The 72,089-nt window shown below is 35.7% G+C and overlaps 1 protein-coding gene across 14 annotated transcripts; it reads right to left on the reverse strand.

Annotated features, from left to right (window-relative positions):
• Window positions 1-1,803: 1,803 nt before the first annotated feature.
• On the reverse strand, window positions 1,804-55,241 carry CB3H14orf39 (chromosome B3 C14orf39 homolog). 14 transcript variants are annotated; one of them, XM_042989836.1, is made up of 19 exons: window positions 55,200-55,241; window positions 54,305-54,366; window positions 54,153-54,209; window positions 51,608-51,734; window positions 46,994-47,083; window positions 38,997-39,184; window positions 38,869-38,911; window positions 37,010-37,130; window positions 35,982-36,079; window positions 33,421-33,551; window positions 32,645-32,721; window positions 26,711-26,796; window positions 26,353-26,411; window positions 18,409-18,470; window positions 17,030-17,208; window positions 15,222-15,357; window positions 9,183-9,240; window positions 4,133-4,192; window positions 1,804-2,915 (listed from the first exon to the last, which is right to left on the reverse strand). In XM_042989836.1, the coding sequence occupies exons 2-19, from the start codon at window positions 54,351-54,353 to the stop codon at window positions 2,716-2,718; spliced, it is 1,821 nt and encodes a 606-aa protein (XP_042845770.1). In that variant the 5' UTR covers window positions 54,354-54,366; window positions 55,200-55,241; the 3' UTR covers window positions 1,804-2,715. The 14 variants fall into 14 exon arrangements, with proteins under 14 accessions (XP_042845770.1, XP_042845771.1, XP_042845765.1 ...); XM_042989837.1 differs by having other exon boundaries at window positions 54,305-54,361; window positions 55,104-55,225; XM_042989831.1 differs by having other exon boundaries at window positions 54,153-54,230; window positions 54,305-54,361; window positions 55,104-55,225.
• Window positions 55,242-72,089: the final 16,848 nt, after the last annotated feature.

A 72,089-nucleotide genomic window follows, 5' to 3' on the forward strand; every position in this document is an offset into this window, starting at 1 on the left:
CTGCTGAGCTGCAAACAACCTGGGTGTGAGTCAGAGAATATTAGGACAGGCCTGTCCACCAGGGATGTAGATTTGATTGTATGTGACTTGTGTCAGCTTTGGAGAAATCAAGAGCAAACTATAAAAGCAAGCAATGGGAATGTTTCTAAATGAGCCATTCAGCCTCTAAGGCAAGTTATATGGAGCAATTGAAATTCAAAGGGAAAGCATCAACATGCCAGCCAGGTTTATACATTGCTTGTTCATTCATTCCTTCAAAAGATCAGAAAAACTTTATTTAAAAAATTGTAATTTTGGGGACACCTAGGTGTCTCAGTTGGTTCAAGGTATGACTTCAGCTCAGGTCATGATCTCTTGGTTCATGAGTTCCAGCCCTGCACTGGGCTCTCTACTGTCAGCGCAGAGCCCACTTCAGATCTTCAGTCTCCCTCTCTCTCTGCCCCTCATGTGTGTGTACCCGCTCGCACTCTTTTTTTTGTAATTATTAAATTTATTGTCAAATTGGTTTCCATACAACACCCAATGCTCATCCCAACAGGTGCCCTCCTCAATGCCCATCACTTAAAGCTTGTGCCCTCCTCAATGCCCATCACTTTCCCCTCCCTCCCACCCCCCGTCAACCCTGTTTATTCTCAGTTTTTAAGAGTCTCTTATGATTGGGCTCCCTCCCTCTCTAACTTTTTTTTTCCTTCCCCTCCCCCATGGTCTTCTGTTAAGTTTCTCAGGATCTACATAAGAGTGAAAACATATGGTATCGGTCTTTCTCTGTATGACTTATTTCACTTAGCATAACACTCTCCAGTTCCATCCACGTTGCTACAAATGGACATATTTCATTCTTTCTCATTGCCACATAGTATTCCATACAGCACTTTCAACAATAGCCAAATTATGGAAAGAGCCTAAATGTCCATCAACTGATGAATGGATAAAGAAATTGTGGTTTATATACACAATGGAGTACTATACACAATGGAAGGAAAAAAAAAGAGGTTAGAATGGGAGAGAACCAAAGCATAAGAGACTCTTAAAAACTGAGAACAAACTGAGGGTTGATGGGGGGTGGGAGGGAGGGGTGGGTGGGTCATTGGGTATTGAGGGCACCTTTTGGGATGAGCACTGGGTGTTGTATGGAAACCAATTTGACAATAAATTTCATATATTGAAAAAATAAAAAATATAAATAAATAAATAAATAAATAAATATCAAAACCTTTAAAAAAATAAATGTACCACTGACCTATTATCATACTTTCAATAAATAAATAAATAAATAAATAAATAAATAAATAAATAAATAAATTTTAAAAACACACAGTCCAAAGTTTTCTTAAATTCTTTCTGTCATTAGCTAAATCATTTCTCTGACTTCTAAAAAGTCTTTGGGAAAGCTTAATTTCATACAGTTGTCATGTGTTGTGGACACCCTGAAGAAACAAGAAAGACTCTCACTCCAAATATGCTTTGTATTTTGAGACTGATGATATCACACACACCCCAGTAGGGTATGAAAAGGTTTATTACTCACATAATGATGTTTTCTGGAGAAAGCAGGCCAGGCCTATCTAGTTCTCTGAAAATGGCTTGAGAGATCAGAGACATCAGAGAGATCAGACACTGACTGTGGGTTTTTAAGGTGGTGTGGCATGGGGCCAAAACAAGAGTTCCTATACATGGTTTGAACTTCCCACTAGTGGCAAAGATGGGAACCTGGGCTTTCTTAACAGATTGATCAGATATGGGGCAGAAGGGGAAGAAAGTGCGGTGAAGCTTAAAGCTTGTGAGCATTCACACACCAAAATATGGAGTCAGACTTTTTATTACTCAATAACTCTATATAACTAATTTACAAAATACAAAGACATTGAACATTATGCTTATATAATTTCATCAAATTTTAAATATCTTCATTTATCTGTATAATTGACAAGCAAATACTGCATATAAAACATAAAGGTGAGTTTTTTTGTTAGAGACAGAAAACAAAATTTTAAATGTTTTTCAAAAAAGTTTAAGCAAAAAATATAACAGTATCATCATTAATACAAAAATCTAATTCTCAGAAATTACTCTAGCCCTTCACATTAATTTCTTCCCATTAAAGATATTAGAATAACTGATAAAGTTAGAATTTTATTATTTGTTGTATTCAAAAAAATAACAGATTTAATTCACTATCAATAAAATAAATTATGTGAGATTATCACTGATGTACCACACTTTTTTTTGAAGTACCACCACTCTTTATAGTGAAGCACAGTAATTTTAAGAGCATTTTTAGTAGCTAAGGTACAAAGTATACCTCAGCATTAATTCTGCATAGTTACTGCCATCTTCTGATGGCCTGAAGTTTTCATTCTTATCAAAGCACCTAAATTACTACAAGAATGAAACTTAGGTTCTGGGTAGAAGCAGGTTTAATACTTATAGTATATATTAATGGAAAAGTATCAAATTCTATTAATTCTGCCTAAATATGGCTTGCAAAATCAAAACCAAAATAATGATAGCAAATACTGCAAATAAAATAAAATTAGATGACATAGGCTTAATTTCCATCAATATTTAAATATATAATCAAATAATGTAACTATGCTAACCTATTATTGCTTTAACCAACAAAATAAAGTAGTCTTCATTTTTAAAGTAATAATGTAAATTTATGCCCTAGATGGTTACAGAGCAGTTAAATAATTCAAGAAATTAGTAATTAGCTCAAAAAAAGGTAAATTGCGTTGTATTTTGTGAGGAAGATGAAAAACCTTTTACAGAAGAAGGTGTTGAGTTTTGATCCTGTTCAAATGAAAATGGAAAACTAAAATCATCTTTTCCAGTTCCAAATGTATGAGTTGAAGAGTCTGATGAAAAAGAAAATGTAAAGGCATCTTCTCCTTCTGGTTTCCCAAATAAGTTTCCTGAGGAAGGTAAATATTATAATATCATGCTATTCATGCTACATAATTTGCATAACCTACTAAGTTACAGTATGCTGCAAACAATGCGTAGGGTAACATCTTATTGCTTATTAAGCAGATACTTAACTATATTCCTCCTATGGGCAAAGAATTGTCCTTTGTACTATGAAAAAACAAATAGATTCAAACTTAAACTCTATTTTCGAGTAATTTGAACACAAGTATAAAAAGGGCCAGTATATATGGTAGAAAAAAGGGTAAAGCACCTCAAATGGAGAGAATACCACAGAGGCACAGAAACAGGCATGCATAAGAAGTATCAGGATAACAGAAATCAATTCAGCTCGTCAGGAGAACTAAGAAATAATAGTCATTAAAAGGGTATTAATGAAGATGAGCTTGGAAAGACTGCTGAATGTCCAACTACAGAATCTGGACTTTATTTGATATGTAAGAGGAAGCCATTAAAAGTTTTCAAGTGGAGCTATGACAGGATTTGAACTGCTTTATAAGGATTACTAAGGAAAGAATGTGTAGAAAGGTTGAAATAGTAGAGCATTTAGAAGTCAGAATAACAGGAAAGGGATGACGAAAGCTTGGTCTTACAGTCATAGCAAAGGGAATGGGGAAAGAAATGCTGGGTCTGAGAGATAACTGCAGAAGTCAAATTTACTCAACTATTATTGATGAGTTACTACAATGTATTGTTTGTAGTGCCGAAGGAAATGGACAGAACAGTGAAACGGACAGAACAGTGAAAAAGCTTCTATAGTTTCAAAAGGAATTTTTGTATATGTGCTGCCGAAGCAAGCACTTCAAAAGGAATATTTGAAATCAACTTTACATAAATAATTTTAACAACTCTAAGAATTGCCCCTAAGGAAAAATATTGTTTTTCATTCATTATATTATGTAAGACTATAAATATAAAAATATTTTAAATATCTTAATTGGAATTCTTAATTATTACTAAACAACATAAAATGCACAGTAATCTAAAACCTTATTTGAAGCAAGTCTTTTAAAGCACCTGTATTTCTTCCATAGAGAAACAATTCAATTAGTACATTAAGCAAAATAATTTATTTTGTGGCACTTTGAAGTTTCATGTATCTTTAAACATCTCAATTATTTCATTCTAAATAAAGGTGAACCAACCAGAAGTAGAAGAGATAGATGGAGGGATGGTTAGATAGACAGATGGACTGACTGATTACCATATACTTGAGTTCTTCCTCTCTCCATTTTTCCACTTACTTCAGTGTACATCCATAATACTAAAATAAAGGAAAGTAGCTCTAATATAGCTATAGATTTAGAAAGAACTAAAAGCTTAAATCTGCCTTTGAATAAATGAATTTGATGTTTACATTTAATTTCAGAAGAAAAGAAGTTCATATGAAGTCTTCATAAAACTCCCATGTTCATTATAAATAAAATAGTAGATTACTGTGCAAGGTGCTGTGGACAATTCAAAGGTGAGTAAAACAGAACCCCTGTCCTCAAAGACCTGTGATTAGGAGAGATTTTGTATATATTCATAAATAATAACAGAGAGTAGAATATTCAAAAAGTAAATAAAAAAGAAACATTCAGAAAAGTGAAGGAGACATTTTTTTTGGAATGAAAGGCTGAAGACAAACGGATTTATGGAACTTGGTTTTTAACAGATAGTTATAAAGAATTAGAAGTTGAGGATTTCAGGAAGAAAAAAATGGGTAAGAAAGTACAGGCATATTTGGGATGCAGTGAATTCTTTAGTTTGGCCAAAAGCATACATTATTCTTATAAGAGAAAAGGCTTAAAAGGTATGTTGGAGCAAGGTTAGAAAAACAGGAGCATAATTTGGTACTCCATGGGGAGCCACTAAAGATATTAACTAGGGCAAATAATGTGATTTTATATGTAGAAAATCCTAGAGATTCTACCAAAAAAACTGTTAGATCTAATCAATGAATTCAGCAAAGTTGCAGGATACAAAATTAATACACAAAAATCAGTAACATTTCTATACGCTAACAATAATCTGAAAAAGAAATTTTAAAATATAATCCTCTTTACAATAGAGTAATATTGCAAATATTGTACAGAATAAAATATTTAGGAATAAACTTAACCAAGAATGGTGAAAGATCTCTACTCTGAAAACTACAAGACACTGATGAAAGAAATTATAGAAGATACAAATATACGGAAAAGTACCCTGTGTTCATAGATTGGAAGAATTAATATTGTTAAAATATCAATACCACTGAAAGCCATCTATAGATTCAATGCAATCCCTACCAAGATTCCAATGGCATTTTTTATAAAATTAGAAAAAACCCTCCCCAAATTTATACACAACCACAAAAAACTCCCAAAAGCCAAACAATCCTGCAAAAGAAGAACAAAATGGGAGGCATTATACTTCCTGGTTTCAATTAAACTACAAAGCTAATATTAATCAAAACAATATGGCACTGGCACAAAAACAAGCAGATCAACAGAACAGGGCTTGCATATACAGTCAACTAATATTTGACAAGGGAGTTAAGGACAGAGAAAAGACAGTCTCTTCAATAAATAGTGCTGAGAAAATTGGGATACTAACATGTAAAAAGGATGAAACTAGATCCCTATACCACTCACAAAAATTAACGTGAAATGGATTAAAGACTTAAATGTAAGACCTAAAACCATGAATGTCCTAAAAGAAAACATAGGAACAAAGCTCCTTGCCACTGTCTTGACTTTTTGGGTATGATACCTACAGCATAACCAATAAAATAAAAAACAGACAAGTGTAACTACATCAAATTAAAAAGCTTCTGCACAGCAAAAGAAACAACAGAGTGAAAGTTAAAAGACAACCTATGGAATAGGAAAAATATTTGCAAATCATGTATGTGATAAGGGGGATTAATATCCAAAATACATAAAGACCCCATACAAATCAGTAGCAAAAAACCAAATTAAAACAATTAAAATTAAAACAAACAATTTTAAACAAACAAAATTAAAAAAAACAATTAAATTAAAATCCAATTAAAAATCCAATCCAATTAAAAATAGGCAAATGACCTGGATAAACATTTTTCCAAAAGGCCAACAGGTACTATGGTGGCCAACGGGCATATGAAAGGATGCTCAACATCACTAGTCATTAGTGAAATGCAAATCAAAACCACAATGAGAATTCATCTCATACCTGTTAGAATGCTCATCATCAAAAAGACAAGAGATAACAAATGCTGGCAAGGATGTACAGAAAAGGGAACACTTGTACACCATTGGTAGGATTGTAAACTGGTATAGCCACTACGGAAAACAGTATGGAGGATTCTTAAAAGTTAAAAATAGAACAACCATATAACCCAGCAATTCTACTCTGGGAATATATCCAAAGGAAATGAAAACATTGACTCAAAAAGATTAGTGTACCTCCATGTTCATAGCAGCATAATTTATAATAGCTAAGACATAGAAACAACTTAAGTGTCCATCAGCTAATGAATGGATAAAACAGTTGTGAGGTGTATATCTATCTATCTATGTATAGATATCTATACTTATCTATGTATACATATCTATGTATGTATAGATAGATAGACAGATACATACACACACACACACACACACACACACACACAATGGAATATTAAGCCATAAAAATACAAGGACATCTTGCCATTTAAAACAACACTGATGGACCTTAAGGGCATTATACTAATTGAAGTAAGTCAGACAGAGAAAGACAAATGATTTCACTTACATGTGGAACGGAAGGAAAGGGAAGGGAAACCCATAGAAAAAAATTCAGATTTGTGATTACTAGAGGTGGGAGGAGGGGGAGGGGAATTTGGAGGAAGGTGGTCAAAAGATACAAACTTCCAGTTCTAAGATAAATAAGTACTATGGACGTAACTAAAACATGATGACTATAGTTAACACTGCTTATGATATATAGGAAAGATATTAAGAGAGTAAATCCTAAGAGTTCTCACCACAAAGAAAAAAAATTTTTTGCTTTTTCTTTTTATTATATCTATATGGGATGCTGGATACTCACTAAACTTATTACAGTAATAATTTTAAAACGTCTGTAAGTCAAACCATTATGCAGTACATCTTAAATTTGTACAGTGATGTATGTCAATTATATTAACAAACTGGGGGGAAAAAAGACTAAAAACATAAGGTCCTAAAGTTTAGGAGAAGTCAGGGAGGGAACATAGGAACTTGGTCATCACCTGTATTATAATATTTCAAAGTGCTAAAGTGAATGAGTGTCAAATGAATAAGAATGTCAAAGGAGAGAATATTAACATTCTAATTTTATTAAATAAGGTTTAATTAAAAGAATGTCTACAATTGGTATATTAATTCTGGTCTCATAGCATTAAATGTCATTTATGACAATTTCAAAATTTATGTCTTCACCTTGCTGAATTCCAAATTCATATATATAATTTCTTACTTTACTTTTACTTAGCTATCTAACAGAGGCTTTTCAGTTGATAACACTTCCAAAACTAAAGTCCCAGCTCCTGTTGGTCTCTAACATATGGCCTTCCATATTTCAATAAGTGGCAGTTCCATTCTTATTCATCAAAATCTTCTTCGCATCATCCTTATTTCTATCTCTTAATCCTTACGTCCTGTCCATTAGCAAATCCTTACAACTCTACCTTCAGAAAGCTTAATGACCAAATCCAACCTCTTCTCACCACTTCCACTACCACTATCCTTGCCACCATTAATTTTCACCTGTAGTATTTTAATTACTTCCTAATAAATCTCCCTGGTTTCACCCTCGTTTCCATATAGTCCATTCTCCATACAGTAGCCAAATAATGCTCTTAAAACCTATTAAATCATTTCAGTCCTTTGCTCAAAACTTTCGAATAAACTGCTCATCTCACTTAGGAAAAAAACCCAAAGTCCTTAATTGTCTTAGGGCCCCATATGGTTTGCTCTCCCTCCAACCTCTCTGATTTAATTTCCTACCAGTTTCTCACTCCTTATTTGATTCCAATCATACCAATTTACCCACTATTCAACACACATGCTGAGTATGCTCTCATCTCAAGACGTTTGCACCCTCTGCCTAGAACACTTAACCACATAGCTTGTACCTGGCACCTCCTTCAGGTTTTTGCTCAATGGCTGCCTTTTAGTGATGCCTTCCCTGACTCCCTTGTAACAGAGTAACCAACCGCCCAATCCAAATACTCCCTATTTCCCTTATTCCGTTTACTTTTCTTCATAATACTGATCATCCACAGTAAGTAAAAAGCAAACATCAAGCCTGCATTGATCCAAGCCCACCTGGAAGAATGACCTTGAAGTTGGAATTCTCATAGGTCTATTTTCTTAAAAAATATGGAATTAAAGTAAATGCTGTGTCTTCCTTGTTTAGTGTGAGACTGCACCTGAATTAGGTGAGCTGTGAGTTAGGATGCAGTCTTTGGACCTTATGATTATAATGATATTAAAAGACTGGTGGGAAACTGAGGTTGCAGATTTTCTGTTATGCACCATGCCTTTTGTCCATAGTAGCTTTACATGTCTTGTGTGAGTGATGTGGCAAATGAAACCTTATTATTTGGGTAGCTGGTGGGTCTCTCAATGAGATAAAGACACTGTACATGCTGTTATTTCCTATCCTGTATCTTTCTATAAAGCTAAGTAAATCTAAGATTAAAAGTTGTAACGTGTGAGTCTACCAATATCTACTGTTGTTTAGTGCACTACCTGACATATAATCATTTGTCTACTTTCAGTTTCTCCCACTAGAACAAAAACCCTATGAGAACTTTGCATTCTTGTCCACTATCCTATCATCAGAGCCAAAGCAGTACTGCATATGAAATATACTATATGTATACACATATATGTTTATATTTATATGTTGAATGAATCCATTAATCATAGGATAAAAGAAGAAAGAAGATCCAATAAAAAGTAAGCACCAGAGAGAGAGGATGAAACCCAAAAACTTCAGAAGGATGAGAAGAGTCAACTATATCACATGCTGCAAAGATACTGAGTATGATAATAAATACAAAATACCCATAATGTTTGATAATTGTTAACTCACCAGTAATATTAGAGAATTTGGTAGAGTAGTGACAGAAGAAGCTAAATTACTACAAAAAATGATTAGTGAGTGATGCAGAAGTAATAAAATTTTAAAAGAATTAGCTGAGAAAAATCAGAGACAAACTAAATACAAAGTGGAGAAAGTAACATGTTTTTATATGTAGCAAACTTCAAATCACTTACCAATTTCTTGTTGTGATGAAAGAGGATTTAAATTTCCCGCAGAATAATGTTCATTAAACTGAAAAATAATTTCCATTCAATATTACTCATGAAGTCAGTAGAACAGCAAATATGACATTTGTATTTGAATATAAACCCTAATTTTTTTAATAAGCATAATTAGAGTAGACAAAAATGGCAACATTCTTTTTTTTTAATGGCAACATTCTATATAGCGTACTACTGTACTTTATTTTTTTTTACTTTCTTTTACCTTTATTTATTTTTGAGACAGAGACAGAGCATGAACGGGGGAGGGGCAGATAGAGAGGGAGACACAGAATCGGAAGCAGGCTCCAGGCTCTGAGCCATCAGCCCAGAGCCTGACGCGGGGCTCGAACTCACGGACTGCGAGATCATGACCTGAGCTGAAGTCGGACGCTTAACCGACTGAGCCACCTAGGTGCCCCGATACTACTGTACTTTAAAAAAGAAATCTATCTTTAAAACCTATCATTAAGCCTAAACTAAGGCTTATTGATTTCATTCTGGCAATGGGTAAAATCTTAAAAGGTGTATATATTGTGCTAAAAATAGTTCCTACTTTGGAATATTAATATAACCTAAAATTTTTTTAATGTTTATTTTTTTTTTTGAGAGAGAGAGACAGAGTATGAGTGGGGGAGGGACAGAGAGAGGGAGACACAGAATCTGAAGCAGGCTCCAGGCTCTGAGCTGTCAGCACAGAGCCCGATGTGGGGGGTCAAACCCACGAACTGTGAGATCATGACCTCAGCTGAAGTCAGATGTTTAACCAACTGAGCCACCCAGGCGCCCTTATATAACCTAAAATTCTAATTAATTTTTGCTTTATTCTGTAGGCCTTTTACAAATCAGGTTCTTGGTATTGTTTTCTTGCCTATAAAAGTAATAGGAAATATGAGGAAATAGGAAATAATAGGAAATATGAGGATAATAGGAAATATCAAGTTTTGCTGCCAAAAGAGTCTGTTTTCTCTGTGAAAGTTTTTTTTTTTTTAAATGGGATCATGACATAGATATGACAACATAGTTTTCTGACCCATTTTTTTCTCTTAATGTTGCATTATGAGCATTTTCCCATGTCATTATTCTTCCAAAACCAGATTCTTTTCATGGCATTTTAATATTCTTCTATATCAACATACCATACAGTTTTTTTTAAGTTTTTACTTAAATTCTAGTTAGTTAACATACAGTATAATATAAATTTCAGGTGTACACTTTCATACAACACCTGGTGCTCATCACCCTGCATAATCCCCATCACCTATTTGACTCATCCCCCCATCCATCTCTCCTGTGGTAACTAAGTTTGTTCTCTATAGTTAAGCGTCTGTTTCTTGGTTTGCAATCATTCTTTCAATTTAGACATTTAGGTTACCTCTGTTTTTTTTTTTTCTAATACAAATTACACTTGAATAAATACTGTTATGCACAGATTTATATTTTTTGACAATAAGGAAAACTGTTTTTCCTGGAGATTTTATGTCACTTGAATTATTTTTCTGTGATTTATTCACCTAAAGAACTTGAATATATCTTATTAATCTCTATAAGCTCTTCATATATTAAAGATATTAATCTCTTCTACTATTATTGCAAATATTGCATACCACATTATCATTTTGCCTTTAAAAAATTTTTTTAACAGGGGCACATGGGTGGCTCAGTTGGTTGAGTGTCCAACTCCTGATTTCAACTCAGCTCATGATCCCAGGATTGGGGGATCAAGCCCCACATTGGGCTCAGCGCTGAGTGTGGAGCCTCCTTAAGCTTCTCTCTCTCTCTCTCTCTCTCTCTCTCTCTCTCCATCCCTCTCCCCCATGCTTCCTCTCTCTTAAAAATAAAAAGAAATTAAAATATAACAATTTTATATGGAACCAAACCCTTCTATTTTCTTTTGGCTCATCTTCCACTGTTTTAATGCTCAGAGAATCCTTCCTCTTCTTAAGATCTGATGAATATTTAAAGTTCCAAAACTTTTAGCACATACCACTGATCAATTTATCAATCCTTGTACCATTACCACACTTTGCTTGCTCTAGGTTTCCCCTCACCAGTCTTATTTTACACAATATTATCTTATTATTAATGTCTATAAATCTATAATACTATTTCATTCATAAAATGTATAAATTGTCTTATCTTTTTATCAGTCTAATGATGACTTTATAAACTCTCAATTTTTTTTCAAGGAACCGACCAATTGGCTTTGTCAATTTTCTCTATTGCTTGTTTTCTATTTCATTAATGTCTCTTATCCCCCTTATTTTGCCATTCTATTTACTTTGGGCTTATTTTGTTCTTACTTTTCTAGATTTTCAAGGTGAAAACTTACATCACTGATTTTAGACCTTTCTTCTTTTCCATTAATTGAATTATTTAAATATAAACTAAATTATTTAAAGCTATGGTTTCGTTCTGGTTTGGGCAACATCCTACAATTTTGATACACTGAATTTTTCGTAATCATTTCAAAATCTTTTCTAATTTCTCTCATGATTTCTTCTTTGGCCTACGACCTAATTATTCAGGTTTTTCCTTCTACCTTATTATTGATTTCTAATTTAATTACATTGTGAGCAGACAATGTACTCTGTATGATTTCAATCCTTTTAAATTATTAAGACTCATTTTATGGTTCAGAACATCGTCTTGGTGAATGTACCATTAGCACTTGAAAAGAATATAGAAGCACACCTCAGAAATATTATGAGTTTAGTTCCAGACCATCACAAAAATGTATCATAATAAAGCAAGCCGAAAGAATTTTTTGGTTTCTCAATGCATATAAAAGTTGTGTTTACACTATACTGCTGTAATCTAGTAAGTGTGCAGTAACATTATGTCTAAAAAATGCACATAAATTTTAAAATACCATACTTTATTGCTAAAAAAATGCTAACCTTCATCTGAGCTTTCAGTGAGTTGTAATTACTGATCATAGACCACCATAACAAATAGTAATGAAAAAGTTTGAAATATTGTCAGAATTACCAAAATGTGACACAGAGAAAAAAGTGAGCAAATGCTGTTGGAAAAATGATGCTAGCAGACTTGCCTGACACAGGGTTACCACAAACCTTTACAAGAAAGCAGTATCTGCAAAGTACAATAAAACAAGGTATGCCTGCATAAGCTGCAGTTGCTGGATGTGTTGTTCTATAAATGTCAGGTCAAGAGGGTTGATGGTGTTGTTCATATTTTATAGATCTTTATTGATTATGTTGTCTAATTCAATCAATTGCTTAGAGGGGTTTTTTTATTAAAAATCTCCAACTAAGTTTGTGTTTTTTTCTATTTCTCCATTTAATTAAGTCAATTTTGTTTCTTAATATTTTTTATAGTTAACATACAATGTTATATTAGTTTTGGGTGTACAACTTAGTGAATTGACAAGTTTATACATTATGCTATGTTCATCACATGTACAGCTATCATCTGTCCCATTACATTGCTATTACAATAACACTGACTTCCTTACGCTCTGCTTTTGTTTCTGTATTTTGAAGTTGTCATTAGGCACATACACATTTGTCATTGTTGTATCTTCCTAGAGAACTGGCCCTTTTGTCCTTAAGAAATGCCCTTCATGGGGCGCCTGGGTGGCTCAGTCGGTTGGGCGTCCGACTTCGGCTCAGGTCATGATCTCATGGTTCGTGGGTTCAAGCCCCGCATCAGCCTCTGTGCTGACAGCTCAGAGCCTGGAGCCTGCTTCAGATTCTGTGTCTCCCTCTCTGACCCTCCCCCGTTCATGCTCTGTCTCTCTCTGTCTCAAAAATAAATAAACATTAAAAAAATTAAAAAAAAAAATAAAAAAAGAAATGCCCTTCATGATCTCTAGCAATATTCTCTGTCTTGAAGATTATCTAAAATGATGTAAGTATAGCCATTGTGACCTTCTCTCACTTAGTTTTTATATCTTTTTCCATTCATTTACTTTCAACCAGTTTTTATCTTTATATTTAAAGTATATTTCCATTACCCATTTATCTCTAATTAAGAGTCTATTTTCTGGTTTCCCTCTCTTTTTTTCCTCTATGTTCATCTGTGGTTTTTTTTTAACGTTTATTCATTGTTGAGAGAGCGTGAGCATGGGAGGACCAGAGAGAGAGAGGAAGACAGAATCCGAAGCAGCCTCCAGGCTCTGAGCTGTCAGCACAGAGCCCGACGCAGGGCTCGAACCCACGGACCAGACTGCGAGATCATGACCTGAGCCGAAGTTGGACACCCAACAGACTAAGCCACCCAGGCTCCCCTGTTCATTTGTTTTGTTTCTTAAATTCCACATAGGAGTGAAATCATATGGTATTTGTGTTTCTCTGACTGACTTATTTCACTTAGCATGATATGCCCTAGCTCCATTCAGTCATTACAAATGGCAAGATTTTATTCTTTTTGATGACTGAGTAATACTCCTGTGTGTGTGTATGTGTGTGTGTGTGTGTGTGTGTGTCTGTGTGTGTGTGTGTGTGTGTGTGTCTGTGTGTGTGTGTGTGTGTGTGTGTACACACCACATCCTCTTTACCCATTCATCAATCGATGGACATTTGGGGTTCCTTCCATAATTTGGCTATTTTGTTTTATTTTTTTAGTTTTCAAAAAATGTTTACTTATTTTAAGAGAGAGAGCGCGCACTCACACATAAGCAAGGGAGGTGCACAGAAAGAGGGAGAAAGAATCCCAAGCAGATTCTACACTGCCAGCGCAGAGCCCATTGTGGGGCTTTGTCCCACAAACTGATAGATCACAACCTAAGCTGAAATCAAGAGTCAGATGCTTAACCAACTGAGCCACCCAGGCACCCCAATTTGGCTATTGTTGATAATGCTGCTATAACATCAGGGTGCATGTATCCCTTCAAATCAGAATTAAAAGTCATGGAATTTTAAATTTTCATTAGATCTTAACAAGAGGAAGGATTCTCTGAGCATTAAAACAGTAGAAGATGAGCCAAAATAAAATAGGAAAATTCCTGGATGTAGGGCAGTTCTATTTTTTAAAAAAGAGAGAGCAAGCAGGAGAGGGAAAGACAGAGGGAGACAGAGGATCCAAAGCAAGCTCCATGCTGACAGCAGAGAGCCTGATGCGGGGCTCGAACTCACGAACCGTGAGATCATGACCTAAGCCGAAGTCAGACACTTAACTGACTTAACTACCCAGGCACCCAGGGCAGTTCTACTTTTAACTTTCTGAGGAAACTTCATACAGTTTCCCACAGTGGAAAATAGTCAACTAGTGTCGTATCAGAGTGTAGTCTTAACCACTACACTGTGCTGTCTCTACTGATCAAATAAAGTACATCTTAATTTTCAGTTTCAATTGCCAAATACAGAAATAAGCACTTTACTATCCTATCACTGAATAGTAGAATCACTATCACTATTAGAAGAAAATTACGTCTTCTAAAAAATTAACTGATGATGTTACTATGTACACATATGTAGATAAAAACACCAACTAATAATCTGGAGAATTTTTCATACTGAGAATATCTGAAGTTTGGTTAGTAGACACATGAACTATAAAGCCAAATTTATTTTAAAGTGCCTTTAACTGCAATGTAAATCAACCCTATACTGAGATTCTTTTTTTTATAAATAGATATCAACTGAAGGTACCTGAAATTGAAAACAAAAACATAATGGGAAAACTGTGCTATTCTATCAATACTCAGAATCTTCTAAAAAATTGCCTGTGCTTCTTACTCTGCCCCAAGACAGTTTGACAGTAAAGAATTAAAATTACTTGAGGTTATAGTGTACAGTTTTTTATTTTTCTTATTTTCATCTTTTAATGTTTTATTTTTTTTTTATGAGAGAGAGTGCAAGCAGGGAAGGGCAGAGAGAGGGGGGGACAGAGGATCCGAAGTGGGATCTGTGCTGACAGCAGAGCCTGATGCAGGGCTTAAACTGATGAGCCATGAGATCATAACCTGAGCAAAAGTTGGATGCTTAACCGACTGAGCCACCTCCAGTGCAATTTTTTAGAAATAAAACTTTAGCTTCCACCTATTACCTGATCTGATGAGATTTCTGAATCAAATGTAGAATCAAATAGATTCAATCCAGGAGATCTAGAAGTATAATTCATAAGAAAAGAAAATCCAGGGGATTCCTTTTGTGTTTGACCTTCAGGCATTATATTTCTATTTCTGTTACAGAGAAATAAGAAATAATAAAATTGTTAAAAAAATATATTACTAAGTATGCAGACTGGTAAACACCATAAGAAATACCATAGAAGTAAGAATTAGCACAGTAGGGAAAGGGAAGGAATAGTTATTGAGGTGACAAACCTCTTGAGAAAAAGATAGTTTGAAGTGAAAAATGTTAAATAAAGTAGAACAATCAAGTATGGGATGATGATAACAATGAAGTTCAACTGAGAATAAACCCTAAACTGCGTTCAGGGTCTATTCTAGGTATTTCCATTGGCATTAACTTATGTATTCCTCACAGTATCCCTATGAAATAGATATTACCACCTCCATTTTACAGAAGAAAATTTTGAAGCATAGAAAGGTTAAATGACTTTCTCCAAGAAATGTAAATGCCAACTTAAATTCAGCAATCCAGATTCAAAGTCCAAGCTTTTAACTTTGAGGCTATACTGTCCCCAACACATTGAAAGCCAATTACAAGATTTTAGTCTTAATGAGAAGTCAGTCATTACATACTGTTGCATAAGGAAGTTAAACTAGAAAATGATTTGGGAAAAATAATTAGAGAAGACAGTATACAACACAGTGGTCAAATGCATGAATTCTGGAGGCAGAAATGCCTGGGTTTGAATCACAACTCTATCACTAATGAGTTGTACCACCTGTGATTCTGTTTCCTCTTCCTCTAAGTATAATAGTGTATTTACATCTCATAAAGTTTATAAAATGTTTAGACACAGTTAATGCTATTGTTAAATATAATAGATATCTGAAGATACTTCCATAACTGTCTCCATGACCATCAATGAATCACTTAACTTTACAGATTAGTTTTCTCATCCATAAACAGAGGTTTTAGTATATGGCTGCCATTCTTTTTACAGTTCTCAGATTTGGTGAGGAGTTCTAGTTTGAACATACTGTGAGTCAACAGCATGACTTTCACATATAAAACGTTTATTAACAATTCAAACTACAGAAGTAGAAAACGGGTGAGAGATTCTTGAAGTGAAATTTGTTTGACATTTGTTTTTAAAAAATCTTAAGGTAAAAAAAAAAAGAATTTTAAGGTTTGTAGTTTTAAAAGGGATTAAACTACACAAAAAGGTTAAATGCCGCACTATTCTCTTGGCTGCAAGCTACAAATCTATTTCCAAAGTTAAATAATCATGTTAGAGATATTTCTGCCTACCTAGGTTACTTGACAGATGGCAATTCTTGCTTTAGACAACATAAAGGAAAATTACAGCTGGAACATTATTCAGTGATGTCCACAAGCTATACCGTACATGACAGTTGCTTTTTAGCTTGACATTTAACATTTTTCCATACAGTTTTTATCCTTTGGAAAAATCTAAAATCTATATACTATTGCACTGGGTAAGTACTCAGAATCTATGCCATCTTCATCTAAGTGTTGTAGGAAAAATGGGGAAGAGGTTCTATGGAACAAGAATGGCAGAATGCTAATAATTATTTGAACAGGATAATAGGTACATGGAGGTTCGTTATGCTAGTTTCTCCTTTATGTATTTGAAATATTCCATATAAAAACCTTTTTAAAGTTATAGGTACTAGACACTTTACTATTCCCATCAATTATTTACATAATATTGGCCCAGCATATAGATTCTTTAATTATAATTATTGATTAAAATCCTACATTTCAAAAGAGGGGGTTTTAGGAAACAATGATTTCTCCAAAGGTTCAGGTGTTTTCACAGCTTCAGGAGTTCTTAAAAATAAAGGAATTTCAGGAGTTCGTGGAAAATTCTCAGTCCTTTCTTCTACTTCATCACTATTATCTTCTATTGGCTTCCCAAAACGTTCTGCGCATATAACCTACAAATTCAAAATAACAGAAAACTATAAAAATGAATGCTATTAACAAACTCACATATATATAAAAGTGTATGAGGTAGAAAACACCATATTAATCTATTATGTTACCATTTCATAGACAAAAGAACTAAAATATTAATTGATGAAAGTGGTATCAAAATATAACTGCAAAATACGGAAAAATAACTATTTTTAATTTTCTAATTTTTCTTTTCTTCCCTGATCCACCTCCCCTACCTCTACCTGAAAAAGGAAAAGATAACCAGAACATACTGAAACTGATGAAGAAAAATGGTTAGGAATGACTTTTTAAAATTTCCACATCATGCTCTGACTCAAGAATTGTATATGATAGCTCTTTAAAAGGAAAAAGTAATTTAATTCTAAGCAATCTTACTCTCATCAGTTATGTTCTTTATACTTTTTTGCCCTTATAAATTCATTATACTATTTTCTCTGCAAAGGTTGAGAAATTCAACAGAAATTGACTTTTGTAAGGTAGGAATATGATTTCTCAAATGTTTGCTATACGAAATATCATTTCAGAAACAATTTGGGTCCCTCTACCAAAAAAATTAAAATGTGCTTTTTATCTGTGTTTCTTGAGCAGTATTCTACTATGTCATTTGCCTTGTTTTAACCCTTAGTACTTAGTAAAGTCAATATACATTGCCTACATCTATCATTAAAGTTGTCCACTATTAAAATATATTTTGAAGAGATTTTTGTGATAAGCACTGGTTTTGATTAGCAAATCATTCAATTCTACCAAACAAAATTGTCTTCCTCAGTTGTAATTTAGTTGCAGTGTCAGTGTGTATATATATATATATATATATATATATATATATATATATATATATACACATATTTCTAAGCATATATATATACATATATATACATAATTCTAAGCATATATATATACATATGTATATATATATAGTCATGTATCAATGTATTAATGACAACTCTTTTTTGTATATTTTCATGTCATGTAAACTTTTTGTGGCTTCATTTTTTTAATCTAAAGCTCTTCTAAGGGATAGAAGCTTTAACACCACAGCAACTCAATTACTAACCAAATAACATCTAGACCTCACATAAATAATCTTCATTAAACATAATCAGAAATTAAAGTGGAAACAATACTTTAAATTGGAATATTTTGCTTAGAATTTAGAAACCAAACATTAGACTTACTTGTGAAGTACATTTTAATTCTCTCAATGGTCTTACCGTCCCTTTATCTTCACACTCAGCATCTATTTGTTATGGGAGAAAAAACTGGGTTTTTTTACAATTGCAAATAAAACATACAAACAATAAGAAATTTAACTGTTTTTGACCCACAAAAATAGCAATTTCATATAGTTCTACCTAACACATAGAAATAGGAGAATAAAACCCACATGAACAGTTTAACAAAGAAAATTATAGAGAATACTCACGTCACCACCACCCAGGTAAAGAAATAGATCATGCATACTCCAAAAGGCCCCATATTCCTCATATCCTCCTCCTCACAGATAATCACTCTCCTGCCTTGTGTGATAATTATTTCCTGGATTTGTTTTATATAGTTTTATCACCTGAGTAATACAGTCTATTTTTCCTGTTTTAAAAAGTTATATGATGAAATGGTATGTGTTGTCTTGCTTTTTTTGTTCCAGCATATGCTTGTGAAATTCATCTGTATTGCTTCTTATAGACATAACTTGCTTACTTGTATTGATGTAAAGGATTTCATTGTATAAGCACGACACAATATATCTACCTATTCTACTAACAAATGGGCATTCAGGGTGTTTCTACTTCAAGACTATTACAAACACCGATGACACATACATTCTTTTGTATATATATACTTGTATGTATGTACTTGTATTTCTCTAAGTATATATGCAGGAGTGGAATTATAAGGTATAGGGTATTTATATCTTCCATTTTACCAAATTTTAAATTTTTCCAAAGTTTAGTTTCCAAACTATTTATCAATATTTTTGTGGCACCTAGACATCCCAAGTTACCTTAGGAGCCCATTCAGTTTCTAGTTATAATTTAGATATGGTCTCAATACTCATTTATAAATGAGTTTCTCCCAAATAGTTATGAGTTCTTATCGTCCTATATTCTCATCAACACTTAGTATTACCAGACTTTCTGAATTTGCTAATCTGTTGAATGTGTAGTATCTCACTGTGGTTTTATTTTTCAGTTTCCTAATTTGCTAAGCATCTTTTCATATGTTTATTTGAGACAAAAGTTTCTCTATTTGAAGTGCCTATTTGCGTATTTCGCACGTATTTCTAATTGGGTTGTCTGTCTTTTTCTTCTTGGTTTGTAGAACTTCTTTACACATTTTTGGAAACCAGTCCTTTGACAGTTTTATGTATTGCAAATATATTCTCTTGTCTTCTTTTTATAACATCTTTTGATGAATGGAAACTCTTAAGTTTAATACAGCCAAATTTATCAATCTTTGTTTTATTATTGGACTTTTTAATTATTTAAGAAATTCTTTCCTACCTCTAATATGTTTTTCTATTTGACCATCTGAAAGCTTTATAGTTTTGCCTTTTGCATTTAACAGTCACAACCATGATTTTCACCACAGATTAATTTCCTCAAAAGACAGGCTGGGAGACTGCTGAAAAGAATCTTTTTTTTCCCTAAGATAACTACGTGCCTTTTCGGGTATGAAGCCTTACCATATATGCTCAATGGTAGCTAGGAATATGACAGATATGTGCATTTCCCCACATATCTGTATTAGGGGTGCATTGTTCCTAGAGATCAACTATTCCTCCCTGTCTAATGTTCTGTCAGCTTGGTATATATACAGGATTATAAACAGTGGAACAAATCATATGTGAAGATAAGATAGGATTCTTTCTTCCAGAAGAAAGCAGGAAGAAAATCCATCTGCATGGAATCAGCATATTATGTTGGCTGAACCCTATTTTGAGAGTGGGAGAAACAGATTCACATTATGAGACCATTGTGAATGTGCATATATTTACAGAATTTTTCTACTGCAAAAACGAGCCAGTATTTTTAAGCTTTTATTTGAATTCCAGTTAGTTAACATGCAGTGTAATATTAGTTTAAAGTGTATTTAGTGATTCATCACTTACATACAACACCCGGTGCTCATCACAAGTGCATTCTTTAATCCCCACCTATTTAACCCATCCTTCCACCCCCCTCTCTTCTGGTAACTATCAGTTTGTTATCTACAGTTAAGAGTCTGTTTCTTAGTTTGCCAGTTTGCCTCTTTTTCCCTCTATGATTGTGTGTCAGTTTCTTAAATTCCATATTGGGGTGAAATCATATGGTATTTGTCTTTCTCTGACTTATTTTGCTTAGTAGGATACACTCTAGCTCCATCCACATTATTGAAAATGGCAAGATTTCATTCTTTTTATGGCTGAGTATATCTATACACCACATCTTCTTTATCCATTCATCAGTTGATGGACACAGGCTGGGCTCTTTCCATAATTTACTTATTGTTGCTAATGTTGCTACAAACATTAAGGGGCATGTATCCCTTTCAGTTAGTATTTTTATATTCTTTGGGTAAATATCTAGTAGTGCAATTGCTGGATTGTAGGGTAGTTCTATTTTTAATTTTATGAGGAAATTCCATACTGTTTTCCAGTGGCTGCACCAGTTTGCATTCCCACTAACAGTGCAGGAGGGTTCCCCTTTTTCCACCTCTTTGCCAACATCTGTTGTTTCCTGTGTTGTTAATTTCAGCCATTCTGACAGGTGTGAGGTGATAGCTCATTGTAGTTTTGATTTATATTTCCCTGATGATGAGTGATGTTGAGTATCTTTTCATGTTAGACATCTGGATGTCTTCTTTGGAAAAGTGTCTATTCATGCCTTCTGCCCATGGATTATTTGCTTTTTGGGTGTTGAGTTTCTTAGTTCTTTATAGATTTTAGATACTAACACTTTATCAGATATGTCATTTGTAAATATCTTCTCCCATTCCATAGGTTGCCTTTTAGTTTTGTTGTTTCCTTCACTGTGCAGAAGCATTTTATTTTGATGAAGTCTTAACAGTTTATTTTTACTTTTGTCTCCCTTGCCTCAAGTGACATTATCTTGAAAGAAGTTGCTATGACTAATGTCAAAGAGGTTACTGCCTGTGTTCTTCTCTCGGATCTTAATGGCTTCCTGTCTCACATTTAGGTCTTTCATCCATTTTGAATTTACTTTTGTGCTGATGATGTGTAAGAAAGTGGTCTAGTTTCATTTTTTTGCATGTTGCGTGCAGTTTTCTCGACACCATTTGTTGAAGAGACTTTTTTCCAAATTGGATATTCTTTCCAGCTTTGCCAAAGATTAGGTGACCATATAATTGTGGGTCCATTTCTGGGCTTTCTATTCTGTCTCATTGATCTATGCGTCTGTTTTTGTGCCAATACCATACTGTCTTGACCACCACAGCTTTGTAATATAACTTAAAATCTGGAATTGTGATACTCTGGCTTGGCTTTTCTTTTTCAAGGTTGCTTTGGCTATTCGGGGTCTTTTGTGGTTCCATACAAATTTTAGGATTGTTTGTTCTAGCTCTGTGAAAAAATGCTGGTGGTATTTTGATGGGGGTTGCACTTTTATGTGTAGATTGCTTTGGGTAATACAGACATTTTAACAATATTTGTTCTTTCAATTCATGAGCATAGAATGTTTTTCCATTTCTTTGTGTCATTGTGTCACCTTTATTTTATTTCATCAGTGTTTTATAGTTTTCAGAGTATAGATCTTTTTACCTCTTTGGTTAGGTTTATTCCTAGGTATCTTACGGTTTTTGGTGCAATTGTAAATGGAACTGATTCCTTGATTTCTCTTTCTGTTGCTTCATTTTTGGTGTACAGACATGCAACAGATTTCTGCACACTGATTTTGTATCCTACAACTTTACTGAATTTATGTATCAATTCTAGAATTTTTTTTGGTGGAGTCTTTTGGGTTTTCTATATAGAGTATCATGTCATCTGCATATAATGAGACTAACTTCTTCCTTGCTGATTTGGATGTCTTTTATTTCTTTTTATTGGCTGACTGCTGTGTCTAGGATTTCCAATAATATGCTAAATAACGGTGGTGAGACTGGACATCCCTGCCTTGTTCCTGATCATAGAGGAAAAGCTCTTAGTTTTCTCCCATTAAGAATAATAATAGCTGTGGGTTTTTTGTATATGGACTTCACTATGTTGAGGTATATTCCCTCTAAACCTACTTTGTTGAGAGTTTTTAAATCAAGAATGGATGTTGTACTTTGTCAAACGCTTTTCTGCATCTACTGAAACAATCATATGATTCTTATCCTTTTTTATTAAAGTGGCATATCACATTGATTGATTTGCAAATATTGAACCACCCTTACATCCCAGGATTAAATCCCACTTGATCGTGGTGAATGATTCTTTTAATGTACTGTTGGATTCGATTTGCTAATATCTTGTTGAGAGTTTTTGCATCCATTTCATCAGGGATATTGGCCTGCAGATCTCTTTTTTAGTGGAGTCTTTGGTTTTGGAATCAGGGTAATGCTGGCCTCATAAAATGAGTTTGAAAGTTTTCCTTCCATTTCTATATTTGGGAATAGTTAAAAGAAGAATAGGTATTAACTCTTTAAATGTTTGGTAAAATTCAGGGCAACTGGGTGGCTCAGTCAGTTAAGCATCCAGCTCTTGATTTCAGCTCAGGTCATGATCTCACAGTGGGATCAAGCCCCGTGTCAGGCTCTGTGCTGATGATGTGCTCACGTGCGTGCGCTCTCTCTCTCTCTCTCTCTTCCCCCCCCCTTACCCCTTCCCCGCTCTTGTGTGTGCACTTGCACTCTATCTCTCTCTCAAAAATAAAATAGACATTAAAAATAAATAAATAAATGTTTGGTAAAATTCTGCCATGAAGCCATGTGGCCCTATACTTTAGTCCGTTGATTTTTTTTTTTACTGATTCAATAGAATGAGCCATTTTTAAAACTTCAAAATAAAAGTCAGTAGCCCACATGCTACAGACAAGAAGAAATGAAAACTTTCATACAGCCTAATGAATGGAATAATTGTTATCCATATGGGATTACCAAAATATGTATATATGTACACGAGATAAATTATGTTACACATTATATTATACTTTATTTATTTATTTATTTATGTGATACCCTTGAAAATTTCCAACAGCTAGTTGATTCTAGGATAATAAACTCATATACATACATATATTTATACACACACACACACCTATATATACATATATATATATATATATCTCTTGTGACCTTTCTATGATTTTATTTAAAGAAAATAATCCAAGATAGTAAAAGTTTTATGTAAAAGAATATAGTAGCATTATTCACAATAGCAAGAAAACCCAAACTGGAAACAAAAAAAAATTTTTGAGAGAGAGAGAAGGGAGAGTGCATGCACACAAGTGCACACAAGGGAAGGGCAGAGGGAGAGGAGGAGAAAAAATCTTCAGCAGACTTCACGTCCAGCACAAAGCCTGATATATGGCTCAATCTCACAACCATGAGGTCATGATCTGAGCAGAAACCAACAGTAGGACACTTAACCAACTGAGTCTGAGTCACCCAAATGCCCCCTAAAATACTTAATATTTTGAGAGAGAATGGCTAAATAATTAAAACAATTAAATATAAAAATAATTCAATATTTTGAGAGAAAAGCTAACTAAATAATAGCATATCCTTACAATGGTATATGATACAGTCATTAAAAATAAAATCTATTTGAGAGTTCCGGAAGATGGCGGCGTAGGAGGACGCTGGGCTCACCGCGCGTCCTGCTGATCACTTAGATTCCACCTACACCTGCCTTAAGAACCCAGAAAACCGCCAGAGGATTAGCAGAACGGAGTCTCCGGAGCCAAGCACAGACGAGAGGCCCACGGAAGAGGGTAGGAAGGGCGGCAAGGCGGCGCGCGCTCCACGGACTGGCGGGAGGGAGCCGGGCGGAGGGGCAGCCCGCCGGCCAAGCAGAGCCCCTGAGTCTGGCTGGCATAAGCGGAGGGGCCTGACGGACTGTGTTCCGACAGCAAGCGCGACTTAGCGTCTGGGAGGTCATAAGTTAACAGCTCTGCTCAGAAAGCGGGAAGGCTGGAGGACAAAGGGAGGGAGAGCTGCTGAGCCCCCTGACGGCAGAGCTCAGCTTGGCGGGGAACAAAGGCGCTCGCCAGCGCCATCTCCCCCGCCCATCCCCCAGCCAAAATCCCAAAGAGAACCAGTTCCTGCCAGGGAACTTGCTAGCTCTGCGCAAACACCCAACTCTGTGCTTCTGCGGAGCCAAACCTCCGGCAGCGGATCTGACTCCCTCCCGCTGCCACAGGGCCCCTCCTGAAGTGGATCACCTAAGGAGAAGCGAGCTAAGCCTGCCCCTCCTGCCCCCGTGCACCTTGCCTACCCACCCCAGCTAATACGCCAGATCCCCAGCACCACAAGCCTGGCAGTGTGCAAGTAGCCCAGACGGGCCACGCCACCCCACAGTGAATCCCGCCCCTAGGAGAGGGGAAGAGAAGGCACACACCAGTCTGACTGTGGCCCCAGCGGTGGGCTGGGGGCAGACATCAGGTCGGACTGCGGCCCCGCCCACCAACTCCAGTTATACACCACAGCACGGGGGAAGTGCCCTGCGGGTCCTCACCGCTCCAGGGACTATCCAAAATGACCAAACGGAAGAATTCCCCTCAGAAGAATCTCCAGGAAATAACAACAGCTAATGAACTGATCAAAAAGGATTTAAATAATATAACAGAAAGTGAATTTAGAATAATAGTCATAAAATTAATCGCTGGGCTTGAAAACAGTATACAGGACAGCAGAGAATCTCTTGCCACAGAGATCAAGGGACTAAGGAACAGTCAGGAGGAGCTGAAAAACGCTTTAAACGAAATGCAAAACAAAATGGAAACCACGACGGGTCGGATTGAAGAGGCAGAGGAGAGAATAGGTGAACTAGAAGATAAAGTTATGGAGAAAGAGGAAGCTGAAAGAAAGAGAGATAAAAAAATCCAGGAGTATGAGGGAAAAATTAGAGAACTAAGTGATACACTAAAAAGAAATAATATACGCATAATTGGTATCCCAGAGGAGGAAGAGAGAGGGAAAGGTGCTGAAGGGGTACTTGAAGAAATTATAGCTGAGAACTTCCCTGAACTGGGGAAGGAAAAAGGCATTGAAATCCAAGAGGCACAGAGAACTCCCTTCAGACGTAACTTGAATCGATCTTCTGCACGACATATCATAGTGAAACTGGCAAAATACAAGGATAAAGAGAAAATTCTGAAAGCAGCAAGGGATAAACGTGCCCTCACATATAAAGGGAGACCTATAAGACTCGTGACTGATCTCTCTTTTGAAACTTGGCAGGCCAGAAAGGCTTGGCACGATATCTTCAGTGTGCTAAACAGAAAAAATATGCAGCCGAGAATCCTTTATCCAGCAAGTCTGTCATTTAGAATAGAAGGAGAGATAAAGGTCTTCCCAAACAAACAGAAACTGAAGGAATTTGTCACCACGAAACCAGCCCTACAAGAGATCCTAAGGGGGATCCTGTGAGACAAAGTACCAGAGACATCACTACAAGCATAAAACATACAGACATCACAATGACTCTAAACCCATATCTTTCTATAGTAACACTGAATGTAAATGGATTAAATGCGCCAACCAAAAGACATAGGGTATCAGAATGGATAAAAATAAAATCTATTTAATGGCATTAAAAAATACCCTCAACAGTATATCAAGTGGAAAGAAAAGGATACAAAATGATATACACAAGCATGTTTCAAATTTGGGGAAAAAAATAAAAGAAAAAGACACACACATACATAGGAAAAAAAATAAGACAGAGATATATACCAGTATGAATGGTGTCAGTTATATCTGGGTGATGGTATCTTTGTTTCTTTTGTATTTTTCTCTGTTTTCCAACTCTTTTACAATGAAATGATATGTTTTATATTTAGTGAAAAAGTGTTTTTAAAACTAGGCATGCATGGTCAGTTAACCAGAGATGCAAACAATCCAAATAACGTATTTAAATAGTATAAAAACCAGATATAATGTTATTCCCACTTCTTAGGAAAAATATAAGCAGCAAATACCTGTATCTCCTTTTTCAAACCATTGATTGCAATTTGATTGTTTCTGTGGGGTTAACAATCTAAAATAAAATAAAATTTAGGTATTATTTGCTCAGTTGATAAATTATTTTAGAAATTAAAACATTTTCCTATTTTTAAATATTTTGTTTTTTAAAGTTTATCTATTTTGAGAGAGAGGAAGGGACAGAAAGAGAGAAAGAGAGAGAATTCCAAGCAGGCTCTGCACTAACAGTGCAGAGCCCACTGCGGGGCTCAATCCCATTACCCCAGGATAATGACCTGAGCCAAGATCAAGAGACAGATGCTTAACCAACTGAGTCACCCAGGCGCCCAGCATTTTCCTATTTTTAAAAGTTACCTGAAATGCATCGTATTTTGTGAATTTTTAATAGCCACGGCATTTGAGCATTTTGAATGTTTACTCACAGTAGAGTCATTAAGTACCTGAACAAAAGAAATGAAGCATTAGAATTGGCTACATAAACAACAAAATTTTTTTTCTTGTCATGGCTACTGAAGGCTCTCCAAGAACATTGTCATCCTCTTCCTCATCATCATTATCAATATGAACAACCACTACAAACATTAAATGAAACCACTATATACAAAATATTAAGTCAAATACTGGGAAACAAAGGTTAAAACTCTCAAGGAATTTGATATTTTGGACAAGTATGACAACTATGCTTGGTAGCATTTTGACATTTAAGGTAAACTTAAAATTTTTATCCCATATTTATGATTAATCAAGTCAATCTTACCATTTTCTCATCTGATTTCTGTCTATTCTCTGTAACCTCTTAAATTCAACATAAAAAAGCAAAACAGCAGATTAAAGGATTAAAGGCTGAAATTTTATTTTTTATATATGTGTGGAAAAGGTAATATTTCATTTTTAACTTTAAATTTAATATCAATATCTAAGCCACTGCTTTATTTATTTTTGTATTGTCTATTTCAAGTCATTCATTCTCTGTGAGTGACTCATTCTGAAGAGTTTCTGATTTTTATTTGACCCAAAATAAAAATATCTTTAATAGGAAAGTTTATCCCATTTGTTTTTGTTATAACAGCCACTGGTCTTAATTCTGTCATCTTACTGTGCTTTAGATAAGACCTTGTCCTTTAAAGGGCATTTGTCCCTTAAAGAACAAGTGTTGTTACTGCTTTATGTTTTAAGTAATATACATGTTTCTATTGGTCTCTTGGTAAAAGTATTTATACAAGTTAAGTAGTTGTTTAGAGGAGATGCTAAGAATTAAAATTGTTGAGTATGTGCATTTTTATGTGTAATAAATACTATGAACCAGTCCTCTGAATTATACCAAATTACATTCCACTATTGACTTCAGTAGATATTATCAAATGTTGTAGTGTATGCAAATCTGATAGGTGAAACCATATATATCATTGGTTTAATATGCCTTTCCCTTTGCCCCCGAGCTCAAGCACCTTATTATGTCTAGTGACACTTCGTCTTTCTTTTTCTGTAAATTGCTTATCTTTTGCGCATTTAAAAAATTAATTTGTATTAGTATTTCTTTGTATGTTATGCATACCAATCTCCTGTCCATTCTGTCATTATCTTCAACTTTGTTGGTGTCTTGTCACACATTAAGTTTTTTATTTTAATGTAGTCCATTGACTAGTTTTTCTTATACCACACTGTTGTAATTACCACATTTTGATAATATTTAAAACTGTTCTGGGATGATGAAAATGTTCTGGAATTAAGACAGTGGTGACAGTTACACTACCTTTTGAATACACTAAAAACCACTAAAATGGACACTTTAAAATGGTGAATTTTATGATAAACTTTTAAGCATCTAATAGTATGAGTCTCCCTTATGTTGTTTAAAAAGATCTTATATTTTAAATCTTTATTTGAACTCATTTATTAATATGTTAATGTAGTGAATCATATTGATAGACTTTTCCAATGCTATTATTGCATTCCTTGGGAAAACCATGTTTTAGTCATAATATATTATTCTTTTAATGTTACACTGCCAAATTAGGTTTGCTGATCATTTATTTGGGTTTCTACATGTATGTTCATTCTTGAGACTAATGTACAAATTTTTTTCATTCACTATCTCTGTCCTTGCTCCCTAATAAATTAACTATGTATAATTTGTTGCATAGCTTCCAACTTCTATGCTCTGGAATTGCTTAAATAAAAAGATTGCCCTCAACCGGCAATTTTGCCTCTCAGGGAATATCTAACAATGTCTGGAGGTATTTTAAGTTTATTTATTTATTTTGAGAGAACGAGAGCAGGGGAGGGGCAGAAAGAGAGAGGGAGAGAGAATCCCAAGCAGGCTCTGCACCATCCATGCAGAGTCCCATGTGGGGCTCAATCTCATGAACCGTGAGGTCACGACCTGAGCAGAGATCAAGAGTCAGAAGCTTAACCAACCAAGCCACGGAGGCGCCCCTGAAGATATTCTTCACTGTCTTTTCTTAGGGATGAGGTGCTATTGGCCTCTAGATCACAAGGTGACCCGACAACAAAGAATTATCTGGCCCAAAATGTCTATAGTGTCATGGTTTAGAAACTCAATTTATTCCTAAAGGTTTGGTAAAATTTACCTGAAAAACTCATTCCCACGTGTTTTGAAAGGTGTGTGTGTGTGTGTGTGTGGCAGAGGGAGAAGGGAGGCACATAAAGAAGAAAAGAGGAAAACAGAGAACTGCTTACATTTCAGTTTCACCTACATTTCCATTTCTAGTTAATTGATCTATTCATGTTTTTCTTTTTCAGGCTATTTAATAACTTATATTGTCCTATAAAATTGTCCCCCTCACCTACATTTTCAAATTTATGGATATAAAGTCTTACATAGTATTCTATTAAGACTTTGAAAAGATTTCTTCCATATATTCAATGATATGTACTGTTCCCTCTCTATTTTATTAAGTATAATAAAATTTATTTTATTGATATTTAAAAGTTATTAATTTTTGGCTATACTGATTAACCCAACCTTTTAATTTCATTAATTTCTGTTTTTCTCTTTATTAATTCCTACTTTCTTTGCATTAATTATTTTCCTATTTTGAGTTGAACTTTTCATGCTTGGAATTAAACTTTTTCTACTTAAAGTTCAGCTACTTTTAATCTTTATTTTCTATATTTGTTTTCAAATATAAATTTCTCTCTGAGAAGCAATTTGGCTATATTCCACAGGTTTTGGTTTATAGTATTCTTTTAAATAGTTTTTAAGTTTTCTTTTTATTTCTTCTATAACCCCCAAATAATTTGAAAGTGTAAATTTCCTTTCCCTCTGCTAAGTACTTTTTTTTGAGAGGAGGGCTATATTTTTGTTTAACTTATATTTTTTATAGGTAGTGGTAAGTGAAGAGAACAACTTTTTAGAATTGATTGAGGTATTCTTTTGGTTCTAGTAAACAGTTAATTTTGGTGAATACTGCAAATATCAGGAAAAGAAAGTATAAAGGGAGCCTGAGAAATGACACTGTAGAAATGGTCCTATCATCCCTGATTAGTGAACCTGAGTCACCTACTTTAGAATTTCACTGCAGGTAAGAGAAAAATGTTTATCTTGTTTAAGATGCTGTTATTTCATTTCATTGGTTTTGTATTGTTAAATGTGTAACCAAACTTAACCCTAAACTCAAGATACTACTTTTTTTGAGAAAGCTATCCTTTTTAAAATTATGAATTAAATACTTTCTTGGAATTCCATTAATTTTTATTTTATTTATTTTGAAAATGTATAATTTGGTTTATCGTGGTTCTTATGACTTGGTGAGTTATTCTTTTTAAAAACATGAAATATATTTTTCCCTATTAATGCTTTTTGTCTTGAACTCTGTTTTTTAATTTTTAAATTTTAGTTAACATACACTCCAATACTGGCTTCAGGAGTAGAATTCAGTGATTCATCACTTACATACAACACCCAGTGCTCATCACAAGTGCCCTCTTTAACATCCATCACCCATCTAGCCCATCCCTCACCCACCTCCCTCCATCAACCTTTAGTTTGTTTTCTATCATTAAGAGTCTTTTGTGGTTTGTTTCCCTATTTTATATGGCATTGTAATAACAATGTTTTTGTCCCATTGTTCTACCTTTACCCTTCATTTGTCAAGTTTTTTCAGCTCTTCTATTTTAAAAGTATGTATATGGCTGTACCACTCTAGAAAACAGTATGGAGTTTCCTTAACAAGTTAAAAATAGAACCAGCCTACAATCCAACAACTGCACTACTGGGTATTTACCCAAAGGATATAAAAATACCAATTCAAAGGGATACATGCACCCTAATGTTAGAGCAGCATTATCAACAATAGCCAAATTATGGAAAGAGCCCAAAAGTCCATCGACTGATGAATGTATAAAGAAAATGTTATATATATGTATATGTATATTATATACATGTGTGTGTATTATATATATATGTATATATGTGTATATATGTGTGTGTATTATATACACATATATAATGGACTATTACTCAGCCATCAAAAAGATTGAAATCTTGCCATTTGCAATGATGTGGATGGAGCTAGTGAGTATTATTCTAAACAAAATAAATCAGCCAGAGAAAGACAAATCCCATACGATTTCACTCCTAGGTGGAATTTAAGAAAACAGATGAACATAGGGGCAGGAGAGAGGCAAACAAACCATAAAACAGACTCTTAACTACAGAGAACTAACTGAGGGTTGCTGGAAGGGAGGTGGGCAGGGTATGGGCTAGATGGATGATGGGGATTAAGGAGTGCATTTGTCTGATAAGCACTGGGTGTTGTATGGGAGTGATGAATCACTAAATCCTACACCTGAAACTAGTATTACGATGTTAACTATCTGGAATTTAAATAAAACTTGGAAAAAAATAAAAGTATATGTCTGTATTTTGTTTATATATCCCATAGAAGCATCTCTGTCACATTTCTGAATACTGATTTGTTCAGAACTATTTATGGCATCTTATTTTCTATTTATAATGTATTCTAGTTATTTTATCTACTCTTCCATCCCTGCCTTTTGTTGGACTGATTAAGTTGTTCCATCATTTTTCTTCTACTGTTTTAAAACTAGTGCACGTCATTTCTCTTATTTTGGTTACTCTTACATGTTTAACATACACGCATAAATTCGCATTTTCCCAACAATATATAAGTGAATCAGTATTTGTATCTTCTCTCTACTTCCATCCCCCCCCCCAAGAAAAGAACTTGGGTAAACTTTTGTTTCCCTTATTTATCTTCCTACCTTCATCCCATATTGATCTCATCTGAAATTTTAGTACCAGATTTAAACATTTTTGTAATTAATACATATTTACGATAAGTTTCACTAATTAATTTGGTTACCACTACCCCTCTATCTGTATGTATTAATTACAAATTAATGAAAGGCAATTATATTTTCCATTGAGAATTCCCCCCTGGACTATTTTCAGGAAGAATGGGGGAAGACAGAGATGTGCCACACCAGAAGCTAGCTTTCTGGGTGGTATGCTCCTTATTTTTCTTAAGCATCAAGAACCCCCTAGAAGGGCGACTGGGTGACTAAGTTGGTTAAGTATCTGACTCTTGACTTTGTCTCAGGTCATGATCTCATGGTTTCTGAATTCAAATCTGTGTTGGGCTCCGTGTTGATGGTTCAGAGCCTGCTTGGGATTCTCTCTCTCCCTCTCTCTCTCCATCCCTCCTCTACATGTGCTCTCTCTCAAAATAAACAAATAAACTTAAGAAAAGAAGAACTCCCTAGAGTTACCATTTATCTCTCTAATCAAAGCTCCTATACTTACTGCTTCCACCTACAGACAGTGATCCATTGCTGATGCCTAGCCAAAGGCAGAGTAGATATGAGTTGAACAGGTGTTAACTAATTAACTCCCACTGAAGTAACCCAACCAATTACCCTATTCATTGTCCCCAGACCTATACCTTCTATAATAGTGTTCTATTCAAGTCCTGGGTCACAATTTCCCCCTTCAATCTAATCCTGTTTTCCTCCTTCAGAAATATCTGGGTTTGACTAGGTACAGGGCTTGGCATTTTTAAATATCTTTTCTATTTTTTAAGAGTAAGTGAGAAGGCTACAGTATATGTTCAGGCTGCCATATTGAAATTCTTTTAAGATTTTTAGACACTGAGGTTGTAGTAATGGCTGATTTAATATATTTATAACACACACACACACACACACACACACACACACACACCCATGTTCTAAATGCAATACATTCATTATCTCATTTAATGCAAGCAAATATTTAATTTATACTATTAAAAAGGAAATACCTACCTGCATGTTGTTTCCTTTCTGCCTAAAGTCAATATTGGCAAGCTTTGACTGTTTCACAGAACTTTCTTCTTTTTTATCTAGGTTATTAAATTGTACAACTTCAAATGAATTTCAGAGATAGAATCAAATATTATGCCCAAAATTCAACATAAACTTATAATTAAAAAAATAAAGTTACATGAAGATTTAATTTAAATTATAGAAGTGTGTGGAATTCCTGCAAACCTTTTAATTCCTCACTATATAAACTATCATAACAAGCATGAGTGTAAAATTAAAACCAGCTTACAAAACTACGTCTTTATAATGAGGACCAAATAAGACTGAGGGAAAAAGAACAGCTAGTACAGTTAATCTAATACAATGTAGTTAATCTAATCTGCAGATCCACTGAATGAAACACGATTCAAATATCTCAGTGACTAGGTCACAAATATCATTAATACAAGTCGGCTACCCACTTTAATTACAGACACTAATAACACAACTCCTCAAATGAAAAATTATTATTCATCCTCCTCTGGCAGCTGTGTGACCCAACCAGAACACTTGTTTTAATATTATGCGGATGATTTCTCTCTCAAAGAGAAAAAAGTTAGGGATAGAAGGCATATTGTTCACTCTCAGAAAGAATCAAAGTGATACTTTCTGAGTCTATTGGTCTCTAGTATTGTTTGTTCTTGCTTACACCAAATGATAACAAAATTTGCTTCTGCCTTTTCTTCTATGTGTTTACAAAGAAAACTAAGTTTTTAAATAATTAACAGATACTGTACCTACAACTCTTGCCTCTGAAGAATGCATTTTCATTGGTCTGACTTTCTCAGATTCATATGGAAGAAATAATCGACTGTTTTGAGGGGCTTTATTCAATATAAGTACATGTTGTTCATCTTTTTCAAAAATTCTGAAGGTTAAATTACATTAAATATTTAGTAAGTAAAAAATTAACATATTTTAAATATAGAAGAGACTTATATACTATATAAATTCATTTTGCAGATAGTAAAACTGAGTTTCAGAAAATTTAAAATATCTGCCCAATAAAATTATTTACTGGTGTCACAGCTAAAACACACTTTTCCAGATTAAGTCCAGTGCTCTTCTCAGTATACCACACTCTCATTTTAAAACATAATCAATTTACTCAAGGGATACAGGAGTGCTGATGCATAGGGGCACTTGTACCCCAATGTTTATAGCAGCACTTTCAACAATAGCCAAATTATGGAAAGAGCCTAAATGTCCATCAACTGATGAATGGATAAAGAAATTGTAGTTTATATACACAATGGAATACTACTTGGCAATGAGAAAGAATGAAATATGGCCTTTTGTAGCAACGTGAATGGAACTGGAGAGTGTTATGCTAAGTGAAATAAGTCATACAGACAAAGACAGATACCATATGTTTTCACTCTTATGTGGATCATGAGAAACTTAACAGAAGACCATGGGGGAGGAGAAGGAAAAAAAAAAGTTAGAGGGAGAGAGCCAAACCATAAGAGACTCTTGAAAACTGAGAATAAACTGAAGGTTGATGGGGGGTGGGAGGGAAGGGAAAGTGGGTGAAGGGCATTGAGGAGGACACCTTTTGGGATGAGCACTGGGTGTTGTATGGAAACCAATTTGACAATAAATTTCATATTAAAAAAATAAAATATAATAATTTTAGGAGAATTTCTAAACATGTTAAAAAATTTCTAAACAAAACTTTATCCACAAATAACATGCTACAGATTTGAGTACTTCAAACTTTAAAAATAATTATTCAGAAACAATTCAGCTACATGAATCCAGAAACCACTAAAGCAATAACACAAATCATAAATGGGTCTTTTTAGTTTTTTACTTAAAATTTTACTTAAGTTTTTTACTCATTGAATTTTTCCTAAAGAAATAATTTTAATTAGTTTTAGTTAAATAATTTAAATGATGTTATTTATAATAACTATGAAATAGATATTGAGTAAAAATGACTAAACAGTTACATAAATTCCTCTCAATATAGAGGATTTTTACAGTACTAAAAAGTCAATGAAGTGAAATTCTGTACATGTACTTATTTCCTACTCAATTTCTTTGGAGAATTAAAGACAACATTATTATGTTTGTAAGAAGTGGGAGGGGGGAATCAAGAAAATTAACAGATCCAAGGAAGTGGGATCAGAGAAATTAACTTTGGAGAGGAAATGTGTTGAAACATCAGGACAAGAGTAATGGAGCCTACTAAGGAGATGAATTTAAAAAGAATAAAAAAGCATTCGGGCAAAAAGAGAAAAGGTAGAAATTTTATCAGACACAGCAACAGTAATACATCTATTTTTCTGTCACACAGTAACAGGTAAAATCTAACTTTTTTTTTTTTTTTTAATGCCTCCATCACTGATGTCTGCTTTATCACCATAAGGATGAAAAGCAAGGAAACATATGATGCCACAGATTCAGTAGCATTTTGATTCATCTTCACTCTCTGTGGCAAAAGAACGGTCAAGCTGGTGACAGAGTGAAAAAAAGGTAAATACTGGGGTGCCTGGGTGGCTCAGTTGGTTGGGCATCCAGTTCTTGGTCATGATCTCATGGTTCTAGGGACAGAGTTCCATGTTGGGCTCTGCACTGATAACACACAGCCTGCTTGGGATTCTCTCTGTCCTCTCGCCGCCCCTCCCCCACTGGCTCGCGCATGCTCACTCGTTCTCTCTCAAAATAATAAATAACCATTTTTTATGGTTAATAAATAAAAAGTTTTAAATGGTTGTTATTGGGGGGGGGGGGGAGAGGGAGGGAATGAGAGAGAGAGAGCACACAAAGCAGAGAGAGGCAGAGACCCAGAATCCAAAGCAGGCTCTAGGCTGTGCGTTGTCAGCACAGAGCCCCACATGGCGCTCGAACTCACACGAACTGGGAGATCATAACCTGAGCTAAAGTCAGACACTTAACTGAATGAGCCACCCAGGCGCCCCTGTAAATAAATAAACATTTTTTTAAAAGTTAAATATAATGCTGCTCCCACTATTATTCCTTTGTTTTACTCCTACTGGTGACCCATCATGGAAAACTGGATGAAAGGTAGCTTATAAAACAGCAAATGTGCTGCTGCTACCTTATTTCTCTCTATACATTATCCTTGGCCTTACTAAATAACAAGCATATTTTAATGTTAGTCTACAATATTTAAGGGTATAAATTAATATTTTTCATAATAAATAAGCAGAAAATAGCCTGCACAAAAATGTATATAGATACTATGTGAATATTAGTGGCTTGGGATAGAATATGGAATCAAATGTTTAGATGCAGAATAACCATTCACATAAAATCCCATTTTAAGGTTTACCTATACCTTTCTTTCAATTCCTTTCTCTTTTCCTTATTTTTATTTTTTTCTTCCAGAGTTTCTGCAAAATTCTTAGTTTCATGAAGTCTTGCAATCTGCTAAAAAGAAAAATGACAAAGCAGAACAAAGTAAGTACCAAGGAACACATGCTTTATCTTAACTAATAAATATGATTTTTTCTATATAATTACAGGATTTATGTTTTTGTAGTATTAGCTATCTTTTAGTAAAAGTTGCTAAAACCAGGTCAAAATTAACAATAAATCATACTCCTTTAATTTTTCCTTACAATTTCATTAGCCAACCTAGATTCAATGAACTTCCATCTTCTTTTTTAAAGACTATGGTCAGAAGCAAAGCAGACATCAATTCCCCGTAAATAGACCTAGTTATCATACATTTTAAAGGAAGTAGCATCTACTTTGTTCTTACTACCAAAATGACTTTACTGTTATTTGGAACCTAATACCTATGAATGGTAAATGTATCTTCTTTAACATAATTTTCAAAAAATTCAGAAAATTAGCTATTCTATTTTTTTCTCAGAATCTGGAAGTAACTTTGATGGGTTCTCAGTCGATGAAAGCCATTTCAATAGATGACATTAAAAATGTATTCAAGAAATTATGCACCATCAATCTTTAAGTCTAAACTAGTTCTAGCCTAGCTCTATAAAGATTATAGTCATACATTTTCAAGACTAAGTTTTTAAAACCATTTATTGTCTTGTTTTCTTTGCTGACAACACTGTTGTAGTGAGTGCCTTTAAATTCCTGTTATTAAGCTACATCTTGCTCTTTACTCATCTTTTTTCAGCTGCCAAAGAAAATTAAACCATTCCCTAAAACTTAAAATTAAATATATTTACTACCTAAAACATATTTTTGGATCCAAAGATAATCTGAGGCAAATAAATTATCATAAGCCATTCTCCATATTTAGGCTTTTTGGAAATAGCTCTTCTAAGACTAAATATACCATTATACATATACCTTAAATATATTAGAAATATATTACAAAATATATACCTGGTTTAAATAATTAACTTCTATTTCCACTTCATCTACTTCTTTCTTCAATTCAGATGAACTTTTGGAAAAACTTCTGGCATGTTTAAGAATATTTTGTGTTTTACATCTCACATTAACCCTTTTATATTAAGGAACGATGTTATGCAAGTAAAATTGACATTTATAACATATGTACCATATCAGAAATAGTTAACATTATGTCACATTATTTATAAAATGTTCCATATAAACAATAAGCAATATTAATAACAGTGCCTGAAAACAGGTAATGCTAACATGAACATTTGGCAAACTGACAAAGATAACTTGTTGCTTACCTATATTATATAATGAACTTAAAAACATTTCACCTAAAATATGTTAGAATTTTTTTCACTTAAATATTTCACATGGGGTTTTTTTGGTTTTGTTTTTTTACCTAAGTTCATCAAGTTATTTGGTATAACTAAAAATATGTAATCAATTCAGGTCCAAATTTAACTTCTTGTGTTTCCATTATTTATTTGTTCCAAAATCAAAATTTAAAAATCTACCCAATTTCCCTTTTCTTGTTCTGTAAGGTTCATCAGTGCAGCCTGCAGGACTCAGAAAACAGCAAGATCTTCCATCTGGACTTTCTGCTTGAACTGAAGTTACACCAATTTCAAGTAGAGAATTTCTCAGCTGTTAACAGACATCCTGCATAGTTATTAATCACTACAACTTCCTAAATTACTCTATAATCCATTTAGAGTGATTTAAAAATAAAATAGTGATAGTGAACAAGAACTCCAGAGAAAATCTATTTAAGATGGAATATCTCCTACTCTGCCCTAAAATATATAATTTATATGCTGGAGCATAAAATTTCACATGAATATTATTTATGCTATATTGTTATAAAAAGTATTAATTAAATTTTAAATATAGACATTTAAATCCTAATCTTCAATTCTCCCTACCTTCATCACCTGTTCTTGTTTCTCATATAATCTTGTAACTCATCCCTTCCTACATCCAACCCCCTAATCCCCGCTATACCTCATGCATCAATGAACCTCTGCCTCTTCCCATTGAGAAGTTACAACACAGGCAGCAAATGAACAACTATGCTGTTTACAGTTGTTTATAAGCTAAAACCTAAACATGAAGACAGCAAGCAGCAAAGGAGTTAAAAGATGATTTAGGATGAAGCAGAATGAAGCAAGGTAGAATGCAGGGATAAAGAAGACTTAGTACAAACAGTGGAGTTATAATCTAATAGGAAAGCATATGAAGGATTGCAGAGGTTGGAAGAGGATTAAAGTTCTAAGTTCATCATCAGGGAAGATCACCTTGACAAACAGATGAGACTTAGACCAATTAAGAATTACTTAATCATCTAATACAATGCCACTGTATTAGAATTATTTGTTTACATGTCTGTCTCCCTTACTAAACTGTGAGCTCCCTGCAAGAAAGCTCTGTATCTTGTTGAGGATTGCCTGGCACAAGGTAGTCCCCAATGAATTTCTATAGATGAGTAAATAATTGTGATTACCACCTTCCATTCTAACAAGTAATAACCAATTGATTTAATTGGAATTCTTTCTTTGGTAAGACAGAGCAAGAAGACTTCTTCATTGGTTTGGTTGCTAAGATACACCACATAAAGCAGTCATCACTTTATTCTCATTAAAACTGCTTGCTTCTGATCACATGTATATAAATATGAAAACTAACCCCAGCTGACCTGTAAAGTAACTTCTCTATTTTTTTAATTAAACAAGCAAAAAACTCCAAATCCATGTGATACTTACCAAGGAATCACAATGACAAAATACAGAAAAAAACACTTATCTAACAAAAATTCTAGGTAGAAGTACTTTTGTGGATACATATGTAATGTCCATTTAGTAAGTGATGGAAAAGGAGCAGGTACTGAAAAACAAAATCATATTTTAGTCTAATTCATTATTCATTACAAAGATACAATTATTAAACAATATATAAAAAATGTTAATACCTAGAAGTTCCATAAAGATAGCTTCATTCATTTTTAGTTGTTCAGTACATGCCAACACTCTATTTTGAATTTCTTCATGTTCTTTTTTCTTCTCATAATATACATGTGAAAGAGGTGTTTCTGAGTATTTTAGTTGATATTGCTTCAAAACATCTTTATACTGACATACATAATCATGATACATTTTTCTGTTAAAATTTTAAAAAAATGATGTCAATATAAAAACAGTATATCTAAAAACTTTCTAAGTATCACTTGTTAAAGTCTACTAAACTAAGTATAAATGGCAAGTCAAATACCTACTTATCCGTTTCCCTCAATACTGTCTGCCCTTCAAACTTTCCTTAACTCCATCACACTTTTCAACTCTTTACTTTCTCACTACCTGAGTTATTCATTCCTTAATCCTCTTCCATTTAACTTTTACTCTCACCATTCCAAAGAAACTACCCTTCACAAGGTCACCAATGATCTAACTGTCCAACTCAGTGATCTCCTTTTTTTCTCATCCTAAGACAGTGCAGAACCTGTTTTTTTTTTTTTTTAGTTTTTATTTAAATTCTAGTTAGTTAACATACAGTCTAATATTAGTTTCAGGTGTACAATATAGTGATTCAATACTTACATACAACACCTGGTGCTCATCACAAGTGCACCCCTTAATCTCCATCACCTATTTAACCCATCCCCCACCCACCTCTCCTCTGGTAAACACTAGTTTGTTCTCTACAGTCTGTTTCTTATTTGCCTCTTTTTTCTCCCTATGGTCATTTGTTTTGTTTCTTAAATTCCACATAGGAGTGAAATCATATGGCATTTGCTTTTCTCTGACTTACTTTGCTTAGCATGATACTCTCTAGTTTCATCCATGTCATTGCAAATGGCAAGATTTCATTCATTTTTATGCCTAATGTTCCACTGTGTGTGTGTGTGTGTGTGTGTGTATACCACATCTTTATCCATTCATCAGTCAGTGAACACTTGGGCTGTTTCCATAATTTGGCTATTATAGGTAATGTTTGCTATAAACATTGGGGTGCATATATCCCTTCAAATTAGTGTTTTGTATTCTCTTGGTAAATACCTAGTAGTACAACTGCTGGCTCATAAGACAGTTCTATTTTTAACTTTATGAGGAACCTCCATACCATTTTCCAGAGTAGCTGCACCAGTTTGCATTTCCACCAACCAGTGCAGGAGCGTTTCCCTTTCTCCACATCCTTGCCAATACCTGTTGTTTCTTGTGTTGTTGGTATTTTGGATTTCATCAAAAGATATTTGAGACTTCATCAAAGTTAAAAAATTTTTTTAACGTTTATTTATTCTTGAGACAGAGACAGAGCATGAACAGGGGAGGGGCAGAGAGAGAGGGAAACACAGAATCTGGAACAGGCTCCAGGCTCTGAGCTGTCAGCACAGAGCCTGACATGGGGCTCAAACCCACGAACTGTGAGATCATGACTGAGCCACCCAGATGCCCCAAGACTTCATCAAAATTAAAACCTTCTTCAGTGAAGGAAACAATCAATAAAACTAAAAGGCAATTTATGGAATGTCAGAAGATATTTACAAATGACATATCTGATAAAGGGTTAGTATCTAAAATATATAAAGAACTTATAAAACTCAACACCCCAAAATGAATGATCCAATTAAAAATTGGCAGAAGACATGAATAAACACTTTTCCAAAGAAGATAAACAGATGGCCAACAGACACAGGAAAAAGTGCTCAACAACACTTATCATCAGAAAAATGCAAATCGAAACTACAATGAGAACCTGGTTCTTCTGATGATTTCCTGATCTCTATCCTCCCTGAGTTTTCAGTTTTTATTGTCCCCAGTCCATCTACCTCTAAAACTATGTGTTCTAAATCCTCAACTCTCTAAGCTAACATTATAAAGGAAGTCATGTTTTATGTGTTAGAACTCTAGGTTCACAATCATTCTTATATACTCCATATCTGTTTTATGAAGGAAATTTCAGCACTGTTTGGAGGAGCTCCTCCAGTCTAAATCAGGTAGAGGTGGATCGGTCATCTATGTAGACACAAGTCTTAAGTGGGACAGTTAATTCTTGCAAAAGGATATTAACTCTTCCTTCTCATTTGACTTTTGCTTGATCTACAATAGGGGTCAGTTACCATGACCTACGGGCCAAATCTAACCTGTCACTTGTTTTTGTATGGCCTGTGAGCTAAGAATAATTTCTGAATTTTAAAATTACTGAAAAACAAAATAATAGTATTTCATGACACATTAAAATTATATGAAATTCAAGCTGTAATGTCCATAAATAAAGTTTTATTAGAACACAGTCATTCATTTTGTATTGTCTAAAGTTGTTCTTGCATCACAACAGTAAGGTTGAGTATCAACAGAGACTTAGTATAACCCACAAAGCCTAAAATATTTACTATCTGGCTCTTTATAAAAAAAAAGTTTGCTAATCCTAATCTACAACAATGAAAATGTTCAATCGAGGTTTATCATAGGAAATATATTCTTTAGATTCTTTCTACCCAATTCTTAAGTTTCAAGAAAGAACATGCATTGAAAAATTTCTAAAAATATATAGTCCTTATGTTCCTCAAAATTTTGTAAATTTTCTAAATCAAAACATTCTATATGGGGGAAATTTATTTAAAGATACTATGATTATCGCATCTTAACAGATGAGAAAAGAACAGTATTCATAAATGCTTGTATACTGAGAAAAAAAAGTAAGGATAACAGCATTGTACTGATCAGCAGATCTGAATCTCCTCATGTTTTAATTTTTTAATATACTAAATAAACTCTGGGGGCACCTGGGTAGCTCAGTCAGTTAAGCATCTGACTTTGGCTCAGGTCATGATCTCACAGTTTGTGAGTTTGAGCACCATGTCAGGCTCTCTGCTGTCAGCACGGAGCCCACTTCAGATCCTCTGTCCCCCTCTCTTTCTACCCCTCCCCCACTTTTTCTCTATCAAAATAAATTTAAAAAAATCTATATCTATATCTATATCTATATCTATATCTATATCTATATCTATACTAAACTCTGTCCCCTTTAGCAAGATAAAGCAGTTGAGCCCCAAAACTCCTATTCCTCTAAATGCCTATTTGCTAATTAATCCCTCACTTCTTTTTAAAAAAATTTGTTTTTGAGAGACAGAGATAAAGTGCGAGTGGAGGAGGGGCAGAGAGAGAGGGAGACACAGAATCCGAAGCAGGCTCCAGGCTCTGAGCTGTCAGCACAGAGCCCAATGCGGGGCTCGAACTCACAAACTGCAAGATCATGACCTGAGCTGAAGGTCACCTAGGCTGAGCCACCTAGGCACCCCTAATCCCACACTTCTTGGGAAAATGGCCCAGGGAAGAGGGAAATACCTATAGAAAACTGACTTGGAGTGGCCAGTTTCAGATGAAATTAGCATTCCACATGTACCCTATTCATGTTGTATATTCATGCCCACTGTTCTTATATACTCCATACAGGGACTTTAGCAGAGACCAGCATAGCAAAATCATGATTCAAGAAGAGCCCTGACTATCTCATCTGCTGACAATACTAGTCTTAATGAATGTCTAGAATGGAAGATTAGGAGAAACAAGAAGCTGGTTCCTCTATTTCCTTCAGCATCCATGATACCAACAAATGGAGTCATTTCCTTTTATAAGCATCTGGTATTGAGTCATCAATTCAATCAACCTATGTGGTTGGTTTAAGAAAGAAATACTCGTTTCCACTATTACAGTGACTACTCTGGCTACCTAAGAGAAGTCATCCACAACAAACACTATCAGCTAGGTACACTTTTGAACTGCTTTGTTCTAGCCTCTCAAAGAAGCATTTTTAATAATGTTTTATAGCCATGACTTGCATTGAGAGATGTTCTAAGAAGTAATATATATTTTGTTTATTTTGGGGAGGTCACTGAAGATACTACCACCCTGTATAATTATCCTTTAATGAGAACTCAGGCGAGAAATTTCTCTCAAATCTCATTACCAGGAAAAACTTCTGCTTATCCTTAACAATTGAACTGGTTTTTAAATGAATACTCTGAATCCCAAAATGATCACATTTCCACAATGCCTGACTACTAAGAATTCCAGAACCTAATCTGTATCTATATTTAACAAATGTACAAGGCCATGTAATATGAATTTCTATTCTAATCAAATGCTTCATCTTCTTACATTATCCTTATATTCCTATAGCCTTAATTTTTATATTTAGTTTTCTTTTAACACTATGGCATTATACAAATTATCTCAAATCCATTTTAGATTGAAGCAGGGTCTAAAATGACAAAGTAACAGTCTCTTTCACTAATTTCACCCTTTACCTATTCCTTGGATGACTGTATACTCTAGCTTTCTTTCCTTTTTGCTCTATTCATTTCCATGGGCAATCTTACCTATTTCCATGATTTCAAATGCCAACAAAGTCCAAATCTATTACTTTAGTTGTTATCTTAAGACCCATCTTTGAATATAAAGGGTATTTCAGTCTATATTTAGTATGTTTTTAATTAAAATATAAAAATTGGAGTGATGCCAGCAAGAGGACAGAATAAAACATCCCTCATGTGTATTGCCCCCTCAAAAATAGTAATTACCATATATCCATGGACAAAAGTGCATTTGTGAGAGCTTTGTGATCCAGGTAGGAGACTGTGAAACCCTGGTGTAGTCCAAGACTAAGAAGAGCTATTTTGAGAAGGCAGGCTCACATCCTGGTGGTTAACTCACTCTGGTCCTGACTACAGACCCAGAAATAGTTCTGTACTCCTGAGACCTCAGCTACAGCCCATTTGGCCTTGGGTCTGTTACCAGCACTATACACCAAAGGACTCAGAAGGAGTCATGCCCACCTCTGTGTCAGGAAATAAGCATACATTCCCTGGTCCCAGCTGTGGACCCTGCAGTGGCCCATGAACCAGCTCTAGTCCCTATGGTCGCAGTCTGGGAGCCCCTGGAGGCAAGCTTGCCACACTCATTCAGACTATAGATTCTGGAAGGGCCCCATTAACTGGGCTCGAGCCCATCCCAGCCACAGTCATCAAAGAGTTCTGCTGGCACAGGGATCCAGCAGGAGACACTCCTGTCTGTGCCCCTAAAGATCCTGATACTCGATGGGCCTTATGCTTGGTTCCAACCCCCTCACAGGTACAGTTTATCAGCAGTACTAAGGGTCTAGTTCCCAGTGGGAGACACTCCTGTCTGCACCCAAGGAGATCCTCAAGAGCCATATACTTAGTTCTAGGTCTCTCACAGCCAAAGGCCACCAGCAGACCTGCTAGCCCTGGAGCCCCCCCAAATAGGTACTCCTATATGTATCCCTAGAAATGCTAAAAGGGCCCTATACTTGGCTCCAGCCCCTCCTGCTACAGTCAGGGAGTGGTCCAGCTCACCCAGGGACCTGGTGGAAGACAAGCCCTTCTGTCCCTTCATAGCCAGGACTACAGACCTCAATCTTGATTGTGGAACCTGAAACCTCACTAAGGCTCAGTTCCAGTCCCTTCTGGCCACTAAAGTTTAGGGCCAGTCATGACTACCCACAGATCTATCCAGTGACTAGCCAGGAGGCCTCCCAGGGACCTAGTGGGAGTCATACCAGTCCACACACTTGGTAACAGAAAACAGAAATACCATATGATCCAGTAATTCCACTACAAAAAACAAAAATACTAATTCAAAATTATATATGAACCCCTATGTTTATAGCTGAATTATTTACAATAACCAGATATGCAAGCAACCCAAGTGTCCATCTACAGATGAATGGATACAGAAGTAATATATATGTATGTATGTATGTGTGTGTATGTGTGTGTGTGTGTGCGTGCACTTGTATGTGTGTGTGTGTGTGTGTGTGTGTGTGTATATATATATATATATATATATATATATATATATATATTTATATATACATTCAATGGAAAAAAATCAGGCCTGGAGCCCCATGTTGAGCAGAGAGTTTAAAAATAAAAATTAAAAATCCCAACCCTTTAAAAAATTTTTTTAAATGTGGTATATATATGCAATGGAATTTTTTATTCAGTCATAATAAATAACTGCTGCCATTTATGACACCATGGAAGTACCTTGAGAGTATTATGCCGAGTGATTAAGAGAAAAACAAATATGATATGATCTTAATTATATGAAAAATCTAAAAAAAGCCAGATCATCGAAACAGAATAGAATGATGGCTGCCAGGGGCCAGGAGATGTTGCCCAAAGGATACAAACTTCCAACTGTAAGGTAAATAAGTTCTGGGGATTTAATACACAGCATGGTAAATATAACAATACTGTATTATATCCTTAAAAATTGCTAAGAGAGTAAATCTTAAATGTTCTTAGTACAAAAAAACCCAGTAGTTATATGAGGTGACAGATGTGCTACCTACCTAGCCTTACTGTGGCAGACACTTTAAAATACATACATGTATCAAGCCATCTTGTTTGTATACCTCAAACTTAAACAATGTTATATGTCAATTATATATCAATAAATCCAGAAGAAAAGTAAAAAAAAACAACAAAATAAAGTATAAAAGAGGACATAAAATATAAAAAATGATGAAAATATTTATGAAATATTTCAATATTTATGAAAAAAATATTTATGAAAATATTTCAATTTTTTTAATTAAGTGAAATTAGGGTGCCTGGATGGCTCAGAGTATCTGACTTCAGCTTAGGTCATGATCTCATGATTCCTGAGTTCAAGCCCCGCATCAGGGTCACTGCTGTCAGGGCAGAGCCTGCTTTGGATACTCTGTTCCCTCTCTTTGCCCCTCCCCCACTCATGCTCTGTCTCAAAAATAAACATTATAAAAATTAAGTGACACACTGTAGGTTAGCCAATTTGACAATAAATTATATTTTAAAAATAAAAATAAGTAAATAAATAAATAAATAACTAGCACTGGATTAAAAATCAAGGAAGGTTACATGAAGAAGTGGAATTGTGAAGGCCAAAATATTCCATCAATTTGAATATTTTAAACTTGGTCTTTGATGAAGAATTAGATTGATGGAGGGCAGGGGGAAGGGGAAAATAGGTGACCGGCGTTGAGGAAGGCACTTGGGATGAGTACTGGGTGTTGTATATAAATGATGAATCATGGGAATCTACTCCCAAAGCCAAGAGCAATCTGTATATTCTGTATGTTAGCTAACTTGACAAAAAATTATATTTAAAAAAAATTGACCTTTGAAAAAAAATTAAGTGAAATTATAATGCTATATAATATATTCAAAGTCTTTCAACTTGTTTTATTATATTCACTAATTACATTTAGTACTCAAGACCAGGTTATTTTATACATAATAAAATAAACCCATACAAATACTGGGGTTTCTCCATCAGAATATAATACCCCACTACATTAGCTCTCTGAAAAAGAGAAGTCTCATATCAAATCCCCTTCAAGGTGTGCAGGTGCCCTCTGTGCCTATTCAGCAGTTCCCCACTGAAGACTGGAGTGCTTAGCCTGCCACTGAAGACTGATCTGCAGCTCCCACTGCTCAGGCCACTGAATGGATAGGGACAACCACTGAGTGGTCTTAAGCTGCTCTTTTACAGAGGCAAACAAAATGGAAATAAGGTTGATGGAAAACAGTTTCTAAAAAAATAAAAATAAATAAAATCCCCTTCAAAAGTCAATACTCCAAATTTTTCACAAGCTAATTCTACAGCTAACTATTCCCCCAGATGTTTACCTATAACAATTCAGTTATAAAGACCATTAATTGAAGCACTCTGCTATAACAATTGCTACTGACAAATTGTTTCTACCTAAGGATTCGGTAGAGCTTTATAATGAATAGGTAGACCTCCAATGGTACCGAAAGAGTACAAAGCACTGGATTTACTTTAAAAACAAAACAAAAAACCTCTCAACGTACAAAGTTTCTGCATTTTTCAAGTAACGTCTTTGCTACACATATCCTATTAATAAATTATAGAATTGATAAGCTTAAATTAATATATGTACTTGTCTTTTTCACTAGTTTCTTGATAAACAGTAAATTGGTCCTGCATATAGTCTTCATGTTTATGAAAAACATCACATGTTGGCTTCCAGCTATAGAAAAAAAAATTGTAATTAGCATCTCAGAATGACAAATTGTAAGAGATAATAAAAATGAATTTAACCATTTAAAGATAATGAATATCTTCCTGGAGAAAACAAGTTTATAACAAGAAAATATTCCCACCTCTCATCACCACCACTACCACCACTCAGACAATCATACATACACTCAAATATTAACATTGATCAATTTTTATGTAAAACCCATTGTGGAACCATGACTAAGGTAGAAGCAAATGTTACGTGGTTGGACTGTGTATTGCTATGGCATTTCTAGAATATACTCTGCAACACTCCAACATCAGGCTTTCCTTCTCCTATTTCTCATATCTTGGCTAAGAAATTCTTTTGGAATAAGGATTCAAAGAATTATAAGGGCTAAAGAGAGGCTTTTTCTCCCTTGAAACTTAGAAACTCAGATTGTTATACCCTCCTGAACTAGAAAGAAAGAAACTAGGCCAAAATGAATTATAAAATCAGATAGTAAGAATAATATGAATAGCTATCTTACACATTTTTTGTTTTAAGACTTGAAAAATGTTATCAATGTGACAAATCTAAAATTTGCATATACCATGACAGCTTCCATTCTAAGTGTTGTTCAACTATTTCCTCCAGCTCTTTTTTCTAATCTTTTAATATTTTTTCAGAGTCAAAAAGTTCACACTGGAAGCACAGAGAAGTATATAAGGAAATAGCTATCATCCATATTCTCAAATACAGAATAATATCTACTACTACTGTTTTAATAAACTATTTCCAGATTTTATAAGTACATAATTTAACATCTTTGAGATTATATTCATATATATGTGTATCCTCCTTTATCACCTTTTAAATTATACACATTTTCCTTGTCACTTAGAATTCATTGTAAAGGTTTTAATAAATACATCATATTCCATAACTTTATCTAACCATTCCCATATTGTTGGCCATTTTTGCTTAATCTAAGTTTTTCCATGGTAAATAGAATTTTTACTTAAATATTTGTCTGAATTTCTAACAATTTCCTTAGAAAACATTCCCAAAAATGGAATTATAAGGTCAAAGGTTATACATACACATATTCTGAGTGTTTTAAAAATTCTGTAAGAAATACATGTTCACTGAAAAGATATTCTCTGTAAGCATGTACATATTGATGTACATATTCCCAGTTTACTTCTAATTATATATATATCTACAATTACTAAGCTGGGTTCATACTATGAATGTTGTTTTATTGCTTCATTCACTTTGCAATATACATCTTTTCGTGTCAATAGAAAGTTAACCTCTTTCCATGTCAATAAATATACATTCATAATTTTATTGGCTGCCTACTGTTCATATGCACATACCAAAATCCATTTAACCCATCACCTAATGTTGTACGCTAGAGTTGCTTCCAATGTTTTCCTATCATTAAAAAAGGTTGAAATAAAACACCTTGCTATACATTACATCTTTGAGAGAATGCCTAATTATTTCCTTACGAAAAATTCTCAGAAATGGACACTTTTAATCAAAAATCGTGTTTATTTATTTTTTAATTTTTTAAGCTTATTTATTTATTTTGAGAGAGTTGAGGAGGGACACAGACAGAGGGGGTGAGACTGAATCCCAATCAGGCTCTGCACGGTCAATGCAGAGCCTGATGCAGGGCTTAAACTCACAAATCAAGAGATCATGACCTGAGCCGAAGTTGGACACTTAACCCACTGAGCCACCCAGGTACAACAAAAGTCATGTTTATTTTTAAAGCTTTTTAAAAAAATACTGACATATCATCCAAAAGGTTTATACCAGCATACATTACTATAGTGTACAAGGTAAGTGATTTTCTTATTCCCTGGCCAACACAGGATATTATCTTTCTTTAAATTTCTGTAAAACTTAAAGGCAAAAAGAAGCATTTTATTATTGCTTGAATTTGGATGTCTTAGATTACTAGTAAGATTGGGCATTTATTCACATGTTTCTTAAACATACATTTCTTCATTTTGGTATTTACCTATTCCTATTTATTTTCTTTGCCCATTTTTCTAACAGGGCTTTTGCTTATTAGTTTCCACAAGTACTTTACATTTTTAAAAATAACCATTACTTGACACTTTCCCAACCTTATTCTTTTGCCTTTTATACCATTTGGGGGCATTTTTCATTTTAATTTGTGTGTAGTCACATTTATCCATTGTCTCCTCTGTAGTTTCTACTTTTGGTGACACACTTAGAAAGGTCTTCTACTCTCAAAGATTCTACAGTCACTTACATTTCTTCTAGTACTTTCATAAATTCATAGTCCACATTTCGATCTCTTAACCAGTATGGTGAAATCATGAATTAGAGGTATATCTTGATATTAAGATCTCTACTAACTGTCCTTGGAACCCAGCGAGAGATTAAGCTTGTCTGAAGTACAGTACATCTTGTACTGGTTCTACAACTGGTTCTTAGAACAGCAGATTCTAACAGGAAACTACTTTTCCAGCACCCACTGCATCTAGTTGAAGGAAATCACTGGTAAAACTTCCTACAATAAAACTTAAATCAAAATAGAAGAAAAAGTTCAATAATATATGGTTTTTTGTTGTTGATCAGATTGCCAAAAAATTTAAACAAAAATTTAAGCATAATTTTGGTGTTGGCAAGGGTATGAGGAAGCAAGAACTCTCATACACTGTTGGTGGAAGTATGAATTCATATAATCTTTTTGGAGAGCAGTTCAGCATTATCTATTAAATAGTTAAATGTGCATACTCTTTGATCTAACAACTGCATGTCTAGAAGCTCATTCTATAGCAACAGGTCCATTAATATGGAAGGATACCAGTACATGTTGCTCATATTAGGGAAAAACTGGAAACCTAAATGTCTATTAATAGGGGAATGGTTAAATGATATAAAACACATTAATACTATAAAATCCTATGGAGCTGTTAAAGAATTAAATCTATACATAATCATTACATGTATAGCACAATTTACATAACATACTGTTAAATTTAAAAACATAAGTACAGTATGATCCCGTATTATAAAAAGAAAAAGTAGACATACATATATATGTAATAATGATACTGAATTTTTATTGAAAAATGCCTGAAAAGATTCTCAGAACGATTAAAAATGATTTCCTTTAAGGAAGAGGACAGGGTTGAGGTGGGAACTGCAGACAGAATAACTTTTTATTCCACACATTTGTATACTTTTTGAATTTCTATACTAGGTATGTGCTACTTTTATAAAGGGCAAAAATAAAAAAGATTTATTAAAATTCTGAATAACGGGTGGCTCAGTTGATTAAGCACCTGACTCCTTATTTCAGCCAGGTCATGATCTCATGATCATGGAATCAAGCCCCACATTGGGCTCTGCATTGGGTGTGGAGCCTGCTTACAATTCTCTCTGTCCTTCTCCCTCTGCCCCTCCCCTGCCCTCAAAAGAAATAATAAAATAAAATATTTAAAAAATTTTTGAATAACAATATATTTTTAATGTTTATTTATTTTTGAGACAGAGAGAGACAGAGCATGAACGGGGAGGGGCAGAGAGAGAGGGAGACACAGAACCGGAAGCAGGCTCCAGGCTCTGAGCCATCAGCCCAGAGCCCGATGCGGGGCTCGAACTCACACACCGCAAGATCGTGACCTGAGCTGAAGTCGGCGCTTAACCGACTGAGCCACCCAGGCGCCCCAACAATATATTTTTAAACAAATAGGATTCTGAAATATAGTAGTTAATACAAAGACAATGGTCTATATTAAGTACAGAAAATTGACACACTTTATTTATTTATTTATTTAACGTTTATTTATTATTGAGAGACAGAGAGAGACACAGCATAAGCATGGGAGGGACAGACAGAGGAGGAAACACTGAATCTGAAGCAGGCTCCAGGCTCTGAGCCGTCAGCAGAGAGCCCAACACGGGGCCTGAATTCATGAACTGCAAGATCATAACTTGAGCTGAAGTCGGATGCTTAACCGACTGAGCCACCCAGACACCCTGACACATTTTATTTTTGTAATATATAATAAAGTTCTATTAGTAAGCCTTTGCTTCAAAATGTTTATGTCTTATAGTAAATTTAACCATTAGGATCCAGAACCTGAAGCCATGTTGAAAGAATTCTTAACATAGTAAGTACTTTCACTTTGAAAATCAACTTATTTTAGGCTAGATTCTCCTACATAAAAATAAATCTTAAAAATTCAAATACGGAAATTGTTTCAACTTTATCCAATAGGAATTTTATATACTGAGCCTATATTATTCAAAATTCTGCAAACTATTTGGATCTGAATTAGATCTTACAGTGCTTCTATTTTTCTTTTGATCCTCCTATGAGCCCTTTTTACAGAAGCATGTAGCAAAGCAATTTAAGACCTGATTCATTATTTTGCTAATACAAAATACTACTTTAAAGCAACAGTGTCTCCAAGTATAAAAACTATAAATTATAAATAACAGAAACCTTAAATAAAGAATCCAGTGACAATTACTGAAAGTTCATTTCTTTCAAATACTCACTTACTACAGTTGTCTTTGATCTCCTCACTATGTTTACAGTAATGACCAATTTCCTCATCTGTCGTATTTATAGTTTCATGTATCTTACAAATAGCTGCCTTGTTTTCTTTAATATCTTCAAAGCATTCTGAAAAGGAGAAATGTTTATTTTCTTAAGGTAGAAGTCATAAATTCAAAATTAACAAACACAGAGGAAAAAGGGGTATGGCAACTTAGCTAAAAGGAGAGGAGTTAGAGAATGGAGCAGAGAGGTTTGAGATGGGAAGGGCCCTATACTAAAAAGCACAGAACCAGAACCAGGCTTGCTCATAGATCCAGAAGCAAAGGATTTGTGTTTGGACTGAAGAGAAGTACACTTGAAACTAATATGACACTGTATGTTAACTAACTGGAATTTAAATAAAAACTTTAAATTAAAAAAAAAAGACCCTGTTCCTCATCTTTAACATAAGAAGGCTAGATCAAGTGATATCTAGAATCAGTGGCATCTTATGATTGTATGAGTTCATGTAAACATTTAGTCATATGTGATACTAACTTGTTTCGGTTTTGACAAATGTAAAATTTCCCTTCACTGATTCCATGTCAATTAATTATTAAATACACCTTCAACTCACTTCTTTGTTACTAGTGAAAAAATACAAGATAAAAATAGAATTTCTTAAACATTAAAATAAATTATTAGCACTCATACTCCGTATTCTTTTTTGTCACAGAAAGGTAACCAAATTCTACCTTTTCAGAAATCAAGAAATTAATGGTTCTATTTTATAATAGCTTTTATGTTGGATCTTAAAATACTGTATGTATGTAATTTGTTTTGCCATTTCACTCATAATATCATTTTTCAGAATTATTCCTGAAAATGTGGCATGCATCAATCCTGACCCCTGACTTCTGGTCATGTATAAAAAGATTTTTAAAAATTCACTCAAAGGATCCAAAATATATAAAGAACTTAGAACACTCAATACCCAAAAAACAAATAATCCAGTTAAAAAATGGACAGAAGACATGAAGAGACATTTTTCCAAAGAAGACATACAGATGGCTAACAGACACATGAAAAGATGCTCAACATCACTCATCATCAGGGAAATACAAATCAAAAGTACAATGAGCTATCACCTCACACCTGTCAGAATGGCTGAAATTAACAACTCAGGAAACAACAGATGTTGGCAAAGAGGTGGAAAAAGGGGAACCCTTCTGCACTGTTGGTGGGAATGCAAACTGGTACAGCCACTCTGGAAAACAGTATGGAGGTTCCTTAAAAAGTTAAAAATGGAACTACCCTACAATCCAGCAATTGCACTACTAGGTATTTACCCAAAGGATTCAAAAATATTGATTCAAAGGGGCTCATGCACATCGATGTTTATAGTAGCACTATCAACAATAGTCAAATTCTGGAAAGACCCCAAATGTCCAACAACTGATGAATGGATAAAGAATATGTGGCATATATATATATAACGGAATATTCAGCCACAAAAAAGAATGAAATCTTGCCATTTGCAATGACATGGATGGAGCTAGACAGTATTATGCTGAACAAAATAAGTGAGTTAGAGAAAGACAAATACCATGGGATTTCACTCATATGTGGAATTTAAGACACAAAACGAACACAGGGAAAATAGAGCGGGGGGAAAAACCGTAAGACGGATTCTTAACTATAGAGAATAAACTGAGGGTGGCTGGAGGGGAGGAGGCAGTGGGGTGGGTTAAATGAGTGATGGGTATTAAGGACTGCACTTATGATGAGCACTGGGTGTTGTACCTAAGTGATGAATCACTAAAACTAATACTACACTGTATGTTAACTAACTGGAATTTAAATAAAAACCTGAGGGGTACCTGAGTGGCTCAGTAGGTTATGTGTCCAACTCTGGACTTCTGCTCAGCTCATGAGCCCAAGGTGGGGAGGAAGCCTGGCATCAGGCTCCCCATGCTTAAAATTCTCTCTCTCCCTCTGCTGCTCTCCCCGACTTGCACTCACACTCTCTCTCTCAAATAAAATAGATTAAAAATAAATACAAACTTGAAACTACAAAAAAGAACATAAATTTAAAAATAAAACCAAAAATTTTTCAATAAAATGTTTGAAGTAGCTGGTGTTGTCTGAGAAAAATAACATATTTTTAACTGCACTGAATTAAGGGGTTATTTCTTAATTTTTATTTTTGAGAGAGAAAGAGTGTTGAGTGGGGTAGGGGCAGAGAGAGAGGGAGACAGAATTCTCCAGGCTCTGAGCTGTCAGCACAGAGGCCCAAGCAGGGCTCAAACTCATGAAGTGCAAGATCATGACCTGGGCCAAAGGGGTTACTTCTGCTTAAAGCAAAATTCTTCAACACAGAATACTTAAATGCTGAATACAGAAATTTATTATTGAGAATCTGTAGTTCAGGCAAATAGCATTAGTCACTAGATAGAGCTGGCACAAAAGTTATAATGCCAACTGTAAGTTGGCAACTGCATTATTATCTTATATGCCATAAAAAATTTAAAAACTAAAATACCTTTATCATGCCAAATGACTTACTGTTAATCCGTTGAATCATATCTTCTTTAGTACTTACATCTTGCTCATACTGGAAAACTAAAATAAATAATTTTGTGACTTCACTTCGTTGTTAAAATGTTAAATAATAATACAAATAGTTACCCATTTCTTTATTTTCATTTTATACCTACCAAATTCTAGCAAAAGCCTGTCCAAACTGACAAATAGGCTGTCATTCATCTTGGATGCTACACTAAAAAACACAAAAATATTTATAAGAAGGATTTTCTGAAGTCATATGCAAAACAGCATATATTCATTCGGTAGCAAACTTTCTAATCAGACATTATTACAGAAAAATACGGGGTGGGGGGCAAGCACTGGGAAGGGGAGGAACACCTTCAGTCCAGTACTGGGCACTTAATACTTGCTGAATGTCGCTGCACGACTGAAATACCTGGGGGGCGGGGAGAGCCTTCATAATTGTTTGTATGTGGTATTGCAATAAGTCATTGAATCTTCTGGAGTCCACAGACACCAAGACTTCCCAAAACGATACGCCCTTGAAAATAACTAGTATCCTAAACAAAGTCCTTTACCAACAGCAAGGTAAAACCCAGGAAGAGTGCAATTTTACACTTAGGAATTTACCACCAGGACTCCAAAAAGCGGAGGTTTTCACAGGACTGCCAATTCGCATTACAAAATACGCCTGAGGCGGGGCGTCGCTTCACTCCTAACTCGCAGATTCAAGGAGCCACTCTTCCCGCGCGTTTTGAAGCGGCAGGTTGGCTCGGGACCAACACCCTCACAGCCATCGAGCCTCCCCTCACCCGGGGCCGCCCCCAACCCCCCAACCCACGCGCCATCAAACCCCCACGCGACCTCTGGTCGAACTCTGGGGACAGGGCCCGCCAGCCCCCCAAATCCCTCAGAGCCGCTCGCCCAGGGAATAACCGCCACATACAGACAGTTCCCTTTCCCGCCCACCTCACGGTTCCCTCCGGGAGCCGAACACCCACGCCCTTCCTTCTCCGGGTCCCACACTTTATTCCGGGTCCGGAGCGCGGGGTACTCGACGCGTACCCGGACACTGAAAAGCCGACGGCAGTCCCGCCTCAGCCCCACCCAGCCCCGCGAGACCCCGCGAAGCCGAGAACGGGAGCCGCAGATCGCGCTGAAGAGCGAGATTAAACTCCCCGCGAGACCAGTGCTGCGGCCATCACCCCTTCCCTTGGGGCGAGGAGAGAACCCAACACCCTAAACCCCCAGGAGTGGTGCTGGAGTTACAGAGAAGCCCTGAAACAACAGGGAACACGTCATGAAGACTATTCATTCCTCTTGTAACCTAGCAGTTTAAAAAAGTATTTTGCAGAACAGCAGGAACATCGATATTATCGTAACGTGAAAGTAAAAAACGCTAGAATCTATCATCAAAATATATTTTTGCATTCAGCATTTTCAAAACTTCTTTAAAAGCAAGTATAAGAGTTCAAATGCATTTTCATTCAACAAACATTTTGAGTGACTCATTTGTTTAGTTTCAAATAAAATGAACATTAACGTTTTTTGTCCAAATGCTGTCTTTAGGTAATTTATGCTCTTAGACTTTGTCAACATATCCAAAGTGAAAAAAAGAGTGGAGTAAAACTAATTTAAGCTAATAAGCCCCCAAACTGCTTTAATTATTGGTATATTTCTGGTAAAGATATTTTTAATACCCAATGTTCTAAATAATTGTCTCAATTTACCAAAGCCTAAATTCACAGATTATTAAAATGAAAGAGAAATTTTCAGAGCTTTTTTTCGCTTAAGTGCCTCAGATTATATGCGCATAACTGATTTTATTATACTGTGATGTAATGTTACTCATTAGTATTAATGATAGTAACCCATCAAAACTAATGTAAGTCTGATGATGTAAGAGATTTAGCAGCTTTATTCTTATACTTGCTTATGATATGTTTATTTGCTACCTTTTTAGGAAGGCATAAGAGCATAAATAGGCTACAGTTATTTAGTCTTGCTTGCTATGATAGTCAAGAAAATTTGATAGGTCAGAAAAGTTGATTGAATTCAACTTAACAGTAGAGTTTCTTATAAAAATTTGTGGAAACCTAGAAACACCACCTTACTGACACCTGAAAATCAATTTATTTGCATTTAAATTCACATCTATATATATCCTAATTACTCTCACAAAAATACAACTGAGTTCTACTAAAATCACTACCACAGATCCCATTCCAAAAAATCCCTTCTGGACAGCAATTAAGATGAAGAAGTTCCAGTTACTGGAGACTTTTAAATAACAAATTTTATTCTTCCTTCTATATCCCCCCAATGAAATACTGAGCACCATTTGAAAAATTACAGACAGTTGACTCAGGTAAACATTTATCCTAACAAATCATTTTCTGGGAAAGTACTCCTGTAAAAATCTCTCCCCACCTATTATTAGTGTCTTCCCCTTTGCTCCAAACATGCAAATCAGAATCTGAGGAAATTCTGTATTTAACCTTGGTCCCCATTCTAATTGTATTGTATTCCTTTCCTTCCTTTTACTGCTAAATCTATCCAATAGAAAGCATGTCTCCTATTTACTATTGCTTTCCACTCCTTTCCCTATTGAGTTTTTAAACTCAACAGCTATCCCCATCACATTTAACTGCTTCTCAGATAATCAATAAAATGTTTTTATTCCAAATCTAATGGTCTTTTCTCAGTCTTTCCCCTCCACCTATTTTTTGAACTGTTTTATATTTAGTCCTATTAAAATTCTCTGCAACCCCAAATTCCAAGACACTACTCTCTTATAGTTCTCTACCTCTCCTTTTCTTTAACTCTACCCTTCTCTATATTCTTTTCTTTGGATCATTCATGCTAATGTCTTTAGTTATCATTTCTATGCTTAAATCTCCCAAACCTATATTTCCAGTCCTATCCTATTATCTGAGAGTTATATAAATATTTATATTTACATGCTTTTCCATCAGTCTTGGTTCATCTGATCCAAATCCAGAGTCATCTCTTCCTTTCCCTCTAGTATCCCTGTCTCAGTAGCACAGTAATTCTCCCCAAAATCAAGACATGGAAAGTTGGTATGTTATACCAACTCATTACTCCCTTCATCTCTTTTATTCACAGTCTTTGATGTATCCCTCATATATATCCAATCAACTCTATAAATTATTTTTAATATGAAATTTATTGTCAAATTGGTTTCCATACAACACCCAGGGCTCATCCCAACAGGTGCCCTCCTCAATGCCCATCACCCACCCTCCCTTCCCTCCTACCCCCCATCAACCCTCAGTTTATTCTCAGTTTTTAAGAGTCTCTTATGGTTTGGCTCTCTCCCTCTCTAACTTCTTTTTTTCCTTCCCCTCCCCCATGGTCTTCTGTTAAGTTTCTCATGATGCACATAAGAATGAAAACATATGGTATCTGTCTTTTTCTGTATGACTTACTTCACTTAGCATAACACTCTCCAGTTCCATCCACATTGCTACAAATGGCCATATTTCATTCTTTCTCATTGCCAAGTAGTATTCCATTGTGTATATAAACCACAATTTCTTTATTCATCAGTTGATGGGCATTTAGGCTCTTTCCATAATTTGGCTATTGTTGAAAGTGCTGCTATAAACATTGGGGTACAAGTGCCCCCTACACATCAGCATCCTGTATAAATGATTTTTGTAGGCAGGCAGATATGGACTCAACTTCTGGTTCAATCATACTACTGTCAGGTTTCTAACCCAACATTAGTTTCTTCACATGTAGAGTGAAAATCAATAACTTCAACATCTTGGGGTGCATCATTGGCTCAGTCAGTACAGCATGCATCTCTTAATCTCGGAGTCATAAATTTGAGCCCCATGTTGAGTGTAGAGATTATTTTTTTTTAAGAACTCCAACACCTTGGCTTCTAAGATACAGTATTTACCTGATTTTTCTACTATTTCTAATAATTTATCTCTTCTTCCAGACTCATCCTCTTCTACTTAATCATTAAATGTTATAAATTCCTTGGGTTCAATCCTAGTCCTTCTCATTCTGTACTCTATATTTTAGTAATTCATCCCTGTACACAGCTTCCACCACAACCACTATAGAGATGAATCACAAATGTATATCTCTAGCCCAGACCTCTAGTATCAATCCACATCCTTAGTGGCAAACAACTGAAGGTGATCCTGGCTGATTTAAGTAAAAACAGAATTTGGTCAAATTATAGTGCCTATCACAAAATCCCCAGAATAGGGGATTTAGACTCAGAGGCAACCTAGCAAGGATCAATGCCCAAACCCATCCCAAGTAACTGCAGGCAAAGAAAATACAACCACAAACAAGCACTAAGGACAGCAGTTCACACCACTACCACCAGCACAAGATGCTTCTATTACCTCTACTACCACAACTACCCTACAAACTTGATCTTATTTCAACTGCCACCACTGCCAGAGGGAATTCTTCCTAGGGCACACTTCTTTGTGTCACTTAACTCCCAATTCAAAATTTGGGGTGGGTACATTTGACTTGGAGAAGCGTAGGCCACATGTTCCATCTCTTGTTTCCCTCAGACTGAAGGTAAAAATCCTCCAAACAAAAGTGGATTTAAATTCTGGGCAGTAAAAAAAAACCAAAAAAACAGAAACTTTCTGTGATACCTATCCTCTGAGTTCCAGATGCAAGTATCTTAATTGCCTACATTATAAATCCAAACATAACTCATGTTTTTCCCTCCACAAACGCTGGGCCTTTTTCATTATCTCTTCATAAATGTGACCAGCATCAATTTGTACATGCCATGAATCTAGGCATCATCCTTGACAGTCTTCCTCTCATATCATCCCCCATATCTAATCTATCACAAGCCCTACCAATTTTACCTCTTAAATATCTTTCAAATCCATACATTTCTCTGCATCTCAGTTGCCACCATTTTAGTCCAGGTTACCATCAATCTCTCATCTGGATTATTATAATAGCTTCTGGACTAGTTTTGCTGCATATCTACCCTGGCCCTCTAGCCCATTCTTCATCTATCCTTTGATGGAGTGATTCTTAAATGCAAATATATTACTCTCTCTTTCTCTGTGTCTGTCTGTCTCTCTCTCTCTCTCTCTCTCTCTCTCTCTCTGTCTCTCTCTCTCTCTCTCTCTCTCTCTCTCTCTCTCACACACACACACACACACACCCCTTAAAACACTTCCATGGCAATGACTATCTACAGTTCTAAGGACAAAATTCTTATCATGGTTTATAAAATCCTTTATGGTCTTGTCCCTATTTATCTCTGCTTCATATTATACCACCCCTATTCTCTTCCCTGCAAACCAGGCTTACAGGCCTTCTTTCAGTTCTTAACATGTTTCTTTCCAGACATTGTACTTGCTGGCTGCTCAGCCTGGAATGCTCTATCCTCCATTTAATAAACTCTTAATCCTTCAAATCTCAACTCAAGTATCATAGCCTCAATAATGTTCCTTATAAACCCTCAGAGTTCATGTATTTACCCTTCATAGTCTTTAACATGGTTATAATTCTACATTATTTGTACAATTATTGTGTAAATATCTATCTCATCCTTTATACTGCAGGCTTCATGAGAACAGGCCCAACTTTATCTGCCCCACAATCCCCAACACACACAAACACCTTGACAGTCACAATGAATAATTCCAATTCAATTGACACACAATTATAAAGTAATAAATGCCACCTCATTCTAAGAACAATCTTTACAAGGAAAACACTCATAGAAGAGGAAGTGAAGCAATGTGAATCTGCTAACACAAATTTATTTACATGAATGGCAATTAGATTAATGAAAAAAACCAACAAGTTTAAAAAATGGTTTTCAAATATGCATGATTAAATTTACATTTTAATATTAAATTTACATATTAATATCAATTAAAACAAACCCCTTTCCTTTGTTTCCTCATTTGATCCCCTGGCCACATTAGGTTTGTACCTCTCATCACTTCCTTGAATTACCAAGTCAGAAAAATATGAGTAGTTATTTGACAACTCTGCTCTATTTTCTTGACAATAATCCTAATGCTAGTAGGTTTTTTTCTAAGCGTGTGCAAACCATATTAGGCAAATGCAAACAAACACACAAATAGCCTTTTTTGTTCTTGTAGATCTTATAGACATCATTTAATGTTAATTTGACCCATTCATTGTTTAATTGTTCATGTATCTTTGATTCTGTTTTTGGTGCAATCCTGTTTCCCTCAAGTATACCTACTTCTAAAGTCCTATTAAGCAGGATCTTAAATTTTAATTTACTTTCCCTACTTTATCGTTTGTCACATAACGCTTTAATTTTATTCCTTTTTTGACTCACCATTGTATGCCCAATAGCTAGCCAGTGCCGGACAAAAGATAGACACTGAACAGATACTTAATTAATAAATGAAAGAATGGGAAGTGGTCAAAAATGGTTATAATATTTCACGTCTGGATTACTGTAACAGACTAGGGACAACCTGTTCCTTTGATCTATCCTATATTCTTTCTATTCTATCCTACAACAATACTGACTTTTCTTACATCTGTGTCATTATGGTACCTGCCTAATTTGAAAGAAATTAATGATTAAATTTTACTCTGCTTTAAATTGGAATGTCTGCACTATTTTAGGACTGTCTATAATTTGACCTCAACTTTATTTCCCAACAAAATCTCTCTATTTTTAGCAGCCCAATTCCCTCACTGATGCATGAAGATACTATAATTGTTTAAGCCTCCATGGATTTGTGTTCATTGTTCTGTCAGCTGGAAAATATCTTCTTGACTCAATCTAGATCTATCCATTCTTCAGAGTTCAGGTCCCAACCTCCTCATAAAGCCTGCCCTGACTATTATAAATATCCTTTTCTCTGAAGTCTATGGCTATTTCTCTAAAGTCTATGGCATTTTATGTAGTACTTAATTATGCAGTATGCTAAATACTGGGATTATAAAGCTGAAAAAGTTATTGCTCTTAAAAGCCTCACAACTGACAGTGGAGACCGATACTAATGGGTATGAATACTATAATAGAGATATACATATGTGATTGGTATGACAGTGACCTCAGTAACCTTTGTTAAAGTAGTGACCTCAGTAACTTTTAGTTCAGTCAGTCAGCAACTCTATATCAGTCACAATCCCCATAGGAAATAAAATCACCCCAGGGGCACCTGGGTGGCTCAGTCAGTGACCGACTCTTGATTTTAGCTCAGGTCATAATCTCGTGGTTCATGAGATTGAGCCCCACGTGGGGCTCTGTGCTGACAAGATGGAACCTGCTTGGGATTCTCTCTTCCTCTTTCTCTGTCCCTCCCTGGCACTGGCACACATCCACACACAGGCATAAACATGCACTCACCCTCTCTCTCTCAAAAATAAATTATTAAACAAACAAACATTTAAAAAATAACCCCAGATTGGGGCGCCTGCATGACTCAGTCAGTTAAGTGTCTGAATCTTGATTTCAGTTCAGGTCATGATCTCATGGTTCATGGGATCAAGTCCCCATCAGATTCTGCACTGACAGCGTGGAGCTTGCTTGGGATTTTCCCTCTCCCTCTCTCTCTGCCCTTCCTCCCCTCCCCAAAATAAATAAATAAACTTTAAAAGATCATCTCAGATGACTTAAGTGATAAGACTTTAATGAAGACACTACTTATACAGGTATGGGCAGAGGACAAAGTGTATGGTGTTTCATTCCTGATCCTGAAGGTAAATGATGTCTGGAAGCCTAAATTCCAGCAATGCGTGCCTGTGCAACACTCCAAAAGGTTATAGGGGGATCAATCCACAGCAAAGACCACAAAAGATCCAAAGAATACCAAATGTATCCCAAAGGTCCCATTTATCTCACCATAAAATCACATTTGCCCCATCCTCCACAGATAAAAAATGCCATTTTAGAGAGACAGAGGAAATCTAAAAGATTTAGTATTTATCTGAAAAAGACTGAGTTATCAGACACTTGGGTGGCTGAATCAGTTAAACATCTGACTTTGGCTCAAGTCACCATCTCACTGTTCGTGAGTTGGAGCCTGCATCATGCTGTCTGCTGTCAGCAGAGACCCTGTTTCAGAAGTCACAATCTCCCTCTCTCTGCCCCTCCCCTGCTTGCCTGCATGCTCTCTCTTTCTCTCAAAAATAAGTAAACATTTTTTTAAAGAAAAAGACTGAGTCATCTAAAAGAAACTTTTAAACTAGCCACAACTAAGATATTTCTTAGAAGTTTAAAGTTGTCCCCTGCATATCAACCCCGCCCCCGCCCCACTTCTGGTTTCCAGTAGGGTACAAGATCACAAAACATTACATCAGTTTTAGAGAAACAGTCTCAGGATATTCAGGAGTCCTTCTTAGACAACAGAGGTCCTCTTTCTTAATAGAAATCAATAACACTATGTATCTAGCTCCCACTAGCTCCCAGTCACCTCAGGGATGGACATGTGACCAGGCCAAGAATGGCCTGGCCAATCACAGCACTCCATCTCTGGGGACAGTCTTTCTTTAAATATATGCAGATTGGTAGAAGGAAAATGTATGTCAAAGCTGATGGACTTGAAAAATTGTCTAAGGCTCGAGCTGCTGATAATCATCTTTCTCATCATATGGAAGAAACCTGCCCTATAATGAAGGCAACACAGACAAAAGCAGAAGCAAGATAGAGAGACGTCAACTACTTCTGGACTTTCAGTTGTATAAGTCAAGATATTCCCTTTTTGTTCTTTTAAATGGAGAAAAGTGGAGATGATAAAATTTCATGTCACCAAACATGTCATTTGAAAATTGATTGCATTGGGGCACCTGGATGGCTCAGTCGGTTAAGCGGCTGACTTCAGCTCAGGTCATGATCTCGCGGTCCGTGGGTTTGAGCCCTGCGTCGGGCTCTGTGCTGACAGCTCAGAGCCTGGAGCCTGTTTCAGATTCTGTGTCTCCCTCTCTCTGACCCTCCCTTGTTCATGCTCTGTCTCTCCCTGTCTCAAAAATAAATAAAACGTTAAAAAAATTTTAAAAAAAAAAGAAAATTGATTGCATCAAATTTCCAAGCATCAAAGTTAATCAAATTTTCTTTGTTTAGTCTCCATCAATTAATTATAATCACGCCATGTTTTAGTTTGTTTCATATTTGATCGATGATTTCTTATACATATTTTGTTTTCCCTGGAGTTTCTAATTGCACTTTCCCCCCACACCTCCATACCCCTGTCCCCATATAGAAAAGCATCATATGTCTTCCTCATTATATCATTAAATCCCTCAGGCCCCTTACTAATTGTCAAATGCACTAGCATAATTTCTAAGCTTAGAGTAAGCACAAACACTCTACTTTGAGAGACCTATACCTTCCCAGGCTAATCAATCAATTTCATTACAGACTATTTCTTAGGCTTTGGTCTGGGTTCATTCACAGGAGTAGGAAGCGACAGGACGGGTCAAATACCATGGCCTTGCTCTCGATAATTTTTCAAGCCATAACCTCATTTTCTGCTCCTCTTCCCCCTTCTAGTTATCTATATCTACCAACTCAGTGAGACTCAGTGGAAAAACTTCCTCATTCATTTTAAACAATAGTAAACGTTAATTATTGTACAGTGCTGGAATACAATGATGCCTTCAAAACCTATGGGATTGTATAGGACTTAAAACCTTTGCAATAATAACCTCAAACCATGATACCTTTTCAGTTCTCATGATCTGCTTTTCCTATATGAGGAATCTATAAAATCTTATTGAATGACATAAAAGAATATTTGAAAAAATGACAGCCATTCCATGTACCTGAATGGGAATATTCAATGTCGTAAGGATGTGCTTTATCCCAAATTAATCTATTTACATAATGCAATTTGCTGGAGGAGGTCATTAAGAGGACATGACCATTGGTTGACCTGTGAGCTAGACCCAGGCACTCAAAGGCTCCTCAACCCCACCCCATCCTTGGGATGCCTACCATTCCCACAATGGGAGTCATTTTCAAGGATATAGCCTTGAGAGAGTAAGGTGTTTTTGAGACAACCTGGACTTAACCTGACTGAAACCAGTTAAGACCTCTATAAACTTTTAAGGTTTGACATGTGGGTGCAGAGATCTACTCATCTTGTGCCACCTAGATGAGTCTTGTAAGTTCCCTTGTTTATTAAGCCTGCCACCTACCAGTCTGAAGTGGTCTGCCTCTTTGTTTGGTCTCTCCTTGCCCTCTTGTTGAGTTGGTGAGTCAGCCAAAAAACCAAAGAAATGGGCCTTGGGAAAGAGGCATCTGCAGGGGAAATTCCAAGTAGGCCATTGACTTCTAAGTGGGGAGGGGTGGCCCATATGTCAGATGCTTGTAGATCCCCACATAAGTACATGGACACCTCAAAAACACAAGCTGATTTCATGCATTTGAGAAATTCTGCACAGCAAACTGCAGGAAACTAGGGAAATAAACAGCTGCCACAGTGAACTGGTTTCTGTTGTGGGTAGTTCAGCTGGCCACTGATGCCTACGGAAAGACTGTAAACTCAAGTTAGAAAGTTGGAAGAAAAACTGAAGTTAGAGAAGGACGTGCAGTTGTCTTTACTCTGCTAGCTTTGGAGCTGGACCAGGTGGGAGAGCAGGATAATAAATTGGAGACTTTAGCACGCCATTTTGCAAAGCAAGGAGAGCACAAACTGCCACAGATTAAGATCCAGGTGCTCTTGACAGAGCCTGATTAGGGCGCCAAAAGGTAGAATTACTGGGAAAGTGAGGAAAGCAAAGGGGAGGATGTTGTGGTTATTGACAATGATACAGACAGAGCACCCTATGCTGTCTGACCCCTAATAAAAAAATTTAATAGTAATTACCCTAGAATTTTGAAAATAGAAAAATATGCCCCAAAACTCCTAGGAGAAAACTTGCTTTCCTTCTTTGTCCCTTGAGATTGTAAATTTATCATATTTGAAATATAAACAGCCCAACAGATAACTAAAATGCTGCCCACAATTGACTGAGAGTGAGGAAGAAAAAGGGGGGAAAGAAGTTCTTGAAAATACAGAGTGCTGTAGAAGCACCCTTGCCCTGAATCTAGTCCACCAAAAGATTACTGGTAAAGGGCAGATACAAACTTTCTCCACAAATATTAATAAAAAGCTTTAGCCATGTGAGTGGGTAACCTTAACTTACTCTGTCAGTCAGAGACACATTTGGGTTCAACTGTTCTATAAACTAGTGAGTTTTATATTGTTGTACCAACTCATGGATAAAGTTTTGGAATGAAAGCTATAGGGTCTCTGTTTGAATTTGTCTGTATGTTTATGTATGTCTGTGGATATATGTTATGTATATGTGATGATTTTCTGCCTCCAGAGGGTATTGCCAAAATTAACCTGTAAAAGAGCTGTATTTAATTGGCTTAAAGAAAAATAAGCTTTAACATTAATTGTGTACTTACATAAAACTGAAACTTAATCTTCTTTCATATGCTAAAAGGACAATGTTTTCTTGGACTATTGATCTATTCTTGATGGAATTGTGAAATGTTTTTATCCTTTAAATAATCTGCTTAGAAAACAAAGATTCTGTGTTTTATCAAAATAATTTCCTATACTTCATGTCATCTTTATTAGGTCTTTGATTACCTAAGAAAACTTAGTCTTCTCTACTAAAAGAGCTAAGTTATTTTTCCACCTATATAACTTTCTGCATTTGTCATTGAAGTCTCTTTTATTTGTTGAAGTATAGCTGACACACAATATTAGCTTCAGCTCTACAACACAGTGATTTAAGTCTATATATTATTCTACCACCTGTCATCATACAATGCTATTAACATACCATTCACGATATTCTCTATGCTCTGTCCCTGGGATTTATTCATTCCATAACTAGAAGCCTGTATCTCCCACTCCCTTTTGCCCATTTTGCCCATCTCCCACCCTACTCCCCTCTGGCAACTAGTTTGTTTTCTATATTTATCAGTCTGTTTCTTCTTTTGTTTGTTTTTTTATATTCTACATGTAAATGAAATCATATGATATTTGCCTTTCTTTGCCTGAGTTATTCCACTTACATAAGCACCCTACAGGTCTATCCATGTTGTTACAAATAGCAAGATGTTCTTTTTTATGGCCGAATAATATTCCAGTGTGTGTGTGTATGTGTGTGTGTGTGTGTGTGTGTGTGTGTGTGTAGAGAGAGAGAGAGAGAGAGAGAGAGAGACAAAGCAATCTCCACTTCTTCCATACATTAGAAACATATATATATATATATATATATATATATATATATATATATATATCTTCTTTATCCATTCATCTATTGATGGACACTTGAGTTTCTTCCATATCTTGGCTATTGTAAATAATGCTGTTATAAATAGTATGCATATATCTTTTAAATTAGTGTTTTAATTTAATTTGGGTAAATACCCAGTAGTGGAATTACTGAATCATATGGCATTTCTATTTTTAATTTTTTGAGGTATCTCTACATTGTTTTCCACAGTTGTTACACCAATTTACATTCCCACCAACAGTGAGTGCACAAGGGTTCATTTTTCTCCACATCCTTACCAACATTTGTTATGTTTTGTCTTTTTGATACTAACCATTCTGACAGGTATAAGGTGATACCTCATTATGGTTCTGGTTTGCATTTCCCTGGTGATTAGGGATGCTGAGCATCCTTTCACATCTGTTGACCATCTGTATGGCTTTCGTATGTATGTATGTATGTATGTATGTATTAAGAGGGAGAGAGAGACAGAGATAAAGAGCATGAGCAATTGGAGGAGGGGCAGAGGGAGAGGGAGAGGGAGAGAGAGAATCCAATGCGGGGCTTTATCTCGTGACTTGAGCCAAAATCAAGAGTCAGATGCTTAACTGTCTGAGCCACCCAGGTGCCCCCCTCCATCTGTATGTCTTCTTTAGAAAAATGTCTATTCAGTTGCTCTACCCATTTTTTAATCAGGTGGGTTTTGGGCTTTTTTTAATCTTCAGTTGTATAAGCTCTCCATATATTTTAGATAATAACCCCTTACCAGATATGCCATTTACAAATATCTTTTCCCATTCAGTAGGTTGCCTTTTCATTTTGTTGATGCCTTCCTTCATTGTACATAAGCTTTTTATTTTTATGTAGTCCCAACAGTTTATTTTTGCTTTTGCTTCCCTTGCCAGATGAGACATATCTAGAAAAAAATGGTGCCATGGACATGTTAAAGAAATTACTACCTATGTTTTCTTTTATGACTTTTATGGTTTCATGGCTCGCATTTACATCTTTAATTCATTTTGAGTTTATTTTTGTGTGTGTGTATGAAAGTGTCCCAATTCCATTCTTTTGCATGTAGTTGTCCAGTTTTCCCAACACCATTTATTGAAGAGATTTTTTATCCATTGTATACTTTTGTCTCCTTTGTCACAGATTATTTCTTTATCCTGTTCCATTGATCTATGTGTCTATTTTTGTGCCAGTACCACACTGTTTTGATTACTATGGCTTTGTAGTATATCTTGAAATCTGGGGTTGTGATACCTCCAGCTTTGTTCTTCTTTCTCAAGATTGCTTTGACCATCTATGGTCTTTTGTACTTCCATACAAATTTTAGAACTATTTTTTCTAGTTTTGTGAAAAATTCTGTTGGTATTTTGATAGGGAATGTATTGTACCTGTAGATTGTTTTGGGTAGCATGGAAATTTTACCAATATTAATTCTTCTAATTCACGAGCATGGAATAAATTTCAATTTGTTTGTGTTGTCTTTTATTTGTTTCTTTATAGTTTTCAGAGTGTAGGTCTTTCACCTCCTTGGTTAAGTTTATTCCTAAGTATTTGCCTTTGAAGTCTTTGTCACTTTGGTTAAATGGATAACTAAGTATTATATCACAGTGACCTATGATCCTATTTAATCAAGAATTTTTAACTTTTTGATGGGGCACCTGGTGGCTCAGTTGGTTGAGTGTCTGACTCTTGGTTTTGGCTCAGGTCATGATCTCACAGATTTGTGAGTTCAAGCCCCCATGGGGCTCTGCACTAGCAGTATGGAGCCTGCTTGGGATTCTCTTTTTCCCTCTCTCTCTGCCCCTCCCCCACTTGTGCTATCTCTGTTTCTCTCAAAATAAATAAGCTTAAAGAAAAAGAATTTTAAATTTTTTCATAGTTTTGACAAACTTCCCCCAAATCAAATTTTAAATAAAGTTTTATTGACCTTGAGCTAACTTTGGGATTTTGCAAAGGGGCCCTAGAATATCTCAAAAGATGTATTCTCTCTCCTTATAAAAAAGAGATATTAGACTAATCAGGCTTATTTGTTAAGTTAAATTACATGGAAAGCATTGTAAAAAAAAGAAGTGATGCTATTGCAACTACGTGGATAGAACTAGAAGGTATTATGCTAAGCGAAATTAGTCAGAGAAAGACAACTATCATATGACTTCACTCATATGAGGACTTTAAGACACAGAAAAGATGAACACAAGGGAAGGGAAGCAAAAATAATATAAAAACAGGGTGGGGGACAAAACATAAGGACTCTTAAATATGGAGAATAAACAGAGGGTTACTGGAGGGGTTGTGGGAGGGGGGATGGGCTAAATGGGTAAGAGGCATTAAGGAATCTACTCTTGAAATCATTGTTGCACTATATGCTAACTAATTTGGATGTAAATCAAAAAAAATAAATTAAAAAAATAAATAAAAAGAAGTGATGCTAAACTTTAAGTTATTCCATATAAATACATATTATTAATAGAAGTGTCCATGCAAAAGTGTTTCATCATCAAAGAGATTTACAGGAGACTCTGACAAGTACAGGTTTCTGATAACTAAGATCAATTTACTTTCATGTGGGAAGGGTAATAATAGACCTTTCAAGTACCTTCCCAGAGCTACCTGCACAGCCCCACATTATGTTATGAGATGATAGCCTGAGACCCAGCCTTTTTCTTCTTCCTCATATCACTAAAGTGGGCTCATTATATTGAGAATACAATGTTAACATGTATTAAAGCCTTGCTTCTGCTGTAGGATACTCTTCAGACTTTGCTGGAACATCTGTGAGGGAGAGGATGGGCAGTGAACCCACAGAAAATTCCAGGACCAGACACTGCTGTAAAGTTTCTGTGAGTTGTTTGATCAGGTAAGATGCATGTTATCCCAGAAGCTGTGATTGATGAGGTGCAAACCTATCCAACCCCTAAGAATATGAAAGAGGTGCAAGCTTTTATAGGGATTTTGGGGTTTGAAGGACTTTTATTCCCCACTTGGTACAGAATCTCTGTGTCTTATACCATCTGGTGAAAAAAGGGAACATGTAGGACTGGGTATCAGAACAACAAACCAGCTTTAAAAAGGCAAAAATACTAGTGAAGCAGATTAAAGTTCTGGGCAACTCCCACACAGACGTACCATTTGAGTGAGATGTGTCTATGACTCCAGAAGGTATAGGTTGGACACTGTGGCAGAGAAAATAGAAGAGAATACCTTTAGGATTTTGGTCCCAGCTCTGGAAGTGGGCAGAAACCCAATATACCCCCCAAAGAACAATAGCTCCTGGCAGTATACACAGTACTCTTCCTGGTAGAGTCTCTCACAAAGGAATAGCATAACATAGTAAGAACTTCCCTTCCTATCAAGCAGTGGATGGAGAATATGGTCAAGTGACCCACCTCTGCCATACCTCAAACTCCTACTGTGACTAAGTGGCATGCCTATTTGCTGCAGAAGAGTACCCTGTTTTCCAGCACACTGTCTATAAATGCAGGTGTTACCAACTCGTGTAAAGTATGTAGATCTGCCAAATGCTCCTGCTCCTATTTTTGTGATGACACCTGCAACCTGTAGAGAGAGTAAGGGAAATTCCCACTGGTATATAGATGCCTAGAAAAAGGAACCAACCAAACCAGCCAATGTGCTGAGCTAAGAGAAGTTTGATGTTCAATGTGTGATGTTCGCTGGGCTACAGTCAGAGTCATAAGCTTGACTTGTGAACCCTGGCCATTAACCCTCTGCAATGATAGCTAGAAATTAACCCTATGGCTTGGACAATGGCAAGCTGAGGGGTAGATGATCCTTAATAAGTCTTTGTGTGATGAAGATATGTAGAAACACATTTGGGTTCACCTGCAAGAGCCTGAGGCAGTCCTCACTGTCTTCCATGTCCCAGCTGATAAGGCACTGACACCTGCTGGCAATCAGGAATCAGGCTTGGGTATGGGCCCTAGCAACTGACCCTTCAGTAGTTATGCAGACTTGGTGCATAGAGTGGCCACCATAGCACCCAGCTGGGAGGGCATATTGACAAGGATGCTGGATTGCCCTTGAAATACAGTGACTTGATTAATGCTGTAACAACATGTCCTGTATGTTCTAAATGCCTGAAGCAATTGCCAAAGTTGTATGGGGCCATCCACCAGAGCTCTCAACCTATGAGGAATTGGCAGATTGATTATATTGAGAATGAGAGTTCTAAATATGCCTTGGTTTAAATTTTTTTAACGTTTATTTATTTTTGAGACAGAGAGAGACAGAGCATGAATGGGGGAGGGTCAGAGAGAGAGGGAGACACAGAATCTGAAACAGGCTCCAGGCTCTGAGCGGTCAGCACAGAGCCCGACGCGGGGCTCAAACTCATGGACCACGAGATCATGACCTGAGCCGAAGTCGGACGTTTAACCGACTGAGCCACCCAGGCGCCCCTAAATATGCCTTGGTTTATATTGTTACTGCATCTGGCCTAACCCAAGCTACCCCCTATTGCTGCACAAACCAGGCTGCATTACGGCATTAGAGAAGCCAAGTACCATGTACAGATATCCTTATTGAATAGACAGTGATTGGGGGTCACATTTGGTAAGTCATAAAATGCAAAACTGAGCAAAGAACATCACACTGAATGGAGGTTCCATCTCCCCTACAATCCACAAGCAGCAGAATTTATAGAAAGGAGAAATACAATATTAAAGCAGCAGATTAAATTACTAACAGGTAAAATCACTTGGGCCAGATGGACTAAAGTACTGTCCCAGGCTTTAATACTTTTGAATAATCAACAAGTAGGGCCTATTGCCCCATATGCCAGACTGGGGACCCCTGCTGAGACACTCAATACCATAAATGGAAGTTGTGGGAAATAGCCATTGCCCCACTCTCACTGTGGATCAACATGCTATGCTACTAAGAACACCAAAGCCCTATCACACCTGGAAAGGCATCATCTACTGGAACTTACAATGGGATGTCCCACCAGAATGGCCAGATAGCCACCAAATGAGCCATCTCTATGCTAGTGAAATCCCTTACTGACTGCTCAGGGCATAATGTGGAAGAGGGATGAAATATTAGAGAAGGCCATTAATAGGACATGCCTGCTCATTGACCTGAGAGCTGGACCCAGTCAACTGGAGCCTCCTCACCCCATTCCCTGTCCTTGGAATGTAAGTTCTGTCTACCATTTCCACAGTGGGAGCCATTTTCAAGGACATAGTCTTGAGAGGTTAAGATATGGTTGAGACCCTCTGGACTGAATACATGATTAAACCTGATTAAGATATCTATATAAACTTCTTTTTTTTTAATTTTTAAAGAAGTTTTATTTATTTTTGAGAGAGAGAGACAGAGACAGAGTTGGGTAGGGTCAGAGAGAGAGGGAGACACTGAATCCGAAGCAAGCTCCAGACTCCCAGCTGTAAGCACAGAGCTCAATGTAGGGCTCGAACTTGTGAACCACAAGATCATGACCTGAGCTGAAGTCGGACACTCAACCGACTGAGCCACCCAGGCGCCCCAAGATCTCTAAGTTGTAGTGAACAGGGACAGAGATCTACTGGTCTTGTGGCTGCCCAAGGCAACCCTTGTAAGTAAGTTCCTTTGCTTATTAAATCTGCCACCTACCAATCTGGAGTAGTTTGCCTCTTTCATTGGTCTCTTCCTGCCTTCTATGCATGGGGCCAGTTTGCAAATAAACACAATTCCACAAAAACTCTCATTGGACTC

Source organism: Panthera tigris, chromosome B3, assembly GCF_018350195.1.
Source record: "Panthera tigris isolate Pti1 chromosome B3, P.tigris_Pti1_mat1.1, whole genome shotgun sequence".
Classification (NCBI taxonomy): Eukaryota; Metazoa; Chordata; class Mammalia; order Carnivora; family Felidae; genus Panthera; species Panthera tigris.

Bases quoted from the DNA above. Each gene is read 5' to 3' on its own strand.
- CB3H14orf39 (XM_042989831.1), bottom strand. From the start codon at position 54,353: ATGAATGACAGCCTATTTGTCAGTTTGGACAGGCTTTTGCTAGAATTT. The intron at 54,231-54,304 runs GTAGGTATAAAA...AACGAAGTGAAG, and splicing joins CAGGCTTTTGCTAGAATTTG to TCACAAAATTATTTATTTTA. The intron at 38,912-38,996 runs GTATTAACATTT...TTTGTTTTTCAG, and splicing joins TATCTTTATGGAACTTCTAG to TACCTGCTCCTTTTCCATCA.